General features: G+C 40.5%; 1 protein-coding gene across 1 annotated transcript; it reads right to left on the bottom strand.

Moving 5' to 3' along the window:
* Nucleotides 1-32,064: 32,064 nt before the first annotated feature.
* Nucleotides 32,065-56,453, bottom strand: LOC144366461 (dual specificity mitogen-activated protein kinase kinase 6-like). The gene is made up of 10 exons (XM_078020739.1): nucleotides 56,340-56,453; nucleotides 54,400-54,519; nucleotides 54,047-54,163; nucleotides 53,332-53,383; nucleotides 50,935-51,038; nucleotides 49,656-49,733; nucleotides 48,029-48,168; nucleotides 40,501-40,546; nucleotides 34,647-34,750; nucleotides 32,065-32,254 (listed from the first exon to the last, which is right to left on the bottom strand). The coding sequence occupies exons 1-10, from the start codon at nucleotides 56,376-56,378 to the stop codon at nucleotides 32,065-32,067; spliced, it is 990 nt and encodes a 329-aa protein (XP_077876865.1). The 5' UTR covers nucleotides 56,379-56,453.
* Nucleotides 56,454-72,089: the final 15,636 nt, after the last annotated feature.

Here is a 72,089-nt window from a genome sequence, read left to right as displayed (position 1 = left end):
TATTTATTTATTTTTTAATATTTATTTTTTAGTTGTAGTTGGACACAATACATTTATTTTACTTTATGTGGTGCCAAGGCTGGAACCCAGGGCCCTGCATGTGCTAGGCGAGTGCTCTACTACCAAGCCACAACCCTAGTCCCAAGGACTGCTGCTTTTAGAACCATGGAATCCCCTTCATAAACTTGAGATCATACAGCATGTTTATTAGCATAAATGGACCCTTTTAATGGATCGTTTATAGTAATCTGAAGTTTCTATTTTGTTTCTGGTACCATCTATTCTGCACTGAGTTGGCAATGTAAGAGTAGAGGATTAAGTGGGCCTAAAGCTCTAAGGTTCCACCAATGATATAAAGTATTTGTAAAATTCTTTTTCTCTTTTGATTGAATAGGTAGTAGGGAAATATCAATATTCTTCAGTAATAAGAATATGACAATAAATTAAAAAGAATGCAAAAAAGAAATCACTGTTCCAAGAACTTTAGTTTTGCATCATCATTACATTATTTTACATTTAAAACTGAAACTCTGAAAATTTCTACTTTCAAGATGATGGTGTGAAGACCTCTGTGCTTCTTCAAAGTTGGCAAAAACTCTTAAAAGCAAAACAAAACAACCAACAAATTAAAGTCTCTGAAAAGATACCTAGGGGCATCTAGTAAAGAAAGAAGCATTTATTCAATCATGTACTCAAATTCAGAAAGGTAAGAATCAGTGGCAGGTGAGCCCTCACCCTCTGCCTTTCTCTCACCCGCTGCAGCTCAGGTTCATAGACTCTTCACGCAGCATGAATGGCCAAGTAGACGTGGCTGCTCCTTCCCTCTACTCTAGTCAGAGTTGATCTTCTGCACAGTGGCTGAGGCCACCAGCATTTCTCATTTTCTCCAACTGTAATTTGCATAAACTAGATGACTGGTGACTATGACTGAGGGGTCCAGGGCTACTGCCCTGAATCATGGCCCTATCCGTGGGATGGTGACTCTGCCCAGTGCAGCCCAAGCTGAGAATGCTTGGGCTGAGATTGCCCTAATTCTGGGAGAACAAACTGAGAGAGGCAGGGATTACTGCAATAACCTAAATAGTGGCTCAGAGGGTTTGTCCAGGAGGAGAGGCAGGAAAAAAAACTCTGAAGGTCTCCTCAAAGGAACAATTTTATTTTAAACCAAGCGGGGAGGTTCAAGTTTAAAGGAGAAACAAAAATAATAGCTTCTCTTAACTAAGTGTAACACTCTAAATCATAGACTAGCTAGTTCAACAGAGAACCAGAAAAGAGATGCCCAAGAAGAGCTCTGCCAGGGTGGGAAAGTCCTCGAAGATTTGCCTCAAAAAATAATTTCTGCAAAGGAGCCCAAATTTAATCAGGTCAGACTGCTAAGCAATTTGTATCCCAGGGCATTATAAAAAAACAGAGAGCTGGTAATTCAGGAAGCTTTATGGGTGGGTCCTAACAACAATTGAAAGAGCTTCCCAGAAAGACCCTTAATAGAGTTCATGTCCTGCTAAATTTATAGTTTTCCTGGGATGATACAGGAAGAAAGTAGACATCTGTAGGGCAAGAAGTTCTCAGCATAAACCAAACCTGCTAACACGTTGGTCTTGGATTCCAAAACTCCAGAATTATAAGAAAATGAATTCCAGTTGTTTTAAGTTATATAGTTGGTGGTAATTTATTATAGGAGTCCTTGAAAACCAATATAAATAGTCTCAAAATAACTTTTATATAAGATGTTTTATTTTCATGAGGAGTCAAAGAAATCAATAAGACAAAAAAATAAATATAAATTGTATAACAGATAAAAGACACAAAGAGTTAGAATTACTGGAGATAAAGAAGTAGTTATTGAAATTTGAAAAGATGTACTTGATGAAATTTCTAGACCCCGGACAGTCACAGAATTAGTAAACCAAATGCTATATTTTTTCAAATAGCAGAGAAAAACACCCACATCTATACAGTTATCACTGAGGTTAAATTGAAAGACATCATTGTCTAAGTCAGAGGCCAGAAATCTATAGCTCACAGGTGAAATCAAGCCTTCAGCTGGGATTAAAAATAGTTTTTAAAATATTAAATTTTGATGAAACATAGCCATGTCTATTCATTTACACATCATCTATTGGTGCTTTTTCCTGAAATGATAGAATTGCCTGCAATACCTATAATCTACTATTTAGCCCTTTATGGAAAAAATTTGGTAAGAAGATCAGGAAGCTATTATGTAATGGGCATAAAAATTTCTGCCTGAAGTGATAAAAAAGTTTTGGCAACTGATGGTAGTGATGATTATAAAACATTGTGAAAGTAATTAATGCCACTTAATTGTTCATCAAAATGATTAAAATGGGCTGGGCAAAGCAGAGGCTCAGGAGGCTGAGGCAGGAGGTTCTTGAATTCAAAGCCAGCCTCAGCAACAGTGAGGTGCCAAGCAAATCAATAAGATCCTGTCTCTAAATAAAATACAAAAAGGGATATGGCTGAGTGGTTGAGTGCCCCTGAGTTCAGTCCCTGGTACCAAAAAAAAAAAAGGGTAAATTTTAGTTTTGTACATTTTATCTCAAAAACAATGACAACAACAACAATAACAACAACAACAACAACCCAGGGTTTAACACATGCTCCTTCATGGAAGATAGAGATGATAACAAATTTTGGCATTATTTAAAAAAAATTATGTAAGAATATCTATTATATTTTACAGATAAGCTAGGCACAGAGGAGCATGTCTATAATTCCAGCAACTAGGGAGGCCAAGGCAGGAGGATGACAAGATCAAGGTCAGCCTCAGCAATATAGTTGTTTTAAGTTGTTCCATAATAAAAAATAAAAAGGGCTGGGGATGTGGCTTAGGATAGGGCACTCCTTGGTTGAATCCCCAGGCCTGGGGTTGAGACAAGGAGCAATATGTAGACATCAAGACCACGCTAGGGGCTTGGCATCAGCAGGAATGCGGTCACTGTGCAAAGTGGTGCTACTTGGTCAGAGGTGGGTATCAGGAACCAAGGTGGCCATAAAAGCCTTATGGAAGAGGGGAGAGTCCATGGGAACCCTAGGAGAGTTAAAATATACTCCCCCGCCCTGGCACCTCTGTTGGGATGCTCTGCTAGCAAATTCTTTCTCTCCAAAGCTTTCCCAGGGAGGAGCAGGGCAACTTGAAAGCACACAAAAAGAGTTTATATGTTTCAATGTCAGAGAGTTGGCAAAAAGAGTTACTTGAATTTTATATCTCTATTAGATAAATACGTATTCCCGAAAAGATGTTTTCAAGCATGTGTGCCTGAGTTACCTGGAGAAATCTGGATTGCATTTTAAAAGGCAGCTCAGATGGGGCTTGGGGGCATCATGCAGCGATAGAGCTTGTGCTTAGCGTGAAGGAGGCCTGGGGTTCAATCCCTAGCTCCAAAACCAAACCAAACAAAAAATCCAAAAGGAGTCTTAGAGAACAAGTTGAATGCACGGAGGAGGCATTCAGAAAGTTATGTTTCTCTATGTCTAAATCTTAATGGATAACTTCAAATCTGCTGAGAAAAAGGAACTGCTAGCACCATCCAACACACACGTCTCAGATATCCATCCTAAATCATGAATATGGGATAGGATGGGATGGGAAGGGATTAAGTTTCCCCATTGAAATATTGACTAGTAGTTAATGAAATGGAAGTGAAGGAAAGGGGAGGGAAGAGGGGAGGGGAGGGGGTAGAAGGGTCCTCTCCCAGGACACTACTCTTTCATCTGCATTGTCTCTGCCCTTCAGTTTGTCTCCTTATTCTTGTTGTATTGTGGCCCTGGCAGTGTAAGACTGAGCAATTACTTTCCATTCAAAAAAAAATGGACTTTCTCAATTTCTAGTCCCACTTTTGCAAATACTTGATGTTTCCTGGCTGCATGCTGTTTGTATTTGCAATTGTATTCTCCCTCCTTCTTCTTTGGCTATGGGGATGATTTATGTGGCTTTTCTAGCTTCTGTGGCTCTCTTTTTTAATGTGGGCACCCCTAGTCCTACACCTCCAGTTGCACAATCAGCATTTGAGATGATGATCAGGAAGGTCATAGGATGAGACACTTGGTGCTTGGAAGTGAGCTGAAAGTGATTCCTCATTGCAGAGCAAGATAGCATTTTCTTTTTTTTTTCCATTTAATGTTCCCTTGACAACAGTGGCTAGAAGATATCCTCTAAGCATTTTCCATTCCATATCATGTGGGCAGCAAGAGTTCTGTGTGCCTCCAACTAAAGATCTAATATGGAAACAATGGTACTTCTCAATAATGATACTTTTATGAAGATTGAGAAAGCTGTTTTTGTGTTATTTCTCCTTTAAGTCAAATTAAATATTATTATACAGCCAAAAAATCTATTACTTGGTACTGTGTTCCATTTTCAATTAGTTTTGAGTGGATTGGGAAGGTATGGGCTATAAGTCACCGAAGAAGTTAATTTTCCTTGTTGAGGAAAGATAATCACCAAAGAACCAAGCTTAAGCTTCACACACCAATTTTGATCACCTTTCTACAAGCAGTTAGGATGTTATTTTCTGAGCTGCAGAGCAATTAATGACTAGAACTGCAGGAAGTATTTAATTGAGTATTGATTTAAGGCCAAGCTGTTGTTTGGTTGAAGCATTGCATTATAATTAATGGACCTAAACTGGACTTTAATTTTTCTATACTCTGCCTGATTCTCATGTATTATAACAGAAACCCTCAAACAATTCATAGAGGGAGCCTTTGGCTTTTCCAATTTACTTTTTAAGGTTTTGAGTGAATTCTTACCATAACCAGTGAAGTTCTGGTTTTTGATGGTCACTTCAAAGTCTGCTGCATTGTGAATACAATTAAGATTAAGTTTCCCCATTGACATATTGACTAGTAGTTAATAAATTCATTCACAAAAACTGAGTACAGGGTAATATTAGTGGAATGATTTACTGAGGAGGACCGTGTCTTACACCTCCCTGGAGTTCAGTAGGGGAAAAGAAAAAAAGATTCTCATTTGTTTGGGATGGTATAGCTGAATATTTACTTGAATGGCAGAGATTGGGGAAAACTTCCTTTCAAAGACCCATCCATAATAACATCCAGTGACTGATTAGTCTCCACAGAATGACAGAGATATATGAGTTTGTAATTCTTAAAATAGCCATCTGGCCACTGTCTGATTTGCTAGACTACCTAAACTCCAGCCTTGCTGTGTTTAAGATGACTGAAATTTTTATCAGCTTGGAGGATTCAATTAAATATGTCTCCAAAGCATAGCACCATTGAGGTCTGCAGGGATTCAAAGATGAACAAAACATAGTTGTAAGAAACCTCCTCCATGCATGCTTCAGCCTATTTTAAACAAAACAATTGCTGAAATGACTAAGCCACAAGGCAATATGTAATAATGCTATGATAAATAATGACTTGCTAATAAAATTTGTTTACAAAAGTTGCTAAAATTATCAACCATCTCAGTTTTATCATCCTACTTACAAGTCTTTACCTTTTCCCCAGCTGCTATTGTAGCTAAATCCCCTTAATTTCGAGTCTTATCAATGCTGTCCAACAGTTGCTCCAAAAGATTCCATGGAGTAAAAGTTTCAGGCTCTTCAATCTCATCTTGCTATTTTAACATAGGAGACTAGCTGTTTGTTTCTGCTGTGGTGTGGTTTGGGAATTTCTTGTAATCTCAGCAGCAATTTCAAGTCTGGCAACTGGTACACCCTTTCTGAGATGCAGAATAGTCTTTGTGTCAGCTCCCAGGAGAGCTAGCATGTTGGGGAAAAAGCAACAGAGCCTTGCAGGAAGGCTTATACTAGCTGAATTTAAAACACTTCAATGGATTCAAGACTCCAGTACATTTTAATGATTGTGGAGCCCGCAGCATAATTGGTTGAATCTCTTAGGAAGTAGATGTTCAGGATTAACCATGCAGTGTTTAGATATGAGTCACTGGGTGACCATTAATTTACTCTGCTTCTCCAAAAGCAGGTGGTAGAAAGAAAAATGAGGAGGTAGATTGCAGATTTATTTCCATTTCAGGTGAACCAAGTCGCCTGCTGGTAAAACAGTGTAGCATGCTTCTAACTGTATTCATTTCGATCACTGATCAGTAAATTTTTGGAAGTAGAACTGGGTGAAAATACATATGTAACCATAAAAGAAGAATATTCCTTACCTCTTTATGAATGTATTGCATATATTTTATATTAAGCAAGTCTACATGGTATTTAACAGTCACGGAATTGTCAGTTTGCTTAGAGAATTGCACTTTTCCTTCTTTACATGTCACAAGAATTTTCTTGGACTTTATTGGAAACATGAGAACCCAAGCCCATTTTGGGGTATGTGTATTTGTTTGTGTGACCCAGTTTGGTTCTCTGCTAATGTTACAAAAAATAATTTTGTCAGATATTAATTATCAACACCTCAGTTGCCATAGAGCTGTGCCTTTTTTTTTTCGTGTCAAAATCTTTTCACTATAAACACAAAGAACTACTGAAAATTTATCTGTATTAGAGTTTCTGAGAATTTAAACTCTGAACTTCTTCCACTCTTACTGAGTGAGGGATTAAGAGGCAAGTTCTGGGCTGATGAGACCTGGCTTCCTGGGAAACCGATGTTCTTTCGAGGGTGGGCACCAGAGCCTGAAAGTGTTTGTGGATTAAATCGCTGCCACTCAGGATACAACCAGGACAAATTGAGTAAAAGGCAGGAGTGGGTTCCATCAATGAATAAATGAATGGGTCAATGAATGACAAAATGAAAAATAGCTAGTGCTATTACTGACCACCCATAATTGAAGTTACATTTTCTGTTACCACTGGTAGCATTTCAGTTTTCAAAGCAGATTGGGTAAATGTGATCAAGGAGATACATGTACATAAGAAAAATAGTGGACATCCTGGATGCAGACACCAAACTTCCCTCTTAACCTGACTGGGATTCTGTAGTGATTGAAGCATCGGAAGACTTTCTCTTTCTTTCTCTCTCTCTTTCTTTCTTTCCTTTATTTCTATCTTTTCTTCTTTTCTTTTTGCCAAGTAACTGCAGAAAAGCAGCTTAAGCCCACTCTATTTATAATACATGCAAAAATATATCAGGAAGTTTTTTGACAAATTTGAAGAATTCTCTAAGTATCAATAATAATTATTATCATTATTGTTATTGTTTATTCCTCCTGTGCAATCTTGGATGTTTTGTCTATTTTCTTTTGTAGGCCTCAGAGTTTACCTCTCTACCCCCGTGATGATCCCTGGCATTTCCATGTACTCTTTGTGTTACTCTGATAGCCACACTGATCTCATCCATGTTTGGCTCTCTGGTGTCCTGACCCTGAGGTCACTCTCTCTTTCTTTTTGTGGTCCTTGTCATTCCTTCTCTCTGAAATTTCCAGCTGAGGTAAAGAAAGTTGTTATCTCCACTAGACTCTGGACTTTCTCAGTTTCTGAGAACAATAATTTATTAGAATTTTCCTTTTTATTATAGATGTCCTTGCAAGATACCCTAAGGAATTATCTGGAAAAACCTTAGAAGATTGCACTCACAAATGCCCTCATTCCCCTGGCAATTGCACAGTGCTGCAGACATGAACCACTATCTTCTACTTCAGATAGGTTTGCTGAGTACCCAACCCTACCTTAAGATGTCACGAGTATCTTCAATCTCTTACTAGAAATTAATAAGTTTGATGCTATAAACACAAACTATGCTTCAAAAGATCTCTTTACAATTTCTCTAATATTGCTATTTTCTTCTAAGAAGAGATACAGGCAGGCTAAATTCAAGGACAGATTATTAGTTATAACAGAGCTATGCAAATGAAGAAGTCTCAGAGCCTGGAAGTTTGAAATCTAAACTGACCAGTGCCACTCTACTATGCCACAAACAGGTATAGTAATGGAAATGGAATCAACTTCAATACATAAGGACACGTTTTATATGAGTTTGCTCCTTTGAACCCTTTCTCCCTCGCCCTTGACATTAGAAATGGTTTAGGAGAACATTACATTATAAAGAAATTATTCTGAATTTCCTTTAAACATGTACTTAGTTTTTCTATGGAAGACTTGTCCTTTTCACTATTTGTGAGTTGTGAGTCATTTTAAGAGGCTGAATATAAGTCTAGTTACTGACCAAAGGGGAAATATTGCTTATTTTTTTTAAAGAATAAAAATTCAGTGGAGTGCATTAAGAGCACAATTCATTATTGTTATGAGAGATTTTAGGAAAAAATTGCCACCATTCAGCAGAATTGATTTGAGCATCATTATGGGGAACACACTATATAAGAGTCTGAAATTCATAGAGAGGCAGAAATGATAAAAAATAAAAAAGTAAAGGCATGCATGCTCTAAAAATCCAATATTTCTTGTTCTTAAAAAGGATATGAGAATATGAAATAAAGTGATGACTTTGAAAGCAGATGTACAATACTGTGTGTGCCATTCCATTGGTATAAATCACAAAAATGCTCCACAATGTAAATGTTTAGGATACTTTTATTGAATTACTGCAAGAATAATAACATGAGATGAAAGAAATGCATCCATATATATGCTAATTAAAACCCAGCAACACACTGTAACTATTGCACAAACCAAAAATATTCACTTGGTGTTTGTTGATAATCCAGAGAGGTTCTGCAGTAGCTTTATAGGTGTAATTTGGCTGGAAAAGTGCTATGTGTGAAGCATATTGTTAAAAGCTCCTTTACTGTTACTCACTGTTTAACACAAGGTGCTCCAGTGTGATGAAAGGGAAGGACAACTAGGACTTAAAATGCTCTTTTAAATCATTTTTATGAGTCTAAAGAAGGATATTGACCCCCCTCTCCAAAACAGCATCTTTGCTTTGCAAATCACTTTGATGAGTATTGACATTGATCAAAGAGATGTAGCTAAATAGTTGGAATGGTTGGCTATAAGTCTGGTAGTCCCCAACTTTTTTTTAATCTGCACATTAAACTGAGAATATAAGACTATCAAGGGACCCATATCTCACTTCTGAAGTGGCCCCCAGAGTGCCCTGCCACGTTGTCATTTTTCCTTGTACATCTATGCATGGTGCTGTGTAACTGAACCTGACTGAGAATTGTCATGTCTGTTATCAAATGCTAGGGTTAATTGAAAGGATCAAATCAAATGACAAAACATACTGTGTATTTCCTCACTCATTTACTCTCCCCTTAGAATGTCAAATTTGTTTTATTTCTCCTTTAGGATGTCAATATTTGTATACTTTCAGTCAGAGTCCTGTTGCATAATAGATCCATGGACTTTAGAGTTTCCAAGTGGCATGTCTAAATTACTTTGTTCCTGTAACGTTGTAAATAATAAATAAATGAATAAATAAATAAATAAATAAAAATAGCTTCTTAATGTCTTCAGTTTCCAGACTAATCACACAGCCTCTCTTACTCCCAATTTGGTGAGGAGATGTGGAAATGGGTCAAAGCACCATGTTCACAAACGATATTTCATCTCTGTACCGACTGGCAATTTTCTTACATTCCTGTAGAGATCAAGACAGTCTTAGTTTAGTGCTAAGGACCCTATGGGCCAAGTATTTCAACTCAATTTCCTCACTACTGCAAAATCCTAACCCTAGTGAGATTACTAGCATGGACATAAGACTGCCCGGATATTGTCAAAGCCCTTGCTTAACAAGCTAACACTCTGGCTAACAGTAATTCTGAGGGAGTATTCATACATAGGTACTTTATGTTAAAGAATAGAGCACCTTGTGCCCTGTAAATTTGCTATTAGGTCCATACAATTTAGCTCTTTTTTCTGAAAGAACCCAGGTTTGAAAGAACTCAAGCTGGTAAGGAATATATTTGGAGTCCACATGTGAGCATTCTTGACTCTTCCCTTCAGATTGTATGTAGTGGCATAGAGAGTATTTGAGGTGGTGCTCTAAGCCTCTCCTTGGACTCCTTCCTGGTTCCCTTGTAATCTCTCCCTCCTGAGGTGCCCATATTATCCTGCCCTTTCCCTTTATAATTAGACCCCCCTGCTCACTGGTTGTTGTCTTCTCTGAAATAGGCATCAGCAAGCCCACTTTGTTCTGAATGTTCCTTCCATCAGAGTGGAATTTAATGTTAACTGTGGTGGTTTTGCAGTGTGTTAATTTGCTGAGGGTAAACTAAATTCCTAAGCTGTTCTTTCTGGTGAGCTCCAGAGAGATTTTTGAGGGGGTTTGGAGGCTAGAAGCAAAGCAGCAGCCTTTTTGTGGCTCACACAGGGTCCTGGCTGCTGTGTCATCTTGTCCTGGAGCAGTTGGTGGGGCCAGCTCCTTCTTCAGCTTCCCTGACTCCTGGGCCAAATGCAAAAGCTTAGCTCTGTAAGGAAGGGCCCTGGCAGGACAACCTTCTTACCAAGGCTCCACGGGCGGAAAGAACTGACAAGACTTCCAATTTGTTCTTGTGGGATTCAGCTTTTGCTTATGAGATCCAACTTATTCTTTCTCTCTACCACCTTATGTCCATATTTTCTTCCCAACTGCCTGCATTGTAGACTTGAAGTTCCAGAATCAAATGCAAAGTCCAATAGCTTAATCTCCCCAAATTTCATAAGTTCAAATCTCTGCAGTAAATTGCTCAGTGCTTCTCCATAGCTATACGCCTGGTGGTCCTGCCTCTCTAATAAAACACTGATACAAATTTGGTACCAGAAATGGTTATAGAAGAACAGAATTTGAAGGATGTCTAATCTGAATTGGTTCTGAGTAATGCCAGTATTAAAAATCAGGATCAGATCCTTGTTCCTCTTGTTGAAGATTAAACACCCAAGAAACTCCAGGACCAGCACATAGAAAGCAAGAGAGAGATAAAGATAGACTTGTTGAGAAAAAAGGGGACCCAAAGCTAGATACCCATGGGAGCCATTGTGTCTTGTCCCTTTATAGATCTCAGCTTTCCTTTCCTCCCCGCACCTGCACCTCCTCTTTCTAGTCTGCCCCAAAGGCAGGAAAAGAGCAGCCCAGGGGGTACTCATTAGCAACCACTTGTGTTGGGAGGAGAGATTCCCTGGAGGTGTTAGCATCCCATTTCCTTTTCTTTGATAATTAGCCTCCATCTTTCTGACCCTGTCACTCACTCTTACCTTGACTACCTATCCTTTGCCCCTGGTTTCATGAGTTTTTCTGGAATTATTATTATTATTATTTTTATCTGATTAGATGTGTCATTAATGATCCTGTTTCCAGTGGTTAATAGGAATAGGTTATGTCGTGCAATGGGGAAAGGATCACATAAATTATCATCTTTAGATACCTGTAATCATGTACCTATGGAAGGTAAGATTCTAGGTAACCAAGTGTTTGCCATTATAAAAACTCATGCTGAAAATATAACAGCAGCATTCATTGGTTGCTTAAAACTGCGCTGGGGAATTTGGAGAATATAAGAGTACATCTTTAGATACCCACCTCAAGTAAACACAAGGGATGTGAAAGCCTATATGGTTTCACTTGTACTGTAGTTACAGAGATGAGATTTCTTAAAATGCAAACCCCAGTTGAGGGCAGCTGAATTATAGTATGGATGATTTCCTAACCTCAAGGGGTTCTTTTGTTAAAGTTAAGACATTGAATGAGAGGGAATGGGATTGTAAAGATTGGGGTGGGGCATATGAACAGATTTTGATGATTCTGGGAACCTTGCGCCCCTAACTACACCAGGTATCATTGTCCCTTGATTATTTTCTTTCTCTGAAGAAACTGTAGAGGCCTCCTCTGGGTTGATTGACTAGCCAGACACTGCTGTCCCTTCTCACAAGGTACCTCCACAAACTTTCCTTGCTTGTAGACCTATAATCAAACTCAACCCCAGCAAACCCCAGAGGGCATGGTAAGTGTGACTTGTGAGGAGGTATAATAGAGACCAAAGGAATTACATGATCTCTCCAATTCATAGTGACAGAGCAAACACATAATTCTAGAGAAATTTGGAACCAATTCAAAGGAATTTTAGGGTGTGGAATCAAGGTGGAATGAATATAAAATCGGATTAGGATGAGTTTACTGAAGTGATCATAGCAAGCAGAAGTTCCATATTCAGTGTCTTAACTTGAAAGACTAGGCATTTCTCTGACTCTTGCTTTGCTGCAACGTGGACTCAAAGGCAGCCTATATCAAGCAACCCAGAAATGCCAGAACTTCCACTGCAGATTGAAGAGAAAGGAATCCAAAAGCTTATGAAGAATGGAGTGCTAGAATGGATTTATCACATCAGTTCTGTTTACCAGGAGACACTGTTTTCACGTGGCTCTGATCAATACACTCCTGAAAAGTTCTGTGATGGCTCTTCTCTGCAGGTCAGAAATTGCTGTCATCAAATCGAGATCCCTAACAGTAATGAGGATGATGAGATCCCATGGGGGCAAGGGACAATAGGAGGCACTTAATGGACAAAGACAACGTGGACATACTTATCAAGAGAGCAGAGCAACACTCCTCCACTATGCTTTCCCACTTGTCCGTTCCGTATCTTCCCCTGGACATCTCCTTGGTACTAGACACCTTTCCTATGTGCACAAAATGAGATGGCTCAGCTTTCTTTATCCTCCTCCTTCCTTTCCTCTCTATGGTAATGGTATCCCATTTCCCCAGGATCCCTGGTTCAGATGACATCCAGCTCCTCTACCCACTTTTCTACGTTCAGTCAACCCAATTGCTACAACCACCTAAGTGATTCTCATATTTGTCTTTCATAGTCTAATACTGTTTTTCCTTTCATCTTGACAAATAGTTTCTTCCCTCTGCTCACCACCTCCAGGTCTATGCCAGCTCCAAATGATCTCATGCACCATTTCAGCCACTCTTCCCTGAACTGTAACCTAATTATAACCTTAACCTGCACAATAGCTTTTGCTTGCCATACAATAAAATCTAAACTCACTGGAAATGACATGTGAGACCACCCATGGTCTCCAGATGTGTACACACAAAGACCCCAAAATTAATACTGAAAGATGATTTTCCCATGAAATGTCATTATACCTCCATATTTGTCTGCACAGATTCCTACATCTCCTTTCCTTGTCTACAGAAACATTCAAAGACCAGTTCAGATGTCCTTTACTTGATGAAAGGACCCCAATTCTTTGGGCCATTAGCCATCTCATTTTCCCCTACTTCCGCACCATGTACACACACTGGTCTTGGCACCCCCTGAGTCATTCTTGATATTTGGCCATTTATTAACATTGTTTTGTGTGTTTTCCTAACAGATTTCAAGCTCCTTCAGAGGAATCATATCCTGTTCAACTTCATATCCTGAAGACTACCTAACACAATCCTATTCTAAGAGAAGATGCCTAATAAATATCTGTTGTAATCAATTAAAAGGATTAACTGAAGCTTGTAGCGTAACTCCCAAGTTGTTACATCATGCAATGATAATCCCTGGACACAATAATAAGGGTGAAAACAATTGCTATCATTTACTAAGAATCTATTATATGCCAAGGATATTGCATACATTTTCCAGTTTGCAACAATCCTATGGGATTTATTTGCCGCATTCACATTTTACATTTGAGAAAACTGATGCTTAATAACTTTCAAAGCTGCAGAGATGGGAAACAAAAGAGACAGAATCGGGACTTTCTTGTTCCAGAATATGATTCTAACTACCAGGCATTAACCATGATGGACAACACAGATATGTTTTCATGGTGTTAGTCAGCTTCCCATTACTGTAACAAATACCTGAGATTGTCAATTTATAAAGAGAAAATGTTCCCCTGGGTTCATGGTTTCAGAACTTTCAGTCTCTGATCAGGCAGGCCCATTTCTTTAGGTCTTTCATGGGGGTGTTGGTTGGTAGTGATGGGGAGCGTGTGGCAGAGTACAACTTCTTATCTCCTGTTAGGAAGAAAATAGAGTGAGGGGGAGATCAGGGTCCTGCTATCACTTCAAGGGCACCCCCAATAACCTCCAGATGTCCCAACGGGTCCCAGCTCTTAAAGGTTCGAACACTACGCCATAGGTCTTAATGCATGGGATTTGGGGAGATGTTCAAGATCCAAACTATAACACAGAGTTACTCTGAATAATGCCTCCAGTTTTCCTGAAGAGATCATTATTTTTAACCAAGGTGTGTACATCTTCTTGCACAACCTCCCCCTTGAGAACATCAGAGCAGGTGGTATAAACCATAGCTCGGCACCAGGCTGTGAACTGAAAGGAGGACAGAATCTCAAACACAGAATGAGAATCAGGATCACCAAAGACAGGAGCAGATCCAGGGGACAGGACTCGAATCCAGTGGACAAGGGGAGCTGGGAACTGTCCTTGGAACAGACAGGAGAATATGGAGGGACAGGCCAGACATCCACTTAGGAAGAAAACAAAAAAAACAGTTGACTTGCAAGGGATCTAGGACACATGAAGAGGATTGGGCAAGAAGTCAAGTTCAAGCCACTGCAAGGCCAGAGCTCCAGATATGCTGGGATTTCTGGGAAGGCAGGACACAGTCATGAATATTATCTGACTTGGGACTTTTAGGTAGAAATAAATGGAAAGTCTGACTGAGAGAGGAGGATGGGAGGATGGGGTCCTTCAGAAACTTCTGATAATGTGTTTTTATATCCCCCAGAAGGACATAGCACCAAGTGCACAGTAAAGTGTCCATAAGCTGGTTGGTTACCTGACAGGTGGAGGTTGGTTTATCTTCCTCTTGTGAACAAAAAGTAAGTCATATCAAGTCACAGGGCCCATACTCAAGCTAGCTCAGCAAATCAAAAGGCTCCTTCAAAGGACAATTTCTTCTCATGGTGCAGAGTTGAGCCCCCACAGGAGTGAGTAACTGGAAATGCCATACCTCTCCATTAGGGAATAATCCAAGAGTCCCTGCCCATCTCAGAGCCCCATGAGTATTCCCGAAGATGTGATCACTTCAAGCAGCATTCGGGAAGCTAGCAGAAAAACGGTCCAAACTAGACCCTTCCAGAAAGACTCCCTCCATCATACTTCCAAAACATAGCTTTCCCAGAAAAAAAAATGCACCACACATCATCATGAAATTTCCCACAAAAGTCCAAGTTATCTCTCTTAAGAGTGTCAAAATTCAGAGCCAATCGCTCACTCTATCAGGACCCTTTCAGACATCTGAAATTCCCAAATAAATTACACCAGGCAAACCAGATAAACTCTGCCCTCAGAGACTGCCGGACAGAGGCCTTTATCTTCACAGTTTTCCCCATGCTCTTTGTTCTCAGATACCCCCAACTGAATCTGTGTCTTCTATTTCACATGAAATCAGTGACCAGTTGTGAGAGCAAAGCCAATTTTTCATTGTTTGTGAAACACCTGATATTTACTTTATGATATAGAAGACCTGAAACCTGACATGACCCCCTGCACAAGTCACTCTGTAACAATGCCATCATTAGAACTTTCCATTGGTCTTAGGTAGATTTTCCTTTTCTGCTAAAAAGAAATAAAAAGCAGAAACACAGAAACAAAATACATACATACATATATATATATATATATATATATATATATATATATATATATATATATATATATTTTACCTTGGATCATCGCATTCCTCTGCTTGTCATGGACAATTTGATCAAATCACTATATCCCTTAATAGGAATTGCACTTTACGGAAACTTGGGTTATATGCACATAAAATAGCACTAGCATCCAAGTCTCAGTCACAGAAGAAGGTCACACCGTCACTAAAAGTAGAATTCAGTACCAACCCTGAGGCTACAAAGAATGTGTTATAAGCTTTGCCATCAACTAAAGTCACAATGCTCGCTTTGCACACTAGTTTCTATGAATCTACTGAATGCTGAGAAGTATTAAAAGTACATGTATAAGGGAAGAATCTCACTAAAGTCTAAAACATATGTGAAAATTTATTTTCCCCTCATCCTCACAGAATGGAAAGGAAAAACAGAAGTGTTAATATAACCTAAGTGTCCTGTGGAATGAATACAAGTGTCCCCTGGTTGGCTACAAACATCCTTTAATATGAAGGAGCCGTTTGCCTCTCAGGCTGTATGAGGAACAACATGAGTCTCTTGCATTTACTTATGCAAATGGAGGTCTCAAAAAATACGTGTTTGGTGGTCCTAACTCTTAGAATATCATTTCTCCTTGTTCTGCTTCAGCAAAAAATAGTTGACAACCTCTGAAACATGGAACATTTTTTTCTTAGAGGGAGCATCAGAAACAAACACAAATATCCATTGATAGGAAAATGAACATGTATGTAGAATAGATCCACAGTATGGAATAGAATGCACCAGTTTAAAATAGAAGATGGTTCTATATATGCTGACATAGAAAGAGCCTCAAGAGGTACTTGTCATACTATAGACAAGTTGTAGTTCATGTGGTCAATGTGGTACATTTTATAGAAAGTCCAAATCCTAGAACACCAACCACTTAGAATGAGAAACTGTTCAGTGAGTTCCGGGACCGTGTGTAGCCATCAGTGAGGGCTGTGAAATTATTTGTGAGGTTTTATGATGGTACATACTGATGTATTTCTTGTACAAAAGCCCTCCGCTCCTCTCAGCTCTCTACCTTCCCTCAGACAAAAGTCTCTGGGGAATCACAGTCACTGTGTTTGGTCACAGGTGGTCACAGCTAGGCAGCCTCTCAAGATGGACAGCCCATCAGGCACTGTCAATGGGCCATGTGGCTGGTATGGAACATATGATATGTGTCTGTCTTGGGAGATTTCTCCTAGCAGATAGCTCTGGCTTTTAAAATGCTACTCTTAAGCTCAGAACCAAATGGCTCTTGATGATCTCTTTTTAACCCATTGCCCCCCGACTTTGACAGAATCAGTCCAGAGAGACTGTAACACATTCTACTATGGCAGTGCTCCCAGATATTCTGGACCCTTCTTCTCCCTAAAGTTGTCTCTGTTGATCCTCGGCCCTGGCATATCTTTCAGGGAATTAAATATTTCGGTAGATTTCCAAAGCACTTAAGAAAACACCGCAGCTTACAAAGTAGAATTAAAAACAAATGCAACAGCAAATACCAACCTCTTTCAAGTCCCTCTAGTTTACTAGGCTTCTCCACAATTATTGGTATTGACAATACCAATAATTCATAACAATTCCCCCAGTAAACTAATCATGCCAATCACACCCATAAAATGTCATGAGTCTAGAACTGCGCTAACAATACCGTGGTGGCAAAATTAGTGATCTCCTGCAAATTCATCCAAAAACACCCCACAGTGCTTTGTGGCATTTAGATACCAAGAAGCTTTTGCCCTCTGCCCGAGCAATTTACTGGCTGCTCCCAGAAAGCCTAACTGGCTGGGATAGGAAGTGTGTGCTTGAAACTGGAAAATTACAAATATGTGAACCAGCTCTTCAAATTCCCCTTTGCACTGGATTGCAGCCAGTATCCATGTCTTACACTTCCAGCCATGCATGAAAGATGTTTGGGGATTTTTCTCATCCGAGACCCAAAGGACCTTTTCATGTTGACTTGCAGGGGACAGGCACAGAGAGAAAGCGTATCTTGTCACACATCGGACGTTTATGTCTTTTAGATCTATTAAAATGTGTCATAGGAGCTAAGCACATTTTTTATTTTATTGCATCCCATTAAGCAATAGGATAAAAAATTTGAGCCCCTCTTTAAAAAAAATTAAGGATTTAAATTGTAAAACTAAAACAGAAGGAGTCTTCCGAAAGCCTAAAATAGATCAGTATTCAAACACAGGTAAATGCACGAAGTACCACTCAATATGATCACCCACCACGCATGATCTTATCAATATAAAAATCCTTTGTCAACTCTAAGGAGCTCTGAGGATGTAAGATATTATTTGCAAGGTTCTTATGACAGGTCTAACAAGGACTTTGACCTAAGCACATTCTATAGCGCTCAGTGCAGTGTTGGCTGGCCCTCATGATTTTTTTTAATTATTACTCATTTCTATTACTATGAATAATTAGTGTAACAGCTGCTCATGAGCCAATGCTGATCTTTGATATGGTTTACCAGGAAGAACTTCCAAGTGCTCAGCCTCTTTCCTCTTCCCTCCCTTGAACACTGGAGCAACATGGATGACTAACGCAGACTGTGTGTGTGGTGTGCTATGTGTGTGCTAACCAGCATGTGCACACATTAAGGAACTCACATCTCAACAATGGTAAGAAGCAGCAAAACTGAGTGTCGGCATGAACTTCCAATCAGGATATCCCACCTGGAAGCAAGCCAGCTTCTGCCCCTTTGAATAAAGCAAGAAAGACGTGACCTTTCTTGTAAGTGAATGAACAATGCTACTGGCAGGGCCACTGTGCAGGCCTCTGCCTTGAATGTGACTCGAAGTCATTTGGTAACAAGTGAATTCCTGAAAAAGAGCTTGGTTCAGCGATAAATCCTGGATATTCAGAACAGCAGAATCAACTGCCCAGTCTTTCTTCTCTAGAAAACCCATCTTTTGATATTTTCTTTAGCCTCAATGATTATACTCAAGAATAGTGAGGAGCTGGGCAGTCTCACACACTGCTAATGAGGGAAACAGGTGGGTGAGACCTTTTGGTATCTTGGTGTTATTTAATAACAGATGTTTCCAAAATGTTCTTAACCTGTAACATACAAATCCTACTTCTAGGAATTTTATCCTAAGTAAGCATTTGAAATGTCCCCCCAAAATTAATTACCAGAACAATTTTTATAAAACAATTCATAGAAATAAAAAAGTATTGTGAGACACCTTGCACACCCGATGGTGATAGCTGGTGCACGCCTACAGTCATAGTTATTATAACAAGAATTTTTTGGTCAGCTTTGTGTCACTGTGACAAGAACAACTTAGAAGGAGGACGGGTTTTATTTGGGGCTCCAAGGTTCAGAGATCTCAGTTCACAGATGGCTGACTGCATTGCTCTGGGCCTGAGGTCAAGCAGCACCTCATGGGGGAAGGGCCCAGCAGAGGAAAGCTGCTCAGTTCATGGCAAGATTGAAAAGCACAGAGGGGTCAGGGGAGGGGCCCCAGAGAAGATGCACCCTTCCAGGGCATGCCCTCAGTGACCCCCTCCTCCAGCTTCACCATTTTTGCCTACAGTTTCCACCCAGTCATAACTAGGATGACCAATTAGATTACACCTTTCACAATCCAATCACTCTACCGCCAAATACCCCTGCATTAGCCAAGGGCTTGGGGGGACATCTTATATCCACACCATAACAATGAGTGTCCCTATTAAGAGGAACAAAAGACAAAGTGTTTGCATCTTTGCAAATTTTTATTTGTGTGCATCGGACTTGTGTAGGAGAGAAGACAGACACAGACACACACACATTGAAAGCCTTTACCCAAAAGCTTCAGTAGCAGTTTCTGAATGGTAGGACTGTAGGTGAGTTTCATTTCTTCCACTTACTTATCTGCATTTACTACATGAAAGTCTTCTATTTTAAATATTTTTAAAAATTACATTAAAAGTCTGCAACGCAGAGAGAGGGAGAGGCTGCTTGTTGATTTCATCTGATTGGGTTCTTGTCACTGGGGGCGATTTTTCTTTGTTTCTTGCTATTTTTTGTTTGTTTGTTTGTTTGTTGTTTTCTAGGTCAGACTAACATGTTTGTATGAGTAGGCCAAAGGACTTTCTCCCAAGTAGATTTCCAGATTGTCCTGTTTTGCATTTCTTTCCCTGATGACCCGATTTAGTAGTACTCCCCTGCACCAGGAGAGGAAAACAACCTGAGGATGGAGAGTCAAAATAGCACAGATGCTGACTCAGCCTGAAGGACTGAGGCTGACCAACGGACATCTGTGAGTGTAACTGAGGGTCCAGAATGACTGGCAGCTACCACACGTCCCTCAGTTTCCACCACGGTGCTTCATCGTGCCATTCCTTAGGTACGTCCTTACTTAGCCACTCTCTTGAGGGCATGGGGTGGTTCAGAAACACACACACATACACACACACACACACACACACACACACACACACACACACTTCAGTCAGCTCATCGCTTTCCAAACAAGCACAGCACAGCAGCTGACAATGAGCAGACATCTCCAGTCACCCTCACTCCATGCTACTGCTGAGGAAGACGGGTTGTTCGTAGAACATCGGTGCTCACCCAAATGGAGCTATTCCAACCTGCCTATTCCTTTTGCATCATTTTTTCCCTTTTAGGTCATTTCCAAAAAAGGAAGATTAAAATATATGTTTTAAATCACCTGTGGCAGTGTCTTAAGTTATGTCATTTCTTAAAGAAGAAGGAGGAGGAGGAGGAGGAAGAGAGGGTAGAAGAAGAAAGATAGGAAAAGGGGAAAATAAGAAAATGGAGAGAAGAGAAAAAGAAGAAAGGGGAGGGGGAAAAGAACATCAGTAATTCTCTTGCTTGTTTGGGGTTGTTGTTGTTGTTGTTGTTTTGGTTTGTTGTGTTTGTCTATCAATTTTTCCTACTGAAGATCCCCTGTGGAGACCACTTGGTACAAGGCATGCTACCATGCAATTCTGCAGCTTTGGGGGAAAGCTGTATAGACACTGATTAAGTAAATAAATGTTGCCTTTCTGGGTTATTCTTTTATCAGAAACATGTTCCCAGGTTGAAGCCCGACCTAAGAATCTCCTCTATAAAAATTTAGCAAGCCTATCCTTGTATTTTTAAAACTAAGTGCACAGTAAGACAAGAGAAGCTATTCTATAATTGATCAAGAGTGAAGAGAGAAACCTCTAGATGAAGTATAATTCTTGCATTTTCCCATATCAGATTTTCCTGTCTGCTCAGATAACCACATGTCATGAGAATCAACCAACCATGTAACAATCACAGGTTGATGATACCCTAAGCAACACCAGAGAGCATTCTCTGGAGAACATAGACAGTACTCTTCGGAGTATATACTTGGTTCTGGAAGAAGCAAAAGAATGGAGGGAAAACCTGAGGCAAACTTGAGACTCTCAACAAGAGCCCCCTTACCCCTTGTTCTGACAGGGCTGCTAGACCCCAGTGGAGAGACTAGGTGCTGGAAGACCACCCTCACTAAAACAAATACAGTCCCCTCAGAATTCTCCCCAAACCACAGCAATTCAATGTCAAATGAAAAGCAAGTTAATTTCCGTTCAGGAGATAAATGAACACCACTTTCAAATAGGAGTCACCAGATAATTAAGATATATTAAGGACATTCACCGTTTAGCTCTAACCTTTTAAAATTAATGTCATGGTGGCCAAGTGCCATCTGGCCACTTTCAGCAACAGAATACTGACCAGGAAGGATCTTGATCAGACCCTGGTTTGCCTTTGGGATGCTCACAATATCCCATGAATTCGTGAGGATCAGAGGACAGCTATTTTTTTCCCCTATTGGGGAGCATGCCAGAGTTTCTGTCAAATAATTCATAAAAATAAATAGGAGCTAAAGAAAAAGGCGTGTGTAGTTTCCCTAACATTAATCTAGAGGAATAAGAGTGTATCTAGGTTAGTGGCCTTTTTCTTTGAAGTTTTGAGCTTCTTTCCTAGGTGAGAAACTGCTGGTCTAAAATGACTCAGAATTGGGGATCATCAGTCTGCTTTCACTAAAGAGGTACGGGTTGGGTTGGGTTTGCTGGTTGGCATGTTTGTATTTTTAGTTTAATTTAGTAAGTAGACTCAGTGTGCTTCTTCAGTGCACCTGGTGAGAAGCCAGCTTCCATCTGTCTGTAAATAAAAATGGAAAAAGGGGGTCTACATGATATTGAGGGAGACCAGGTGGAGCAAACTCTGCATTTCCTGAATATTTCTTTAAAAGACGGACAGATCTCAGGAACATTGTGTTCCAGGTGACATATATCTCTTCCCTGTAAATGAGCCAACTGGTCTCAACAGCCTCTTGCTCTTGTAGACCAGGGTGGCAATAGGTGACAAGGACATGCATGAACAGAGGTCATCGTGAGTTTAAAGTATGCTGCCCTGGACTGATGGCCCAGTCACGGCTAGTCTGGGTTTGAGACCTTTGGGTAACAGCTGCTCTCTCCAGGACTGCAAGAAGCTGCTCCCACCCACCCCCACAGGCTGCATTGGTCTGATTGGTGCACGTTTTCTTCACTGTAAGAACGCTTTAGCCTATTGTCATTTGCCCCTGGAATTGCCTTCTGCCCTGTGTTGACCTTGTCAAATCACTAAGCCATTTTAAAGATCTGTCAGGCTTCAGGTGGCTCGGGTGACTTTAGGAGTTACCAAAAGCTGGGTGGGAGGGAGATGATGGTATTCTACTTACCTAAGGGTGATTGGAAGCACATGGGCTTGCAGGCAGAAAGTCATGGGTTCAAATCCCAGCTCTTTCCTTCAATTTGTATTAGTCAGATGATCAGCCTTTCAGAATTTCAACTTTCTAATTTATAAAAGTGGAGGGGAAAAAAACTCTCTCACATACTAGATGTGAGAATTAAACAAAATAGCATATGATCATTTGCTTACCAAGAAATAATTACTCAACACCACCACATGCCACTCATCTTTTGTAATAATTTTATAACTGCTTAGTTAACTGGATTCTTTCCATATGGCAGGCACCAAGATAAATGTTATTTAACTTAATATTTAACACAACCTACTCCATTATCCCCATCTTACAACTGAAGAAACTAAGACACTCAGAGGTTAAGAAATCTGCTCACGGTTGAATAAGAAAGTCTCAACAATAAAACCCAGGTTTGACCAGTCACCTGGACTCTTACATTTTTATAAGGCTTCCTGGTGAAAAGAGCCTGGTAACTATGATTCATAAGTAAATCGTGTTTCTTCTGCAAGAGGGTCTGTTTCCTACTTTAAAATGTTAAAGCTCATGGACATTTACTCTATTGTTATTTGCCCCTGCAATATAGGAAAATCTTAATAGTAAAAGGAGAAAGAAGAATTTACAATTTGCTCCACTGGAAAGTATAATGAGCAACTGTGAGGTTTCAGCTCTCCCCGGGTGTCAAATACCAGTTGCCCTTCCATCATCATCATCATCATTATTATTGTTGTTGTTGTTATTTTGAACCCAGGGGCACTTAACCACTGAGCCACATCCCAGCCCTCTTTTCATTTTGAGACAGGTTCTTGCTACATTCCTTAGAGCCTCGCTAAGATGCTGAGGCTAACTTTGAACTTGAGATCCTCCTGCCTCAGCCCCCAGAGTCACTGGGGTTACAGGTGAGCACCACCAGTTACCCTTCTTAAAAAGGACTTAGAAAGCTGCCGTCTCATATATTTAGTTATCCCAGGAAGCGGAGTTTCCCCCACCCCCAGTCTCACCCAGACCCGCTATATCTGTGCTAGAGATGCCAGCCTTTGAGGATGGCTCATATCCCTGCCTCCTTCACAGAGTGGGAAGCCAGACTGCAGAACACTCTCCCTTGAAGGATCAAGGGAATCCGGTGTGTTCTGCTGCCCTCTTGTGGTCACTTTAAATTCTTTTCCTAAAAGTGAAGCATGAAATTTTGATGTAGTCCTCAACTCAGGAGGCTAAGTTTACATTCTCTGTACTATTTACATCAAGGCAAAACATGAACAAACACTAGCACACTAACTTTTAATTGATCTCTGAGTGATTTGATGTTGTGTGAATTCTCAGGTGCATTAGAAAATGTCTTTTGATGGAAACTTGGATGACCCAAAGACAATTCTTTTCTCCAAAGCTTAGTGTGGAGCTTGATCATGCATCAACACAAAGGGAAGCTTATATGGAAAGGGGTGGGAGAGAATTGCAAGTTTTCTATTGTTATCTACTTTTTATGAAGATGATAAAATAAGTTAATATTTTAAATTGAAAGAAAAGAGAGAGGAAGCATATGGGAGAAGTCAGGAATCATACTGAAAGATTTATTCCTCAGAGCTGGAGAAATACTCAAGATGTAGACCACAGCTGAGACTGAAGGAGAAAGGAAGAATGGAATAAAATAGTCATAAAACCATACTACATAGTGAGCTGATCAAAATATGTCTAGAAATTTTAAGCAAGTTAGTCACTGGGTAGCTTTAAAAAAAGTTAGTTAAACTTTACCAACCTCCTCTTTCCAACTTATGTACTTATTCATATCCACATCATCCTCAAGTTGTACTCTTGACATTAATACGAATTGTTTTCTAGAAATACAAAACACAATAAAAACAAATATTTTATGGACAGTTGTGTACTATGAAATAGTAAAAAAATATTTGAAAATTATCTTTTACTCTTTGGTTGGTCTCTCTGTTGTCAAAACTTACTCTTCTCTACCAGCACTTAGTTTGTAAACTCTTTTAGTTAGGGAATAAATTGCCTTTGGTATAGCAAAACTATAAGCAATATTTATTAAGGTATAGTATGTCTATATATTAATATTTAAATTATATAATTCTTATAGACTAAAGTCTATATTAATTATGTTAATATATTTCATTATAATGTATAGTATAATACCATACCAATTATTTATACAATGTATAAAGTAGGTATGAAGCATGCATACTCATATGTATACATATAGTGTATACTATATGATGTTTGTGTACTATATATTAAGGTATAATATAAAATTTTATTGGGTACATTTAGCATATAAAGAGTGCATAAGGAGACCTTGTTTCACTTTGTGGAAAAGTTAGCATGAATGTTTGGTGTCGATGAGTTTATTTAGTCATCTGGTTATTTACTTACCTGAATAGCAGACAGAGCATGTCACTAAAATTTATAATACTAATAAAAATAGTGTTTCTTTTGATAAGAGAAGTCGATTTTGGACTTTTTATATTGGTTTCAAGTTTTCACTGCTCTGAGTCCTCTCGGGGGAAATGCACATACATTCATACCACACCAATTGCATTTCACTTTACAAGGCCAGAGCCTCTTTGAAGCCATCCATGTGTCCCAAGACAGCCACAGTCACCCTGTTCTGAATGCTTTCCACTGCTATCCACTCAGCAGGCACCAGGTCCCTGGCACTGCTGCAAGGGGCTCACACAGGTCCACCCGGGCCAAGGACAAGAGTGGATCTCAATGACTGTCACACCATGGGGCAGTGTATCAAGCTAAGTACCTGCAGTGTGGTTCTTTGGACTGTGTGTTTGAACTTGGCTCAGCACTGTTTGGTGTGCACAGTCTTACGTCCTGATCTGTGTGCCCAGGAAATGACTGCATGCAGCTGCTACGATGGAGATCTTGTTGCAGACAATTCTGCTCCGGCAAGGAGGCCAGTTCATTGTTTAAGAAGAATGCCCCACACTCAGTAAATAGTTGAAGTCAGGATATCTTCCCAAAGATAACTTTACAATTTAAAATAGATGCAGCTCTTTCATTAAAAAAATGTATTTAAACAGTTATTCCATCTCCTATGGGTTTGGTCATTTCTTCCCTCAAAAGACATAAGTATTTGGGGAAAAAAGAAAAAGAAGGCTGCTGAATTGACCAAATGGTTGGTCAATTTTTCTTGTTTTCCCCAAATAATTATCTTATGGAGTAACTGCCTAAACCGCCCAGACATCACAGCATAAAATATCATTTCCCCTTTGAGTCTTTGCAAACATCCAAAGGGTAATGCAGAGATCCACTGTGTTTTCTCCTGCAAGGAAAATGTAAATTCATGTTATGGGCCCATGTGTATCCTACATCTTAAAATATTTCCATCTGCCTCCAAAGTTTCCATAAGCGAATGCCCCAGTCTTTTCTGGATTAATAAGAGGATAAATGGAGAGTTTCAATGGAGCTGTTCCCAACCACATCTTCTCACCTCCCCCTGCCTGCCACCCCACACATACCTGGTAAATGTTAGGTATCACTTGGCTCTGAATGAGCTTTCTCTACACATGTGAAAGACATTAAGATTACATTTTCCATAACTTACTCTGACCACAAGAGACATTTGTTAACTAAGTGCCAGACTATTTCAGACACAGAAGCTGTTCTCCGGGGTTCACCAGGGCAGGGTTGTGTACTTGGAAGTCTGAGCCCCACCTCCAGCCCCCAAATCTTCTCATCTAATTCTAAAAACTGCTGCCATTTTATAAAAATCCCTGTAATAGTTTAAAGGTGTGAAAAGGATACAGTGGTCTCAAATTATCTGCAGGGAAACCCCATTGGATGTCTGAAATCACAGATACTAACATACCCTATAACATACTTTTTTTCCTGTGCATACATACCTCTGATAAAGTTTAATTTATAAATTAGGTATTGTAAGAGATTAACAATTAATAGTTATCATTTATTCATAATAAAATAGAACAATTTAATAATAAATGAAATAAAATTATGTAAATGAAATCTCTCTTGCTCTGTAAAGAGGGACTGTACTCACTCTGTTTCTTGAGATACAATACCTCTTACAATGAGATGAAGTGAAGTGAATGATGGAATCATTCATTGCGATAGCTATACTTCAGGCCACTACATAAAAGTTAATTCAACACCAGTCCTGAGATCCCCTACAGTGGATCTGATAATCCAGATAGCTATCAAATGACCAAGGGAGGGTAGTACATACAACAAGGGTACACTGGACAAAGGTAGGATTCGTGTCTCCAGTGAGACAGAGCAAGATGGCATGAGATTTTACCACACCAGGGAGAACAGTATACTATTTAGAACTTATGCAGTGTTTATTTCTAGAACTTTTGACTTCATATTTTCAGATTACAGTTGACCATGGATATCTGACTGGACCCATGGAAACTGAAGACACAGATTAAGGGGGACAATGTGTTTTCTCAGTCATGAGGCATGACTGCGTTTCTGAATGACAGTGGGTTTGTCTCTGACATGGTTCTTAAAGAATGAGTTCTCTTCCTTTTCTCTGTTAAATTTGAGGGCAAAAGCAGCTCACAGGCTCTGTCTCCACTGGTATCAACAGCTGGGCCTGTTTTTCACACTCACTCTATTGGCAGGAACAGAACTGCCTCCTATAACCCCAAGCTCCCAAGGATAAAGCCACCTTCAAGGCGGTGGCCCTATCTCAGACACCTCTTTAGAAGTTCCTGAAAGTGTCAAACACACCAAGTGAGACTCCTTTTTGTTTGTTTGTTGTTTTTAGAAATCCATGATAGTAGAGTGTATTTGGACACACATCAAACATACATGGAGCACAACCCATCCCAATTAGGAACCCATTCCAATTAGGATTCCATTCTGTGGTGGAACCTAATGTGGAGTACATGTGGTCAGGTATTCAAATACGAACATAGGAAAGTAATGTCCAATTCATTCTACTGTCTTTCCTATTCCAATCCCCCTCCCTTCCCTTCATTACCCTTTGACTAATCCAATGAACTTCTGTTCTTCCCCTCCCTCCCCTCCCTTGTTGTGGATGAGCATGTACATATCAGAGAGAACATTCAGCCTTTGGTTTTGGGGGGGACTGGCTTATATTATTTAGCATGATAGTCTCCAGTTCCATCCATTTACTGGCAAATGCCATGATTTCATTCTTCTTTTTGTCTGATATAATATTCCATTGTGCATATGTACCACATTTTCTTTGTCTGTTCATCTGTTGAAGGGCATCTAGGCTGTTGCATAGCTTGGCTATGGTGAACTGAATTGCTATAAACATGAACGTGGCTGCGTGAGACTCCTTCCTGAGCTTCTTGGCGCACACCTTGCCTGTCGTCAGAATGGGATCTCATTGCCTTCAGCTAGGAAACACAGATGTTTGCCATGGCCTCAAGACCAAGGTCATGGGCCCTGGCTCCTAGGCCCCGAATCTCTAATCTTTTCTCAGTTGGATCCATCAGACCCCATCACCTTCAGGCTTAGTCCCAGCCTGCCCATCCTGAGAGCAGAAGGACAGCTTTGGCTGTTGCTGTCGCTCTGACCAGCTCCTCTCCCCATGTGCTGTCCCAATCCTGCTCCCCAGACCTAGTGGTCTTGTCGTTTTGTCTGTAGAGTTGCGGGTTGCCTGTCTCTGGCACTGGACCCCCCAGACTCCTTCACTGGGGTCTTTGCAAGGGGTCCAGCCAACAGGAATACTTGCAGTTTACTCCGCTGCTGACTCTGCTCCTCCATCTGTCTCGGGTTGGCACACCCGTGGAAGTTTCTGTGTACACTCCGTTTCTTAGCTCGGATCAGCACCCAAGTCTCTATTCTGTCTTACCCCAGTCTAACACAACAGCACCCCAAAGCCACCCATTGCTGAAGCCCTGGTCACCTGCCCCTCCATGCCTGTCTGCCTACTCACTTGACCCTCCAAGTCCCGCCGCCCGCTCCACATGGCCTCTCGAGTTTGCTGGCGAGGCTGATCCAGAACCCTCTAGCGCTTGGTCCCAATGACTTGCTCTTCTCTGGATCACCCAGGAGGAGGGCCCAGTGTAGGAGGGCCCAGCTCCCCAGATGGGTCCATGTAAAACACTGCTCTCCCTGGAGAAACTGAAAGACTAAACAATTATTCTCAGGGTCAAGAAAATTATAGTATACTTTGTTGTTATTTTAATGCAAATCTAAACAGTACAAGATAGAGGCCAGACACCCCCCCCAGGAATCTCTGGGTTTTCCTTTCCTCCACTCTAGAAAGGGTGGCACCAACAGTGTGTGCCTTATCAACATTTTGTGAGGATTAAGTGAAAGGAAGCTGACATTATTAACATGATTGTCACTTAGGGCATCTCCTTATGAGGTTGAAATGGTGCTTTCTTATTGACATTTTTAATTTATCAAAATCACATAGAACTGCCACTTGTTGAGAGCTTACCAAGGACAGTCGTTGCTCTGTGTGGCACCACATGGACTGAAATGCACACGTGGGAACTGCATCACCCATTTCCAATAACTAAGGTCACCACCCAAGTGAGGCACCAGGCACAGTGCTAGCTTCTCTGTGTCATATCTTCGTAATTCATGCTTCCCTCCCCCCCCTACAGTTCTGTGTTCTCCTTTTTGAATGAGAAAACTGAAACTTAGAATGTTTAAGAAATGGATCCTGACCCCAAAAAGCAAATAGAACAGAGATTCAAACCCAGGACTGGATGACATCACATCAACAGCTCCACTCTCCACTGACAAATGGGTGGAATGTCCTCTAAGAACAGAGTACAAAAATAAAGTACAAACGATTTCCAAAGTCTTAAATCCACATGGAATAATCTCTGAAGTATTTGATAAATTGCAAAAAAAAAAAAAAAATTTGCTTAAATTCTTTTTTTTTTTTTTTTTGCAATGGGGTCTCATAGACCACCCAGGTTGACTCCTGACTGGGCTCAAGTGATCCCCTTACCCCAGCCTCCCAAGTAGCTGGAACTAAAAGGACACACCATCACACCCACCTGGCTTTTGTTGGTTGAACATGAAAGAGTAGACATTTGACATTTATTTTTGTCTTTGTTATTTAAAGCATATTTTGACAGTCTATAATATTTTTGTACCTGTGACCTGATCTCTGTAAAAAAAAAAATGTATGAAGCCTGCACTTTTCTTCTGATGTAACATATTTCAATCTTAGTGAATACCCTGAAAATATGTTCAATGTACATGTCGAATTTGATGTTTCAAAACACCCCATCACCATCCTCATCTCATAAAACAGGGTTTGCAGAAGTAACAACATTGGCTTTGCCACTTATGTGAGGAGGTGAACAAAGTTGCTAATCTACATACACCCTGAAAAAATGTGAGCGGTTGTTCCTGACACTGAGATCTGGCTCAAATGTCTACTCTTCCATGTTCAACCAACAACAGCCAGGAATGATTGTGATACCAATCTGTAGCTAGGTTCCACAGTGCCTCTGACCATAAATGGCTTGGTTATCTTTTTATCTACGCTTTTGCTGAGTTATATTTTCTGAAGAGCCGTTTAAACCATCCAAAGACAATATTGATAATATTAATTTGAATATTATGCATGTAATGACTATATAATTACTAATTAATAATAAGAAGAACTTACTTATGGAGGGATAATGTTGTGGCAGACACTAAACCGCTTAGGTTTATGGGCAGTATTTTATTTAATTCACAAAGGCATTCAGGTAGGTCTTATCATCTCCATTTTAAGGAAGAGCAAATCGAGGCATGTGTGCACAGGGAATCAAGGCATGTGTCCAAGATCACCCAGCTAGCAGGTGGTGGGACTGGCATTTGACAAGACCTGTGTGACCCTACACGAATACCCCCTTCCTTGTTTCAGAACAAACACAAGCTCCATCCCTTGCTCAGCCACTTTCCTTCTTTCAAAACAATTCTCTGCCCACTCCATTAGCACTACCAAGTCATATTTCAGCTCACATTATCCTGCTAAGGTATGTCATGCAGCCTGGATATTTTTGCACACAATTGTCAAAGACGCTAAAATAAAACACGCTGGCTCCTTTATTCTTGGAAAAGTACTTCCGTAAATGGAGAGAATTCATGTTCTTTGTTATGATTGATTAACAGGCATTGCTAGCCCCCCGTGTGTTGGTGCACGCCTGTCATCCCAGCGACCAGGGAGGCTGAGGCAGGAGGATCGCACATTCAAGGTCAGTCTCAGAAATTTAGCAAGATCCTAAGCAACTTAGTGAGGCTCTGTCTCAAAATAAAAATTAAAAATGGCTGGGGATGTGGATATGTAGTTAAGCACCTCTGAATTCAATCCAAAATAAAAGCAGACGTTGCCACTTGCTCCAGGCTTGTGGCTGGAAACAGAGCTCATCATTTTTTTCATGAGCTGAAGCTTTTAGGGAAGCAGAGACCAGAGGTTTTGGCAAATTGGGATGTACATTTATCTCCCACAGTGACTCACTGGATTCCGGTGAGTGAGCCCCCAAAAGCCAATTAGCTCAAGGAGACGATGACCCACCCGGAGATGACTATCTGACTAGTGGGTTTAATTTAGCCAGTTTATGGTGGAAGTTGTGAATTATTCAGAAGTTTTTTTAAAGCACACAATGTCACTGGCTTGACTATCCTAGATGCCAAATTGGAGGAGCCAAAAGAGATGGTATGCTCCCGATAAACAGTTCTGCGGCTGTTGAAAAGGTCAAGTGGTTTAGCAAGTCCTTGTTTAAGAGCAGAGCTTGGCCCAGTCTTCAGGGTCACTGGCTCTTAGGAAAACCAACTGCTTAAGCTAAACTGACTACTCTTAGGCAATTAGCATTAGGTTCTGAGTCAGTCTTGTCCTCCCTTAGAGGACGGAGAGATGCCACTTGCCAAGGAATTTTCTGATGGTCAATGCAAGGAAACCCAGGGACAAAATATTTGGACCATGTTGACAATACCAGCAAGTCAGTGAATATGGAAGAATGGAAGTACATTCTTGTAGGTCTTCATCTCCTATGAAACCTGCACCATCGCTTTGGGAATCTATAAAAATAATTTTATCTACAACTGGTACAAATGTGTTCAACAATACTGGTCATTTTCTTTTTCTTCCCCAAACTTCTCTTCAATAATTCTGCAATGAAATGGAGAGAGAGAGAGAGACAGACAAGACAAAGATAGAAAGCAAGCAAACCAGGTTAAATTTAACCAGAGTGCTGGTACATTTAAACAAACTTTAACACACATAGCTTTCTGTCTGGTATAGATACTGTACTTTATACATTTTATGATCACTTCCAGAATTCTGTAACATAAGGGTAAATAGCAGGAGTATTACAGCATTTAAGCTCTCATAACTGAACCCTCACAACTGGATGAGACAGAGACCAGTGTTTCTTACACTAATGAGAATATGAATCACTGCGGAAAGCATTGAACTTCAGGTTCTTCTCTGCTTTGCTGATGAGCTCCTGGTGATGGGAATAGGTGGCATTGATGAGCAAAGGCATAGAAGGCCAACTCCAGGATAGTGCAGAGTTCCCAGAGCTAGAAAAGCTGCACCCATCTGAAAAGGGCTTCCAAGGCTGATCTTATGAGGTCAATGACGATCAGCTTCGTTCATCTGGTTTTGTTGTGTTCTGCCTATAGCTCCACTGAGATACATGGTCTTACATGCACTTCAGACCAAGTGGAAAGTCCTGCCCACAATGGGTATCACATAATCACTGGCACCTATCTTTTTAATTGGAAAATTGTGATGGATGCCTATTCCATGAATCTAATATCATTAAACAAGGGACGTTAACTTTTTTTTTTAAAGCTAACTTTTGCTTTTTAGAAGCAGATTCCATTTCTCTGTTCCTTGGCTCTATAATTTTTCTTAATAGCTTCTTCCTAATTATATCTTACTCTGTGGATGTTCCTGAGAGACATTCCTTAAGCTCCATTTTACTCAGAGAATATTCTTCTAGGCCTACCACAAAGTGCGGGTAGACTCCTGTGCTGCCAATCCCTGCTTTGGGTTTCTTGCCAGACCAGCCATAGTTTAAGCTGGACTTGAGGGGCATGGGCACCTGCAGGGTGGGAGAGGAGAGCCTATGGAACAAGGAAGTAAAACCAGTGTTCATGTTCAGCAGGAGGTGTGTTCCTTCAGCTGTTCAAAACTCCTCTTAAACAGTCAGTGTAGTGCATAAAGATGTGAGCATATGTATCAAAACAAATGAAAGGAAGTGACCGAAATTTCCAACAAGAAAACAGTGATAGATGATAGACAGATAATCGATCTATATTTAGATATAGGTATATACACCTATATCTGTCCATATCTATATATGTCAGAATCATATAGCCATTGACAACACTATCCACATCTATTGACTTGATAAAAGCCCTTGATATAACTTGGAATGCGTGCAGGTAGTAATAGTATAATTCCATTAAGCTTTTGTAAGTGTGTGTATGTATGTGTGTGTTTTCTAAGGGGAAAAACGTATGGAACAATGTATTCTTTAAATGCAGGGACAATTAACTCAGAATTACGAATGATGTTTATTTTTCTGCATGTATCCTCTGAGTTTTCTGAAAATATATTATTTTAAAATGACAAAACAATACTATTTCCATTTAAGGGAAAAACACCTACTCAGTAAGTATTTATGAACCATGACCATCTGGGGTGGTGGAAAGTACAGACAGGAGTTTAGTGAATCACTTGTGTCAATGTTTAATTCTCTCCTGTGTCATTTTAATGCCAACTACTGTCTCTCCTGTGTCATTTTAATGCCAACTACTTTCAGGCAGAGATGGCTAACTTACCTCCAACAGGTTCACATTATCTTGATCAAATTAACTTCCTTGAAGTCGTGGATAATTACTCCATGGGAACTAATTTCATCATTAATTTTAGCACAATTCCCACAACCTTTTAATTACCAGTTTAGAAAAGAGGGGAATAGATCAATTTTTAAAGTTTTCCAGTACATTCCAACTGTACTGAACTAAAAAAACATGGCAGCTAGTTTTCAAAGACGCCCCGCCCCCACTGTGAAGCACATGTTTCAGTACCAACTGTGGAAATTATGCTCCACAATTTACTCAAAGCTTCTGCCTGGGCTTCCTCAATGAAGAGACATGTGAATGAAGAAGTCCTCCATGACTTACCCAAGCCACTATCTGCCAGCAGCTACATGAGAGATGCCCCCCACGACTTCCCAGCTATTCCCAGTGGACCCACAGAATTGTGAGAAATCATAACTATTGTGGGGTTTGCTGTTTCAATGGATAAATCCCCAAATGCTTTTGTTATTCAATCCAATGGCCTTTCTGCAATTTTCCACTTAATCCATTTTCCCTCAAAATCTTGAATGAGGACAGTTACCTTGGTGGGGCAAATTAGTTTCAGTCAACATGGCATCCAGCCTCTTTTCAATGTACCTATGTCATTCATTGAAACAGTCACATCATTGAAAACTTGGGACTCAATGGGTTAAGGCAGATACACATGGAATGGGTCTCAGCTTATGGAACAAATCAGAGAGCTCTGCAAACCCAAATACATTTACTTAAACTAACATTTTCTTTACATCACTGAACATCTGGTTCAAGGCACTGCCTAATCCTATAAAGCAAACTTCCCTAACATTATACCTACAGATCCAGGAAGGACTTGAATGAGTAGCTGGCCTCACGGTTCCGTGTCAGGCACACACGCAAGCCACAAGAGAGCTGCCTTAATCTTTTCATTTAAGACATCTGGGCTCATCCTTGCCATGGGCTGTTTGATTTTAATAATAATAAGTTAGCTCCCTCCTAACCTGGACTGTCTGTCTGTAAGCATGGAGAATCTGAAGCACGCCCCAAATGCGTCTTCATTGGACTCATCTAACCGTGTGGCTGTGTTTTGTTCTGCTCTCCATTGGAAATGGAATGGTAGAGACAGGAGAAGAGCAGAGGAAGAATGAAGGAATAACCAGTCAGGCGCTTTCCCCCCCCCCCATGGCCTGATACACAGAAGCATGGCATTCCCAGAAACCCAGGATTTCCACACACAATTCAAGGAACAGGTAGACTCGCTTTTCCAAATGTCTTTTATTCGTTGTACATTTTCTTATGAGATCAACACACCATTTCTTTCAAGGACACCTTGCTCCTGAAGGCTGATGGATGTTATCTGTCCCAGCTATGAAAGTTCACAGCCAACGATTTGACAGAGAGAGTTGGTTGGGTGATTTTTTTTTTTTTTTTGTCATTATCACGGTCATTGCTATCTTTAAATGGTTGCTTGAGTCAGTTCATAGATTGACACGACATTGAACACAACACACACAGTGTGAAGTTTTACATACACATGCACAAACATCTGGAGACCAGTTACAAGGTCGGCAGCTGGTCCTTCCTCCCCAGCAGCAGTTTGAAACTGAAGAATGTCCTGAGATAGGAAATCAAAGTGAAGGCTCCTCATCAACAGAGGAGTTCAAGTTTGACTTACTCTCCCAATTTCATTTTCCTTTTTGGGGTGGTGAGAGGAAAGATGCAGGGGGAGCCCTTAGGAACCACGTGACAAACCACTTGGTTTGGCATCTCGGTCATTTCCTTGGTCAAAAACACAGGTTCAAAGAAACATTTCAAAGTTCATCAGAAGCTTACTCTTCCTTTAATGGGTTCTTAGATGGAAAAGGAGACGGAAAAGATAAAATTATGCTTTTTTTTACAATACCATGATAGGAAATTTCATCACAGAATGGCCTGTATACTTGTAAGGCAAAAATTATAATTCCTCGCTTATTGACTGTTAGATGTCAATCCAGGCTGTTATGGATCCCCTCAGTACCATCTGCATGAAAAGACAATTTTTTTTTTCTAAAGAATAGCAACCCAGGAAAGCAGCTGTTCCAAATGTTATAAACTAACAAGATTTCTTTAAAACCACATTTTCCTACAATCCCGTCTGTTTCTGGGAACTCTTATTAATACATAAGCTACATCAACACCAATGTTGTGTCTACTCCAAGCCCTGTGCATGGGCTATCACCTCAGTTTCAGGATTTTGAGACAGCATTCCCATCATGATAAGCCATAGTTCTAAAGTGAGGAAAATGCTCACAACCTAGATAACAGGAAAGTCAGGCTAACATGAGAATATCTGGGGCCCCCACAGTCAACAGGAAAAGCTCAAAAAGCTCTACCTTCCTGTAAAACAGGTATGTTTTCAGTACAAAGCTGGGGCATACGGAAGTTACCATCTGACATTCATCACTTCCCTTCCCCCACATGATGATGGGCGAGGTTCTCACCTGAGGAAGTCTGCCCCACCGGTTTCCATATAGGAAAACACGAAGTCAACACCCCCCAACCCCAGTTTCTTTTTCACTTCTATAGCTCATATAAGCAAAAAATGTTCCCAGAGCCAGAATTTAAATTTTAACATTCACCTTAGAGGCATGGAAACATTCCACCCACATGCTTCTGAGGTCCTCCCTGTAGAGAAGCTTCTAATGAATTCCATACTCTACAGCTCAGCCCACCTCATTCATAAAGAAAAGACACCTCGACCCACAGAGAAGAGATGATTCCAACCAGAGGGAAGCTCAGCAGCACGCTGCACAGGGCAGCAAAGATGGAGAGAGTCCAGGGACATCACTGTTCATTCTTCAACTTCAAACGCTCCAGAGACACTAAGATGAAGTGCTAAAGGTGTGAGTTACAAAGGACAGGTGTGCACAACTTCTCTGATCTGCTTTCAAAATCATTCAGGTAGCAAGAAGAGGTAGGGGGCTCTTAACTAGCAGGTGGAATTACTTCCTTCTAGCATCAGACATGCTTGCACTGGCCCAACCAGCTTTCTTTACAATAAACATGGCTTAAAAACAAAATTCAGGTGCAACATAGGAGAACGATTGATCATACATACAAATACAATTGTCTATGATAAAACCCACAGACTGTAAGAAAAGGTGTTGATTTTTCTTTTCTCGCAGAGACTAGATCAATAAACAGAAGCAGCATTTTCATCTAGAAAATGGAAGCACAGAGGAAGCTGGGAAGTCCACCTATTTTATTAAAATTCTTGTAAAGTTCAAATCCATAGAGAAGCTCTGTCTACCATCTATTTTCACAAAATATATATATATATAAAACTTTTCCTGTATTTAAATAAAGAATTCAAAACTACATCTCTAACATACCTCTGGTCAGCTTTAAAATGACCCAATTTGATGATTCTGTAGAGTAGGAAACACGTTCTTACTGTGTAAGTTCGTTACGCAAAAAAGATATTTTTCCTCTAAAAATAATCTATTAAAATGACATTTCAATTCATATAGAAAAAGCACTCCATTCAGAAAATAAATTTGAGACAAAGAAATAAATCAGAAACAAGAGATAAATTGTCCAAATTTTCTCAATCAATCCTTCTCACATAGGTTGTACACAGAAAATTGCCCAGAATGCTTCAGATTGTTGCTCAAATACAACTTTATGATGTATCTATTGTTACAAAAACAGCTCTGTGAAACCCAAGCTGTGAAATTTCCTTTAGTGGCAAACATATTAGGGCCAGAATTTACCACCAACCTTTATGTGTATGTAGAAGGCACCTAAAGATGCAGTCGGTGTCTAAACATTCCCTTGTGCTCCCTTCCTGACACATACACGGCTGAAGTTTCCCAGCTCTATTGGCCAAAGAGTTTCTGCAACCTTAACCACACACAGCACCTCTGTCATAGCAAGCAAGAGGTGCTCTGTTAGCTCCCATCTCAGGAGCCCAGGCTGTATCACAATTGACCCAAGCACTTGAGTTTTCCTATACGCCAATGCACACAAATTTTAACCCCTGACTCTGCAAACCTGGAAATTTAAAAATTATACTGTCCATTAAGAGTCCAGTCACACCACTCCCCCTCAGTGGGAGAGAGGATCAGGGTGTTCTCAACTACTTTAGGAAAATAACCTATTTCAGGATCCCTATTTCTTGGCATTGATTTTGTGCATTTACTCTGAAATAATTTCTGTTTAAAAATTAAAATGAATGGTCCTATCTTCTTGCTGCCATACCTTCCTAGCCCTGTCAGCATACTCAATAGAGAAAGAAAAAAAAGGGGGGGCGTTGGAGGGAGGGGGTCTTGCAGACATGGTCAACTATAAGATTTTACAGGCTTGGGGATGTGCAGGGTCCTCAAGTGGTCATTTCCTTCCCAAGGCTTTAGTAATCATGGAGGCTTCTAGTTAAAGGGACCAATACTGGTGGCCAAAAGCTCCAATTGGAGGTTGATGGACACTCAGATGGGCCCAGTTGAACTTTACCACCATCTCTCTCCTAAAGGTTCCTCCAAGGACACCACTGAACAAGCATCAGTACCACTTTCCATTCCTAACCCACTTAGCACGGCACACTTACCAAGTGTCTTCACATCATGCTTTTTAGCTTTCCCACATTCTCTTAACATTTGGAGAGGTTTAATGTACTTAAAAGCCTTTTTACTATCAAAACAGGACACACCAAACCTCAGATTGTCTTGGTGATCACTTCTAATGCCAGCCAGCACCCCCACACACACCTCTGTCCTGCTGCTATTAGCTCAGTGGCTGTAGCCTGAATGTGTGAATGAATTAAACAAGCCAGCCTACAGTCTTAAAAACAAATGTTCAGGCATGTTTCAGTTTATTCTCAGGCTTGAAAATGGGTGTGAGAGCCAGAGGTCAGCAAGGTCGTCCATGGACACACAATCGGGAGCAAAGGGGCAAGCTATATCTCCAATAGGTCTCCAGAGCCTATGCACATCTCAGCTGTCGAGATGATGGTTTCTGAGACTGGGGTTGTGGCTCAGCTGTAGAGCTCATGCCTAGTACGTATGAGGCACTGGGTTCAATCCTTAGCATCACATATAAATAAATAAAAATAAAAGTATTGTGTCCACCTACAACTAAAAAAAATTTTTTTTAAAGTTACTATTTAAAAAAAAAGATGATGTTTTCTGTGGTCCAGGCATCCTTGTTTACTACTCTAGTACTTTTAAGATATTTGGAGAACATAATGACCCCACAGGACAATCACTTGAATGATCTGATTACCATTTATGGTGGTTATCATCTAGGAGAGGGTTAGGAAAGGACAGCTCATGACCACCTCTAGCCCACTTCCTGTTTTTTAAATAAAGTTTTATTGGAGCACAACCACACACCCCTTCCCCCCACCCCATATATTGAATACAGCAGATTTCCAGAGTCATAATAGCAGCTGTAGCTCCCCCAGAGTCTAAAATACTATCCAGTTGGCTAATGCTGACACTTGAAGAACAATTCCTGTAGAGTCATGACCCCCAGCTGAAGTTTGGGAGAACAAGCAGAGAAGATGATTTTAAAACACAGATAGCCCTCAATCTGAGTTAGGGAGAAAGCCATTTGGGATTTCCATAAGTGGTCCATGTCTGGGTTAGGCCTTAATTACACTGTCCTTCATCTGGAAAAATAATTTCTTTCTCTCCCACCTCTTCACAAACTCCTAAAAATCTTAAACAATAGCCTTCCAGCACGTGTTTCCCAATACTGAAGTCAGGGAGTCTGGACTCAGATTTTCCATTTAAAAACCTCAATTCCACAGGAAAGCAGGCAATAGTTATGGGTCTTAAGAGGCAAGTTCATTTCCAGGACCACAAAGACTAATGCCATAAGGAGAAAGGGGTGGGGGGAGCCCACATGATCTTTCAACATTGATATGTATGCCAAAACATACCAAATGGTTAGAATATACTGGAAAGGTAGAAGTCAACATTCCCTGCCAATGTACACTAAGCCTGAATTTTTTCTAATATGTTCTAATGAACTTTCTTATAATACGTTCTCTAGAAGAAAAAAAAATGTCCTACATTTTAAAGAGAATTATATTGAAAGTTCTTCTTTTATCCAAAATTAGTTATAAAACAAAGAGGTTTTAAAATAGGATTACAGATTCCATAAGATCCTACAGGAATCGTTCTACATTTATTGAACTTTGTGTGAAATTAATTTTAAAAGGGATTAGGTGTCACACTACCACAAAAGAGTAGCCAGGACTGAAAAGGCCTCTGGCTGTTAGAAACATAGTCAAGGAGAAAATATTTAACCCAAGCATATAGAATGCTGTCATCTCATCTTCTCTTCTTCCTCAATAGCGGGTCTCAGTTAAGACAGCCATAGAGTGTCAAGCACAGGGCACTGCCCTTTAAAGGGGACATGGAGGCCCAAGTTCATCCATTAGGAAAATGGTCCAGACTTAAACCAAAGCCTATCCACAAGAATTAAAAATCCACATGGATGGCCCTGTTGAGCACACACCCTCTCAACCAGAGTCCCGCAGCACCTTCTGACTTGACATTTCCAAGTCAGGAAATATCTCAGCCCCCTAACCACACCACTTGGTAAGAGATGCCAGGAATGTACACATTTTGTGATGTCCCTGGGCTGGCTTTGACAGGTGCGGGTGGGACAGGATGGGAGGAAGCATCCCATGCCTGCCACATCACCGTGCTCCAGTAAAAAGGGAAGTCAGTGTGTGCTCTTCTCTTTATTGAAATTGCATGTGAACCTAACTCTTCCTTCCCCTGCTTAAGGTAAAGTCTAGGGAGGAGTTAACACCAATTCATACATAGTCTGAATTGTATGATACTCCCTTCACCTAATGTGTTCCTCCCACATTCAAAAGACACTTAGAGCATTGCCAAGTTTAGGTCCTTGCCATCTGTACCAAAGACCCTCTGGTAATACCTAGAGTGGCAGCTACCACCAGGGAAGAGAAACAATTCTAAACCAGGCTGAGCTTTGAATTTCATCCCTCTTTTCACTGTAGAGCAAATGACAAATTGTGAATGCCAGATCGTAGAATCCAATTCATAGTACTGTCTCCTACTTCTTTTCATCAAAATGAAAAACAGGAGGAGGAGAAAAAAACAGTGATTCTTTCCTCCCTAGCCACCCAGCCAAAAGAACTTCATCTAATTCATCCTGGATATATTATCAAAATTTGAGTAGGCACATAGCACCTCTTCCTCTCATTATTGAAATCTCTGAAGGGCATGCTTTCCTTCATATTATATAGTACTTTGTGACCATGGGTAGGTTTTAAATTTGAAAATATAAATTTCACAGACACCCTTTGTCTATATCATTACAGGTTAATCAACTAGGGGAAAGGCTTTTATTATGTTTATAAAGGACATATGATGAATGAAAGGTTCTTCACTCTTTTTCTTGAGTCCAATTCCTGTCATGAGTGTCCCCATGAATCAATCATATCTCTTCCAATGTGGTTATCTGACCATAATTTAGGTTGCTATAACTTTGGGCATATTCACAGGGCTGACACTCACCATAAGCTCTGGGTACGTAGGCCGCTCTTTGGAATTCTTCTTCAAGCTTAAAGGGAAAAAAGAAATTAATTACATTAAAATATAGAAACTATCACTACACTAGGACTCTAGAACCAAACCAGCTTAAAAAATGTATTGAAAATATGAACCTCCTATGTTGATGGTTCTGTTACAAAGATAAATTGTACTTTTAAATCACCCTTAATAAGACAAGTATGTGTGTGTGTGTGTGTGTGTGTGTGTGTGTGTGTGTGTTTGTGTGTGTTATTTTTTGACACTTTACCAGTGACAATGAGACTAACCCTTCTGAGCTGCAGTCATTCTATTTCAAAATGAATAGCTATTTTCCTTCAAGGAAGCTTTTAATCCCACCTCCCCTGGCAAAGAAATCGGCAAGTGTTTCCTATGATGCATCTGTTATCCCCTCACAGTCTTCAATGAAACTTGGTTCTTGCAGCTTCCAGTTCCCTTGAGTTTATAATTTGCTTCAATATATTCCTAGCCAAACCTGCCTCAGAGAGAAGAAATAAACCCATAAAGTCTCTAGGCTAAAACTACTTGCTTATGCATCTTAGCTGATAAAAAGGAAAACATACTCTGTGACTTAGCAATTCTTTTCAGAAATACTTCGTGGCCGTGCACTACTGTGAACACTGTGAAGTGCATTTTGATCTGTTGAGCTTTCAGAGACATCGAATAACCCTGGATACCAGAGGCCACAGTGATAAAATCACAGGATAAAGAGAATAACCCATCTCTCCTATCTTCAACCCATTCCATCCTCTACCAACCCCTATCCTTAAAATGGAAAGAAAAGAAAAAGGAAGAAGAGAAATGGTGTATTTGGAGCTGGAATTGCAGGTTACAGAATGGAGAGAATCATGATTTTGAAAACAATGTTTTGCAAGGCCACCTACACCCTCCTTCACCCACTGGGCCATACAATCATACATGAATGGAAAGGAATTATGCCTGGGGTGAGTGGAACAGAAATGTGACTGATCATAAGGAGCCAATGAGACCTGGTGTGTGTGACATGAGCTCTGCTCTGATCCAGCCACACTAACTCATCCTAATGAGGGAGCCAGGTACAGAACCACAGAGGATGAAGTCATTGAGATGCTCTGAGAAACTGTGGGGTTCAAAAAAAATGAAATGAAAAAAGATAGAGAGGGGGTGGGGTAGGGAAGCTTTTGAACCAAAGCAACTGAAAAGAAGCCTACCAGTTTATTCCAGGCAGTGCTGTTGGTAGAAGCCAGGGGACCTGAGACAGGGTACAGGTAGATGTGAGGAGAGAAGTTTCAATCTGGAACTGAGGGCAGACCTAGGACCTAGTGACCTCAGTGACCAGACAACCTATGAGAGAAAGTTTCATCTCAACTGAGGATAAAAACAAGAGTGCATTAGATAGAATTATCAATTGTCACAGTCGGACTGATAATGGGAATGTGTACCTGAGTGAAATGAATGAGCCTTGGAACTCCCATTGATGGCTTTGCCTGCCTCTGCATCCTGAGAGTCAGTACTAATGGTTCCCAAAGGAAGGTGATTTTGCCCTCCAAAGGACATTTGGCAACATCTGGAGGCATTTTGGGTTGCACAGCTAGGTGCAGAGGGTCACTGGCATCTACTAGGTAAAGGCCAAGGATGTTGTTAAGCATGATATAATGCCCAGAGCAGTCCCCCACTACTAAATGTCTAAAATGTCATAGTATAGGTGAAACTGGACTTTAGTTCCTAGGGTATCTCCCTGGCTGCTACTGCTCATCTCCTCTTAGATGAATTTACCTGGAATTACTCCATCTGATTCATTTGTCACTCACCGCCACCTCCTGCCTTCTACCCTTCTCTACCCACTACTCTCAGAAGCAAAAGTTTTCCTAAGTTCAAGAGCTAGTTTACCCAGAAAGAAACCCAGCAGAAGCAATGTGGTCCCAGGGTATTACTCACTTGCATATAGACCCCAGTTAAAAAATAAAAAGTCTAATGTGTACAAGTCCTAAATTTCTAGCTGTTCATCAAAGCAAATAAAAACCCAGAAATTCTTCTCTATAGGCTGAACAATTTAACTTGCTAAATCAATAACAAGAAGCACACACAATATCAAACCCACATCCAGTACTCAAGGGGTTGATTCTGAAATCTCGCTGGAGACCCTAACTCTGCACTGAATCTGAAACACTGACAGAGCACCTCTGTCCACCTTTCCATGAGTGGTTTTCATGGTCAGGAATAGAACCAAGGGAATGACCAGCAAAGAGAAAGAGCCTGTGTCTCAAATGTCAAAACAAGGGCTTCTTTTACAACTACAGATCTTCATGGGTCTGCTGATTTTTGACCTCATATTTGGTAGATTATGAAATGACCCTTTTCTTCCTTATCTTCACTTTCAGAGCAGGTGAGGAAAATGTCCCCAGAAAAATTTCTTCTTTGAAAGTCTTCATTATTAAAAAAAAAAAAGTATCAAAAGCCCCTAAGTTGGTCCATCATAAAGTGTTTAAGATTTCTGAAACCTCTGAGCCTGCTGGCCAATAGGTGACATTTGGGATTATGGCTCTTGATTGCGAAGGTCAAAGTTCACCCCAAGCTCCACAACAGAATACTCAAGGAAAACACTTACACAGCAGAGCAGCGCTGTTTATTGAATTCCTGTATCTGGTGCAACCCATTCTGAGTTTCTCCCCATCTTTTAAATCGAGAACACTTCAAAACATGCCCTAAGAATAGCCAAATACCCAGGATAAGGTTAGGTAGGAAAAAAAGCAAATTTTCCATGTTTAATAGGAAGTGCTTGAAATTCAGTATAAAATAACAACTGCAGAGTTCAAAGCTACACCAATGTATTCTTGGATGAAAGTCAGACTTTTGAATTTTCAAGTGGCTTGTCATTTTCAAGCATACAATTAGCTAACTGCCCTAATTCCTCTTCCAAATGCCACAACACACGCTTCTGACCGTAGCTGACACTAAAAACCAGCTTCGTGCTGTCTTGAGAATTGCTAGCTTGAAGATTGTGCTGACCAGAGGATTTCTGCCTATTTGAATTCCCACCGATTGTTTCCAAGAAGGGCTATTTGGCGCATCCACAGAATAAAAACACACTGTGCCTCTCAAGCCATCCATTTGTCAAAAGCTAAATAAATATCCTCTGCCTCTTTCTGCTGTCCTTTCTGAACAAGTTGGAGACTATATTTGATTGTCTCTGTTTCATACTAGTTACTCTGAGTTGATTTTCAGAGACTTCCTTCTATGAACCTGTAGGAAGAGCTTGTGGTGGAAAGTAAAAACCTGCTGAGATGCCTTTTTTTTTAATATATAAACTCATTTGTGAACTTTTTTGTGGATTGGACTGTAAGGCTTTTCTATTAGACTTTATTATGAATCCCCCAAACAAGGCCTATCTGGTCAGCACTGTCTACCTTAGAAACTTTTTAAATACTCTACGGTAAAACCATGTGTGAGAAAAAGGATGGAAAGTCTCATTCACTAGTCCAATTTCCAAATAAGTACAAAAAGGAAGGGTCTATAAGGAATCGTTGCTTCTCTTTAAGTTCATAAGCAACGATGCCTTCCCTTTCCTTTCGTTCTTCAAGATGTTTCTCTGAAGTTATTGCAGTAGCATTATAGCACCTGGATCTCTGGGCTCCAGAGCCACCTGTGGATGCCACTTCACCCCATGCACCGTGATTAGCTGTTTGTTATCTGACAAGCATCACTCGGTACTGATGGGTGGAGGTCACAGGTTGAGGTCCCGGTCCAAGTTGAGTCCCTGGATGCCACACTGGGATGCCTTCAAATGCTGGGGTGAAATGCAAGCCACCAAAGGTCATCAATGCTCCGACAGATCCCTTAGGCTCTGAGTAACATGCCCTTTTTGTACGCTTATCCCAAATAAGGATGAAGAAATAAATACAGAGATATATTTATCTTGAAATTTGAGATTCAAAAATGTTACTTCCCAAATCTGGAGTTCCCTTATCACTCACAGGACCAAAGCCTGATTATGTTGTAAAAGTATAATATGGCAGTCACTCAGAAAAAGGGTAATTAATAAAGATTACAGCTTTATAAAGAGGAAAGTGGAAGATGAGGCAATAAAGGAAAAGGTTCTCGGAGGCTGTGTCCTGCTCTTCATCAAGGAAGGGGGTATTCTTCCAGAACGCCTGTAAAATATTCCTTTGTTTGCTATTTAATTGCAAGTGACCCAATCTACGATTTCTAAAAATGTCAGTTATAAATTCAAAGGGAAACAAAAAGCAATAGGTGTTCTTCAGAAACCTCTTTGTTCTTTCCAATCTGCTCCAGACCAACTTTAAAACTGTCAATAGCAAAACAGGTGCAATAGCGAGGCTGTTACTGAATGAGGCATGGACTCAGATGTTACTATACATAAAAAATAAAATTGCTTCCATAAATACCCAAGCCAGTGCTAAGATCTAGGGGGCGGGGAAATCCCTGCAATTTTCAACTCAGAGGCCTTAAAAAGTTTGATGTACATCCTGAGGAGGTATCAAAGAAAATATCTTAATGCTTGAGGGCAGGCAAAAAGAAAAATAATTATTGACAAATAGGAGAAGGTACACTCTCCTAAAGTCCAAGTGAGGATAAGTAAGCATGCTCCTAAAATTCATAATTAAGGCTCCTCTGCTATTTTGAAATTCCCCACATCAACAAATATGACCTATTATTTTACAAAATTAATATTCCAAAGTATCAGCTTTTCCCAGAGATATAGTACTGATGCTTTGAAAAATTAAAAAAAAAATCTGTACTTTGATGACTGTAAGCTGAAATGATTTAGATTTTGTTTCTATTATTATTACTACTTTAATAAGCCCCATAAGCAAGACAAGCTGACTTCCTGAATGTAAATGAAGTGACACAGCATTAACCAAAGTAAAATTTCCAGGTAAGTAGGAACTTGTCTACCACTTGAAACATCTGAATGAATAAACTATGGTAACTGAAACTAAAATTGAGAGAAAAAAGAGAAAGATAGAAAATAAAAATGACTGGATTAACAAGACATATATATATAAAAAAAGAGAAAGATAGGGAGATCTCAGATGGACAACATACGGGCATCGTAGCAGGAGCATAGACACAGTGCAGTCACTATAGAAAGAGCAACAGGACAGCCTCAGGAGTTTCTGCATGTGTGTGCACACACTGACATTAGAAAACAGGCCTCTCTCAATGTATTCATTTTTAAATACTGTAAGAAGCTTTAATGATCTCATTCTTATTTCTTTTGGAGGAGGTTTTAAGTTCGAGAAGAAAAGTATTTTGATACAGAAAAATCAATTGATTGAATGATTTTTTAATAAACTACAGGCCATCGTGGTGGGGTGCAGTTCTAATTCAAGCAACTCAGGAAGCTAAGGCAGGAGGATCGCAAGTGCCAAGCCAGCCTCAGCAAAAATAAAAAATTAATTAAAAGGGTTGGATTTGTAGTTCAGTGGTAGAGCACCCCTGGGTTCAATCCCCATCCCTGGGGGAAAAAAAATTACAGAGAGGTGTAATTCTAAACGAGAAGCAATTGATAGCACGTCCATAAATCTTTCATATAAACCCAGGATTCTCAGCAGGTATATTTGAAGTCCATTAGGATGACTTACGAACATTGAAAAGTACTGAAATCGGTCCTTCCCCAGACCAATTAAATTGGAATCTGTGATGGTGAGGCTTTGGGGACAGTGCTTTGAATGTTTGCTAGAGATGTATAAATGAGAAGCCAGAGTTGAGAACCACTGGACTGAATGGGTGATTCACAGTGGAAAACTCTCTTTCCCAAACTTTTCACACCAGCCTCATCCTTCTTACCAAAGTTTCCCAAAGTATCCAGAATCCTGGGCCAAGGGGGATGGGTGGGAGAAGAGGAACAGGAAGATAAGCTTGAAGAAATTTCCCTGGATGAGAACTTTCCCCATCACCACTCCTCCTAGGAACTACTGGGCTCAATATCGAAGATGACTCACCCTTTTCCTATGTGACATTTAAATATTTGAGGATAAGGCAAAAGAAAACAACAACAAAAAAATCAAGTTCTTTGAATCCAGAAGGTGAAATCATGACCGCCATTTCAACTGGCAGATATATCCAGCCTGTTCACATAAGGAAGGCAGACAGGGGACAGACCTCAAGAGCCCAGAGAATGTTTATTTTAGAGACACCCAACGTGTCTTATCCAAGAGTTCCAGCCCCTCTCTGGCCATTCAGCACAAATCAAAACCAAACCAAACCACCGTGGGCCAGCCTCATAAATCATTAGGGAAAACACCCAGGGTGAGAGTGGCCTGGGACCAGAAAAAGTCCAACAGGCCTTAGTTTCACAAGCTACAAGAGCCTTTCTCGTGTCATCATGTTTCCCAATAAAAGCTGTATTCACAACGCTCCTTCCAAAGAGCAAGAAGGCCGAGGAATAATGCTGTGAGGAAGAGGTCACTTCGACTTCCCTGTGCCCTTCAGAGTCTACAGAGCTCCAGGCCCCTCCATGGCAGGGAGTGGTCAGAACTGCTCCTCAGCAGGAGGCATGGCTGCGACTGCCACCAGCTCTGACTCTCTCCTTCTCCCAGTTCTCATCCGCTTTCTCAGGATGCCTAGATAAACTAACTTGGTTCTGTTATGTGCTTGAACTTGGATGTCCTCTACACAGGGGTCATTATCACGTGACCTTGGGCATTCTGGCCAGACCGCAGATAGGAATCACTGGATTGTCTGGAGAATACCATCCCCCTTCTTACTTTCCTTGATGGCACCAGCAATTTCCATGGAAAACAAAACTTGACCACCTTAATGTGGTTCTTTCCCTCTTTCTAAGACAACTTTCTTTGAATCCAGCTTTCTTTGGGTTCTATTCCCAGATCCCCAACATCGTCTGCTGCGCCCTCCTGGGTGAGCACTTCTGCAGTGAGCAAGCATTCTGTAGAAGCCAAGATTCTGCACACTTCTAGGTAGCTCAGCAACACCCTTGAACCACCACTATCTCTTCCAAGGAGATCTCTGCCTCTGTTCCCCATCCCTGGGCTTCCAGGAATTCTCACCACGTTTCTCTTTATGCTCTAAACAACATCAAATTGCTCACAGCTTCCATAAGGGAGTTTCTTGCTTGTGGACATCGTGTGTGATATTCCTTCTCTTTAGAATCCCTTCCCTCCCCTACTCTCCCTTCTACTTGGAGAATACCTCCCAGGGGCTCAGTTCAGGATTCATCTCCTCCAGAAAACTCTGTCCTGATGCCTTCCCTCTGACTTCTCCGAATACCCTAAGCATCTCTCCACCCCTGGACCTGCCATACTGTGATACTGCACTACAACAGTTGACTCATGAGACTCCCCTACTTGACTTGGTGGAGCTTTAGGGAGGGCCAGGATTGTGATGTCGGCATCTTGTTCTCAAGCATGGAGGGCAGACTCCGTAGATGCTTCCAGAATGAATGTATGCAGAATGGACCAATCCCAGTGGAGGGAAGTCATGAGAACGCTCCACCTTCCCCAGCCCTGGCAACGGGGAGTCGGGGCTGTCTTACCACTGTGAGGTAAAGTCGACAAACTGTGAGGATAACTTGTCTGCGGGCAGCTGTGGCGACGGCTCCTCTACCACCTGTTTGAGCTGCTGAAATGGGGTCCCCCAGGAATCGTAGGGAAACCAGAGGATGGCCAGATCAATCTGCAAGGGAGAGGAAGCCGTGTAAATAGAGATGCCTCCGGGAATCAGCCGTGTTTCTCTCCAGGAGAGTGAGAGGGAAATACAAAGGTGAAGTTCATGTATAATTTGGGGATAAAAACAAATTAGTAAGCTGTTTTCTGACAATTCCCACCACCACCACCATATTCCTAGAGCTAGAGGTTTTTCAATATTACCTTATTAGAGACAGTCACTGAAACCTACCTAAAACCGGTCCTTCAGCAAAACACACTGGGCTACTTTATAACAATTATAAGCCACAATATTAAACTTTAGGACTGTTGTGGTTTAGATATGAGCTATCCCCCTCAAAGGTCATGTGTTAGACAAGGCAAGAGCATTCAGAGGTGACAGGGTTAGATTATGAAAGTTGTGACCTAAGCAATGAATTCTTCCACTGACATGGATTCACTGGGTGGTAACTGTGGGCAGGTGCAGTGTAGCTGTAGGAGGTGGGTCACTGGGTTTATTCTTTGTCCCTGGTGAGCAGAGCTTTCTCTCTGCTTCCTGATTGCCATGTCCCAAGCTACCTTCCTCCTCCATACCCTGTCTCCATGATGTTCTGCCTCATATTTGGGCTCACAGGGCCTGTGGACTGAGACCTCTGCAACTGTGAGCCACAAAAAAATCTTTTCCTCCTGTAGGTTGTTGTTCTTGTCAGGTCTTTGGTCACAGCAACCCAAAAGCTGATGAAAACAAGGATTTTCTAGAGCAGAACTGTAACTCTGCTGCCACCTGCAGGTCCCTTGGCAAAATGAGAGGGAAAAAAAAGTAACCCAGGACCCAGTAAGTGATCTTTTTTGGACTTGGGTAAAAGCCACTTTGCTGTTACAGGATCACATGGTTTCTGGGCAGGGACGTAAAATAACTTACAGGATTTAATCAGCTGCTGTGCCTGGAAAGGAGCCAGGACCACAGTGGATAACTCCAGGCCTCGGTAATAACACTGAAAATTTATGATCACCAGTTACTAATGTGACACTGATCACGTAACTGCAGGGCTGTGCCTGAGCACATTTTACTGTTTGTTAACATGTCTTTAGGACACACCTGACCTCAGCAGCCAAGACTCCTGTAGCCCGTGACCTCCTACAGCAGGGCCCACACACATCAGCACTCTGTGTAGCATAAGCATCTTGCTTTGACTAGAATCATTTGACTGAAGGTACCAGGACTCTGGTCAGACCCTCTTGCTTTACAGATGAGGACAGAAAGACAGTTCATGGGACTATCAGTTACTCAAGGGCATACAACTAGGAAGAGGCAGAACAAAGAGAAAAATCATTTTGCCCAAACCCAGTTAAGTATTCCCAGTACACCAAACTGCAAATAATTGTCACTCAAAAACCACCTGCCACATCAGTCAAAAAAAGGATGCTCAAGATCATCATGCAGGGCTTTTGCTTCTCAGTCCCAAAGCAGTGGCAGGTTCAGAACCTCCACAGGCCAGGACAATTGTCATACGCTACCATGGTGATGCCCAGACTCCAAATGTCAAACTTCACGCTGTATCCCTTCTGGTTGAGCTCTGGGTTTATTCTTTCAGGCTGCAAAGAAGACAGACAACTGATAAACTGGAAAGACTTTGGAAACAACATTCACAGCTCAACTAAGACTCAGAGTAGGGATGGTCAAAGCTGCCAAGTGAGTTGCTTTAAGCTTTAACATGACTCCCAGGCCCAAAAGACTCGGTCACCCACAGCGAATAGCAATGTCTCTGTGGAGTTTCCCTTCTTCTGCTAGTCCTTTCTTTGAGACAGTCCTGGATCAAAGTACCTTCAGAACAAATTTTAATTTTGCCTTAAGAAACGGGGCATGCATTATCAAGCTACTCTGCCCATCTAAAATTATCCTTGTTAAAAATGCCAACCGTCTAGAACCGATTAAAAAGAATCCACAAGAGTCACTAGGCTGCGACTGTCCAGTGCTAGTAAACCCTGGCAACCTTTAGCTGAACACAGACAGGGAGCTTTTCAATTTCAAACACAATATCATAAATGGAGCCCCAATGTCTCTGCTAATGGTGATGAATCTTCAGTGCTGTGAGGTTCTCTCATGACTAACCCAGCTGTGTGGGTATCACTTAAGTTCTACTTACTAATCTGTCCTCAGCCAACAAGGAGACACTCACCTGCAACTCAGGGTAGGAAACCGTGCAGGCTGTGTGTATTCCTTACATGTGTTTTCAAATAATATATCCCTTTTACCTGATTTTTAAAAGGAATATATATGCTACATTCTGAATGTTTCTGTACCTGCCCCTGCAAAATCCACACATTGAAACCTAATCACCTGTGAGACACAAATAATTGGTGATGAGGTCCTCAGGGTGCAAGCTCCATGAAAGGAGTTAGTACTCTTATTCAAGAAGCTCAGGAGAGATCCCTCACCCCTTCCACCAGGTGAGGACTCAGCCAGAAAGTGCCATTTTTGAATCAGAGAAGCAAGCCCTCACCAGAGACCGAATCTGCCAGCACACTGATTTTGGACTTAGTGCCCTAAACTCTGAGAACTTATCTCTGATTTTATCAATATTATCTAGTTTGTGGCATTTTGTTATTGGAGCGCAAAAGAACAAAGACATTATATGAAGCAAGTGACTAAGGAGTTCAGAGAGGAAATATTTAAGAAAACAAAACAATGCAGAATACTTCTCGAGTCTCAGGCACATTTCAACCTACCCCTGCAGCCATCCATTTCCCACTCCCCCAGCCTGATTTTTCAGGCTGTTCAGTTCTCAGATGCCACCCCTGCCGCTGCCAGACTTAAGGCTATGTATGGCTTGCAACCGGCGTCAATTGTTTTAGCAACTTGGCCTAGGGCATTAATCAGCACTTTAGAGGGCTTGATGTCTGAAAGCAAGAGTAACCGGCACACCATCATCCCAGCCTGCTCGGAAGATCTGCGTCTCTGCCACCAGAGGGCCTGAGATCCCCGTTAGTCCTTCACCTTCCGTTGTTCCCTGAGTTGCCCAACTCAAAAACAAATGTCACCCCTGACTCACGGCTACCTGCTGCTTGTGGCTTTCAAGGTGATTCTTATTCTGCATGTTTTGTCTGTCCTGTAGGTTTGTAAAACCCCAGGTGGAGAGAACTGTTTTCCTCTATTTATTTATCATCTTCATTTCCAGTAACATGGCAAACACTTTAAAAATTATTACTGAGCCAGGCGCCGTGGCACACACCTCTCATCCCAGCAGCTCAGCAGCCTGGGGCTGGAGGATCACAAGTTCAAAGCCAGTCTCAGCAACAGGGAGGCACTAAGCAACTCAGTGAGACCCTGTCTCTGAATAAAACACAAAAAAAGGGCTGGGGATGGGGCTCAGTGGTTAAACACCCCTGGGTTCAATTTCCCAGGACAAAGAAAAGTAAAAATAAAAAAAATAAACCCAGGCACATAAGAGCGCAGGGCAGGTCACAGAAGGGGCATTCCTAAACAGATTTAAATGGAACCCACCCACTCACATACCCCAGCAGATGAGCACTGCTGTCTCTGGGTAATGAAATTAGCAATTAGCTCCTTTTTCCCTTTGTGACATTGTTCACAGAGAACATAGAATAAGAAGGAAAAAAAAGTCATTCTAAAAGCTCTAAAAATTATCCTATATCATTTTTTCTCTTAAACTGGCTGACAATACAAATTTCATTTTGTTATTTTTTAAACCTTTCTATCCTCGAATAAGAATTAAATATCTCATAATTTGGAAGTAAGCTGTTAAAAATCAATTTCACATTCCTGAGAAATCCACATTGTTTTTCCTATCTATACTCTATCCCAATTTCTTCTTCTGGTCTTCCAACCTCCCATTTTTTTTTCAATTTTTAATACTAGCAATTTAGTAATAATAATAGGCACATTGTCCTTTCCAGGCACATGGCTTAAGAATAATCCAAACCACAAAGCTCTATTAGCTATCAATACTTTCCATTAACTTTCTCAAAGACGTGACTTAGCGGACCTCTTCCAAGAAGTTTTTCCTCACCATGGACTCCCAGGAATAATCAATGACTCATTTTACACTCTACAGATCTACTTCCATATTTGGCATTTTTCTAAGACAATTTTCTTTTTCAAAACTCTTTTATTTGTGTATATATATTCTAATTTCCTATTGATAATTTTGTGACAAAAATATATTTTCATAGGTACGTTTCAGGGCATCTATTCTAGTGTTGTATTTAAATAATGCTTTAAATATGATTATAAGAGCTAAATGGATAGATGAATGGATGGATAAAGGTAAATGAGTGGATATATTGTGGGTGCATGAATGAATGAAGAGATAATAAGCCAAGAAAAAGGAAGAGAAGAATGGAGAAAAGAAAAACCAAATCATTTTCTCCTGCCTCCTGCAGATGGAAAGGGCTCAGATTTATTCCAGAGGTTTCCTCACTTCGATTGCTCAAGAATCCCCTAGGAATCTTATTGAAATGTAGAATGTCATACATTTGTCCATTATGCTTTGGGAACAAGCTTCTGCATGATGGTGAGTACAAGATGAATCTTTATCATCTCTGAAATTCTCCATGATCCCTTAGCTTGGTAACAGGTATTTTATATTCAATTTAGTTGTAATATAAAGCCCAGGTCTTCTTATCCCCTCAACCAAGATTAAAAATACATACATATATATATATATATACTGTTGTAGTTTGGACCTGAAGCATCTCCCAAGTGATGAAGGCTATGTTCAGCTTGGCACTACTGTGAAGTGGTAGAAACTTTAAGAAATGGGACCTCATGGGAAGTTTTAGGTCTTTGGGAGTGTGCTCTCAAAGGGGACATGAGACCTCGGTCTCTTCCTCCCTTTCATTCCCAGACACAGTGTGAATGGGCTTCCTCTGCCACACATTCTCACCATGATATGTGGCTGCACTATTAGCCAAAAAGTAATAGGGCCAATTGACCATGGACTAAACCCTCCAAAACTGTGCACTAAAATAAACCTTTCCTGTCTATAAGTTGATTATGATCAGGTGTCTTGTTACAGTCACAAAAAGCTAACTGTTATGCAATTCCCAAACAATTACCTGGCTCAGTTCCACTGCCATCTTTACAGGGGAGGGGAAAGTGAGGAGGAAGACTGCAAGCCAAAGAAATGAACTTATTAAAAGGAATAGCCAGGGAAGCTGTGTGGATGCTTACCTCGATGAATGACAGAGAGTTTACTGTGTAAATGTTCTAAAGCTTTTACAATCTGTAAGAGAAACACAAAGTAGAACTATTGACCCCATCACTGGAAAGAAACTGAATTCAGGTTTATTATCCCTGCCTAAAGGTCACAGGGTAAGGTATCTTCCCAAATAGTGGTGGTTCTACCCAAGATGTGTAGGTACAGCAAGTTACACAAACTGGGCTCCACTCACCAGAGAGGGCTAACATCAGAGATGTCTCACTCATCTCTTTTTTTTGGTTTGGCCTCAAGCATTTTCTTTTTTCTTTACCCTCATGAATCTCAGTAGCCATTAAGGTAACAAACAGTCTCTTCTATCTTTTTCTGCTGCTTCTTTCTATGAATAGTAGTTTTAAGAAGACATTTAAAAATCTACAAATTAAAACTGAAATAAAAAATAGGTATCAGAATATAGAGCTGGGTGGAATGCACTCATAACAGATGGCTGCCCTGATCAGAGTATTGAGTGTAGAGTTTGCTAAATTAAATCAGTGGTAACGTCTTCGACACAGGGCTCAGGATGGAAAGCACTTATTTACCCACCCACCCATGGAGGCACGCATCCAGCAGACACTTGTGGGATGGTCATGATGGTAAAGGTTAGGGTTCCTCATATTGGGGACCCAAAGACCCTTGAAGCCTAGACTTTTTATGTTCTCCTTGCAATAAGGTTCAGGATGTACTCACAGAAACTGCTATCTTGCCTAAGATGTCCTCTGGAATTGTTTGGCCTTTATCAATCACTTGTTTGTAGAACTTATCTAGCCACGTGTCCATGAGCTCCATGCAGATCCACACATCACCCTGGAGATCAGTCCATTTAGGGAAGGTCAAGGAGGGTGGAAAAGGGGGAGAGAAGAAATGGTCAACACCTTGTCCTGAGGAGGAAAAGGTACAGTTCCCCTTCAAGATCTCAAAGGGATTTGTAAATGAGCAAGATCAGCTCCAAAAGGCAACACAGGCAGCCTGGGCCTGTGAGCGAGGGGAGAAAAACTGTAAGTCATTATTCTTCTCGGACTTTGAATCAAAGGATCACCTACCTCCCGGAAGAGGGCTCCATAAAAGGTGATGATGAATGGGCAGTCCACCGTCCTCATGGAAATGTCCAGGTCCATCAGTAGCCTTTTCTGCTCCTGGCTGTTTACAGTGGCCCGGATCCGCTAGATGGGAAGGCATGAAAAACTTAGGGTGACTTCTCTGAGCTGAGTCAGTCAGTCAGGCAGGGAGATAAGGAGCCCATCCCTGAAACCAGCTGAAATCACTGCTAGCACATATCCACCCTGAGTGACAGGCCATTTATAATCCATTAGAAGTAAGGAAGAGGGCTGGGGATGTGGCTCAAGTGGTAGCGCGCTCGCCTGGCATGTGTGCGGCCCGGGTTCCATCCTCAGCACCACATACAAACAAAGACGTTGTGTCTGCCGAAAACTAAAAAATAAATATTAAAATATTCTCTCTCTCTCTCTCTCTCTCTCTCTCTCTCTCTCTCTCTCTCTCTCACTCTCTCTTTAAAAAAAAAGAAGTAAGGAAGATTGTTCGTCATTTGATTTCTTAAACAAAAAAAGCAAACTAACTGAATATTTCAGAGAATAGGAAGATGTTTAAAACTGTATTTCTAAGGTATAAAAGTAATCTGGTTTACAGGACTATATCAGGTTAGTGTGAAGGTACTTTACTGCTTATGTGTGATCCTCAGGGGTAAAAAGCCAAAAGCCCCTCTTTGGAAACATGAAGGAGTACAGTAGCTATAGTTAGCCCTCCATATCCCCAGGGGATCAGTTCCAGGACCAGCTGCCCTTGTATTACCAAGCCCAAGGAGGCCCAAGTCTCTAACATAAAACAATGTGGCATTTGTTTATGATCTCTACATATCATCTCATATACCTTAAATCATTCCTAGATTGCCTTTAACATTTCATACAAAATAAATGTATGTAAACAATTGTTACATTGTATTGTTTAAGGAATAAGGATGGGGGGAAAGCCTGTACATCTTCAGTGCAATTTTTTTCAAATGTTTTTGATCCATAATTAATTGAATCCAGAGGTGTGGTACCCACACACAGGGAGAACCAACTGTATTTGGAATCAAGTGCAACTGTCAGAGAACTGGTACAACTACAGGAAGAGGAGGAACCAAACAGAAACAGAGAAACCACTTAACCCAACCCGGTGCTTCTGAAAGAAGACAAACCTGTCACACCTGCAAATATTGCCTTCCAGAAATGTGACTGTGTCTTTAACTGACAGCAGAGTTACCGTAATACTAGGTCTTCATGAGGTGGCCTTCATTCTCTAACAGGAAAGGGCTCTATGTCTCTTGCCATTCCCAATAAGGGCCCAGTGACTAACTATGCAGAAAAGGCAATTCCTTAAGAAGGCCTGAATCTTTCCAGAAACATCAACTGATCTAGATTGCAGTCCATAGCTCAACAGTGAGGCAAATTTACTCTAGATGTATTTACCTTCCTTTATTCAACAAACAGATGTTTTCTCTCTCAAATACAGTTTCTTGATTTTCAGGGACAATTCTTTAACCCAAAACAGTATAAAACAGATTCATGCATCATAGCAACCAAGCGCATTGTGTAACTTGCTTTGGATGCTGACGGGAAAAACCAACAGAACAACAACAGCACTTCGAGATAATCAAAGAAATGTTAGTTCAGATCCAGTATCAGAAGAGGCTAAGAAAGCATTTGCTAATTCCTTTAAGTATGACAGTAATCTCATCATTGTGTAAAAAAAAAAAATTAAAAATGGTGGTGGAGGGGCTTAGTTAAAAAATAAATGTCTGTGCAACACATACCAAAGAAGCATTTTACACACATTTGGAGAAAAATACTATTTCCTGCAAAGGATCTTTTTTTTTTCACCCTATTGAAGACCATTTTGTTTCTGTGAAAAGGGCTGGTTTACAGTGGAGATGAACAAACATACACACTGCAGACACTAAACATTCGGGGAACATCAACTCTACCTTCACCGCCATGATCTGCTCACTGGGCAAGTGCCGCATCTTCTCCACCACCCCGTACGCACCTCGCCCTAGTTCCACTATAGACTCCAGGTCATCAGCCTTCACCTCAAAGTTCTGCGAGAGAGAAAAATAGGAAGGTGACAAAGGAACTAGACACTGACCACGCTGTCCTTACTCATCTGGTTTTTCTCAATGTTCAAGGGGTCATTGCCTGGCCATGTTTTTCTAGCAAGCCACAGAAAGCAAGAAGCCACCAAGAGCAACAGGAAAAGCTCAGGTCTCTACAGGAAGCCAAAGCAACCTGTTCATTACAGGCAACACAGAGACCCAACTCCACCCAACTCAGTTTTCCAGTGGCTCTAAGGAAACTGTCTACACTGCAGCTCTTAAGCCACACCCCCTTAATTATCTTTATAACCTACTACTGGCTGATGGCAACCAGATCTATGCCATTTTGAGACTGACCCTTCCAAGAAAAACATCCAGTCTCTTCAAATACCCTCAACAAAAGTGAATGCTAATCCATAATGGGGGATGGGGCTTAGGATAAGTGGATTAACTCTGGATGGCCCAAAGGGGAGGAGGCATGGGGATAGAAAAGATGGTGGAATGAGACAGACATCATTACCCTAGGTACATGTATGATTGCATGAATGGTGTGACCCTACTTTGCATACAACCAGAGAAGTGAAAATTTATGCTCAATTTGTGTTCAATGAACCAAAGAGCATTCTGCTGTCACGTACAACTGATTAGAACAAATAAATAATTTTTTTAAAATACCCTCATCAATACCACAATAGCCTGACTGCAATTCACAATTCAAAATAGCAAAAGCAAAACAAGCCATTTCTCTTTGATGTCCAACTTTTTTGATGCATCCATGACAGTATTCTATAAACAATAAATTTTTCATTGGTCATCCAGAAAGTATATACTTAAAATGATCAGTGTGTTAGCTGGCAGGCATGACTTTTCTCACCTGATTTCCAATAGAAATGCAAGCCTTAGAGTCTAAATCTCAAGGTGGCCTGAGAGAGATAAAGGGGAAAAGAAGATACATGAGATATTTAGTCAAAGACATTCTTTCCAAATTATATGCAACTGGAGAGTTTTTCCCTTTGGGAAGAAGGTAGAAGTTCATGAGTCAGGAAAAATAGCATGGGAGTGTGAATGTATGGTATTTAAAATAAAATACATTAGGGTTTAAATTACTTCATCTCTTTGAGCCTCTGTGTCTCCTTTCACATGGAGATATTACTGTGCCTACCTTGTGGAGTAGGACTGGGTATTACAGGGAATGTTCCAAGTCAAATGCTTAGCAGAATGCTTGGTGTACAGTAAATAGCCAATAAACAGAAGCCATATGTGTGCAGTTACACAGCTAGAGTAGCTTCAAACCTTTTATTTCATTCAAGGGCACCAACGTATCCAACATTTCACCATTTTTTTTTCCCACAATGGTTGTACAAGAAGAAAGAACGTTTATTTCCGTCTGATTGAATCAAGGAACCTGTTCCCAATACCCAGGCCTCTTCTAATGAAAATGATTAATCCACCCAAGCCTTAGGCCTTAGGGTTCATCAAGTCTGCCAAAAGCATCAGGCTATGGGGCCAAGACTGACAGCTCAGATTGGATTAGTTGACACTGTGTTCTTTCTGTCCAGGGCTGGTATATTAGTTTGCCTGGGGCATTAAGATTTTGTAGGCGTAAACTGTGGATGGATGTTCTCTGTCAATTATTCCATATTTTAATTGTCTGGGTAAAGAATCAAGCTTATTACAAAATTCTTTTCCTAGAAGACCAAAGGTATTCCAAAGGTCACCCAGTATTAGTGTTTTATATGAAAAACCAACTTTGGTTTATTATAATATTTATTTGTAATTCTATAGGTATAATCAGTTCACTGATTACTATTACAATCATTATTTATTTATGTAACTTGTTAAGTACTGACTTGACCCAGACACTGTGCTAAACCATTTGCATAAAATAGTTTCTCTTTTACAACTCTGACATTTTTATCTCTATTTCAATGCACAAAAAAAATGACATTGATAGTGTGTGCATGCACAGATCTGTAAAAACAAATCCCACCATTATGTACGAGTATAATGCACAACTTAAAAAAAAAGACAAAGAAAAGAACTGGCATTAAAAGAGATTAATTTAAGGTCTTTCAAAGAGATAATGACATTAGAATTCAGAGCTGTTCTGTGACTCCTCAACTACAGAAGTAAAGGATCCTCACTCACTAGCCGCAAATTATTTGCCTTAGTTTTACCCAGTCTAACGCACACATGATTGAGTATCCGAGATCCCTGAGTGATTCCACTTAGAAGTTGTACCATAACAATGAACAGCTTGGAGCTACCTTCCACTGAGCAACTACAATGCAGCAGGCAATTGGCAAGACATTTAATATGGAGTATGACATCTGATCCTCATGACAACCACACCATTGTTTATTCTTATTTTTAAGAAAGGGAAATTAAAATTCAGTGCAGTTAGGTACCTTGCATAAGGTACTAACTAGTCAAGTTAGATCTCAAATATAAACATAAGCATTCTGGCTGCAGAGCCTGAATACTTACCCAATGAAGCTAGCTGAACAATTCCAAACAAACACCTGACCCTTACACAGTTCTGTTGTTTTGCTTGTCAAATGAGGGTTTTTTTTTAATCCTGATCTTTTTGTGAGTGTTTAATAAAATAATACTGACTAGCATAGAATTGACTTAGGATTAGTTACTATCAACCAAGTGAGCAAAGAGCTCAGAAACCTAAGTCAAAGACACATTGGCATTGGCAACTCAAAGAAAGAGCTCAAGCAGACAGACTATACACACTGGACTATAGAGAGTGGAGCTCTGTCTTAGGACAGGGAGACGGGGTATGAATGGTAAGAATCGCCAGGCCAACCTCAAGAAATTGCCAAGGAAAGTAACAAAATGCGGAAGCTACTTCTTTAGAAGCACAAATCTTAAACTCAGTCCTAAATAAGAAGACTATAATTTAAATGGTGTAGTCCACAATACTATAGTGATGCACTGACCTCCACACAGTGAAGCAGAAAAGGGTATTCAAAATACATTCTACCAATTAAAAAAAAATAGAGGCTACATTTACTCTTGTTTAGTTTCCTGTTCATTTGCTTATGTCAAGGGAGGATTTTGTGGGTGAAGCTGGAGTTATGGCTCAGAGGTAGAGCGCTCACCTCACAAGTGGGAGGCCCTGGGTTTGATCCTCAGCACCCCATAAAAATAAATAAATAAAATAAAGATATTGTGTCCATCTGCAACTAAAAAAAATAAACATTGAAAAAGAAAGGCTTTCAAAAATTCATAAAACATACAAAATTAATATGCATTAGGAAAGGGCAAAGAATAAAAACTCAAAAGAAAGCTGGACAATTGATGTAAGAAAATATGTTTTATATATATACATAGTGCTTTCTATATATTTTTCTATATATAGTTTTATACACACACAACACACACATATATATTATTTTGTTTTGTTTTGCTGTGTTGGGGATTGAACCCAGCGTTCTCACATGCTAGGCAAGTTCTCTACTATGGAGCTGCATCCACAGCCTAATAAAAGAATATATATTAAAGAAAATATGGGAAATAAGAACAGGAAGTAATAAAATTGAAAACAGAAAAACAATAAAACAAAGCCAATTCTTCAAAAAAATCAACAAAATTGATAAACCTCAATCAAAATTGACAAAGACAAAAAAAGACATAAATTACCAATATCAGGGAAAAAAATGGGATATCACATCAGATCTTGCTACCATTGACAGGACAATCAGAAAATACTACGACTTACTCTCACAGATTTGACTGCTTAGAAGTAGACCAACTTCTCAAAAAACACATTCTACCAAAAGTCAGCCCTGATGAAACAGATAATCTGAATAGCCCTGTATCTATTAAAGAAATTGAGAAATTTAAAAGTTCCAGGAAAATATACAGGCAATCTGATTTCACTGGAGAATTTTAGCATTCAAAGATTTAACACCAGTTTTACCCAAGGACCACTGAAAAATACAAGAGGGTATACTTTTCACCAATTCCACTTTATGAGGACCTTACTATCTTATCAGAAAACAAGGCACAAAAGAAATAATAAATAAATCACCAGAGACCAACATGTCTCAAAATGCTGATTTTAAAATCCTCAATAAAATTTTAGCAAATCAAACCTAACAATATATAAAAATATAGTATACGTGCCACCAATTAATCAATATAATCCCCATATCAATACAACAAAAAGGAAAAACCTTTCGATCATATCAACTGATAGAGGGAAAGTAGCCAACAAAATTCAACATCCATTTATAATAAAAATCCTCAGAATATTATGACTAGAAATGACTTTTTCTACCTCATAAACAGCATGAAGAAGAACTATACAGTTAACACTGGACTTAAGCAGAAAAGACTAAATGTTTTTCCACAAGATGGGCAACAAAGGTTATTTGTAGAGTCTTACCGATTGTACTTGACAGTACTAGACATCCTTGCCCCTTTGATAAGGCAAGAAAATAAAAGTTTTAAAAATAGAGACTAGGAAGGGGGACATAAAACTCTGTTCACAGATGCCATGATTATCTACATAAAAAATCCTAGGGACAGGGCTGGGGTTGTGGCTCAGTGGTAGAGCACTTGCCTAGCGTGTGTGAGGCACTGGGTTTGATCCCCGGTACCACATAAAAATCAACAAATAAAGGTATTGTGTCCATCTACAACTAAAAACAAATTAAAAAAAAAAGAAATTCTTAGGGACCCCAGAACTAATACCTGAGTTCAGTAAAGTCATAGGAAATAAGATCAACACAGAAGGATAGAAACCAAAATTTAAAAACTAAATGCCACTTACACTTGCTCCACGAAAATCTACTTCGATAGAAATCTGAACAAGTCATAATGAAGAGGATCATCACAAAAATTCTGATGAAAGAAACTGTTAAAAAACTAAATATTGAGAAAAATTAACCACGTTCATGGATTGGAAGGGTCAATGTAATAAGAGTGTCATTTATCCCTAACTTGATCTCTAGGTTAAACTCAGTTCCTAATAAAATGTCAGCAAGTTCTTTTGTGGACAAAGACAAGTTTATTCTAAAAGTTATATGAAAAGAGAAAAGGCCTTTGAAGAGCCAACATAACTTTGAAAATCAGAACAAAGTGGCAAGCATCGCTTTTCCGAATATTAGGACTTAGTATATAGCTGCAATAATCAAGACAGTGTGACGCTGGCAGAAGAACAGACACATAAATCAATGGAACAGAACAGAGATCCAGAAATAGATCAAAGCAGGCATGCCTAATTGATATTAGACAAAGGAACAAACGCAACTCAACAGAGGAGGGATTTCCACTGAAACGAGTGGAAATCCATTGGCAAAAATATAAAGCTTAACCTAACCCTCGTAACTTTTACAAAAATGAACTGCAAATGGATCAGGGGCTTGAATGTAAAACTATACAGTTTCTACACAAGAACAGAGAAAAATCTTCAGGACCTGGGACAAGGTAAAGGTTCTTAGGCTTGTTACCAAAAGCATGATTGGTAAAGAGGAAAAACGTATAAATTGGATTTCATCGAAATTAAAACCTTTTTTGTATGACTGCACATATGGGGTGACGCGACATCGGGTACAACCAGAGAAACGAAAAGTTGTGCTCCATTTGTGTGCAATGAATCAAAATGCATTCTGCTGTCCTACATACCTAATTAGAATAAATAAATAAATAATTTTGTTCTTTGATACTGCTAAAAGGATAAAAAGACAAATTACAAACGGGGAGAAAATATTTTCATATCACATACTTTAAAAAGTTCTCATGTCTAGAATATATAAGTAATTGCCAATAGTCAACAATAAAAAGCAATCTCATTAGTTAGTAGGCAAAAGATAGATGCCAGACATTTCACCAAAAAAAGTATGTGGATGGAAAATAAACACCTAAAGACATATTCTATATAACTAGCTACTAGAGAAATTCAAATTAAAACTACAATGTGGAGCTGGGGTTGTGACTCAGTGGTAGAGCACTTGCCTAGCACATGTGAGGCACTGGGTTCGATCCTCAGCACAACATAAAAATAAATAAAGTTAAAAACAAACTACAGTGACACATCACTACCCATCAGAAAAGCTGATATGAAAAACGGTGCTATTATCAAATTCTGCAGAGCAAGTGTATAATTCATACATTATCGTTGAAAACATAATATGTTACAATCACTCTGGAAAATAGTTGGGCAAGTCTTTCAAAATGGAAAACGTCCTTACCATATAAACCAAAAGAGAAATGAAGACTTATTCTCATGTAAGGAGTTACACAGGAATGTCATGACTTTGTTCATAATAGTCAAAAACTGGAAGCCATCCATATTTTCTTCAAAGGCTGAAGGGTTAAATAAGCAGTGCTATAACTATGCCGTGGAACAGTTATTGATACACTACATGCAGCAACTTGAATCAATCTCAGGGAAATTAAGTTGAATGAAATAAAGTCTCGAGCCAGGTGCAATGAGCCACACCTGTAATCTCTGTGACTTGAGAGGCTGAGGCAGGAGGGTCACTAGTTGGGGGTCCACCTCAGCAACTTAGTGAGACCCTGTCCAAAATAAAATTAGAAGACTGAGAATGTACTTCAGTGGTAAAGTGCCCTGGGGAGGAGGTAAGCATGACTTTTAGTGGGTCACATGCAAGTCTTGTATTGTTCATACAGTTAAGCATCTTGATGTTGACAGTGGTTACCTCCAGCAAAACTGACAAAGACAACAAGATCACAAAGCTACGCAAGTCAACTACCTAGAACTACGCGTGTATACACACACACAAATAAGTGAGCACTTGTAAAGCCATTAGAACTGAATATATCTGTGGTTTGCACCAATATGGCTTCATCATACCGTAGTTGTGTAAAATGTTCACATGGGGGGATTTTGGTGCAGTCTAGGTCAAAGTTAAATGTGACTTCCGTATATATGCCTTTGCAACCTTCTGTGTATCTACATTTATTTTAAAATAAAGATTTTTAAAGTATTTCCCACCAAGTTCTTCCCACGGTGGCAAGATGGAACACATATTTGACTCCAAACTAGTCAGAGGGGAAAAAATAGTAATTACACAATTTACAAGTCCTCAGGGGAGAGCCCAACTGCTCAGAGGAACCCCATTCCAAAAAAAAAAAAAAATCTAGACATTGTTATGGGGAAAACTTCCTCCTACAGATCCTCACAAACCAACCTCCTCACTCGAGCTTAACCTCTCAGGCTACCATAAAGGGTCCTGAAGAATATAGCTCTTTATTTCACTCTGTCCATAGAGGTTCTTCAGTACATTTTTCTGCATGTGGCTGCCTGACCTTGGGCACCTGAGGGGACATGATCACATTTATGAGTGCATCCCAACACTAGGGGGCACACTTTCCAATAGGATGGATCACAGCGCAGGACAAACCATTCACAGAGGAGGCACTTTGAAGACCAGAGCAAAAGCTTTAAAACCTCAACATTCCTCCCGGATGCACTCTCTTTGTAGTTGCTCTGTCTCTCCAGTGGCCCTGGTATGATTTTTTGTTGTTGTTGTTGTTGTTTTGCCATGGAATTTCTATTCGTGACTTGCAGATGTCATGGAGGTGGTTGTACTTCCAGAGGAGACATACCCTTCCCACCCCACAGTTAAGCATCTTGATGATGCTTAACACAGAGAGACAAAGAAAGAAGGCTCACAGAGAGGGCATCCTGCTCCACCAGGACTTGAGCTCACCTAGGGATTTGGGCCAAAGGCTTAGCTAATAAAGAAGTGTTCCTTTACCTCATTTTGCCTGCTGTTTATAAGGGACAGGATCTAGGTCTCAAGGATGTGGGTCCCCATCAAATACCACCTTTCCGCCTCAACCCGTGTTTTACATCAGTGACTCTCACAGGGATGTGTCTCTTCTTTCAGATCTACAGGGGGGAAGCAGGACAGTCCACATCCGGGGGACCTCTCTGGGCTTTTGTAGGACCTCGGCTGACAAACACCTGTGCCACACAATTCTGACTCCACCAATAATCTGAGGCACTGACTTCAAAGCTAACCATTGATTGTAGATGGAATGTGATGATTTCATGTCTCAGAACAGCCAGAAAACGACTTCCCCCTGAATGGACTCCTCTTTCTAACACCTACATCCAAGGCCAAGGCCTGGCTCACGATCCCCAAAATGAACCCATTGGGAGGCTAAGTCCCCATGCTTGAGTTAAGACGATAATTGTGCCAACTTACGTGGAACTGGTCTGAGGTTGTTCAAATGCTTCTTTTGGAATTTTAAGGCCAGGGTTTCTCTTCTTGCTTATTGGGAAAGATGTAAGGACAAAGTTAAAAATCTACATCGTAGCAAGAGAGCAGCCACAGAAACACACTGTCACCTCCGGATTCTGAATATTGTTTCCTATCCAGGCAGTCTGTCACGCTCTCCAGCCACCGCAGCGTGTCCCAAATACAAACTGGCTTCAGGAATGACGTTTTCACCAACAAGGAGAACATGTCAAGGTAAGAATGACGACTCTGTGTTCCTAGGAAGATGTACCCTTTCTCCTTGCGGAGAATGGCATTCCAATCTTTTTTTTTTTTTCTTTTTTCACAGAATACTCATGATGACAGATGACGTTGGTTACCGGAGTATTTTGGGGGGGGGGATTGGGTATTTTTTTATTTTGTTTGTTGTGGTTTTTGCTTCTTTTTAATGTCAAACGTAGTTACTCTTATCTAAGTATCCTTCAGTTTTCTAAGTTGATCTGTGAACAATTGCTAGACTTAATGATGGGTGTAAAAGAAAAACTCTTTTTTCTCTTTTGCCCTGCCTCATTCCATGGCTACCTGCCACAAGTTGGAAAACCTAAGAGAAGGTTCTAAACCTTAAGCCTAGAATAATATTTATTTACATTTGCTTTGCTCCAAGAAGGATTAAGATAACAGATGGGTTCTTGCAAGGAGGATTTCATGTCTTTGGGGACCAGATAGGAATGGACTCTGATATTGTTCATCCCTGGGCTTTGAAACTGTAAAAGAGTTTGGCTCAAATACTTTTGTTCATGAGGTAAAAAGAACAAACTGAGAAGTGCTAGCCCAGGAAGCAGATCAAAGAGAACAGGCTTCTAAGAGCCTGGGATTTTCCTCAGCTATGGAGAGCCTGTGCCTCTTGGTGCTTGGCAGGGAGAACCCAAGCAGAGCTGAGTCTTCAGAGCTCTGCTTCCTCTCGCTCACCTCTTCTCTGCATTGTCACTGAGCACCACAGAGCTGGCACAAGCCACGGATAAAGTCCTGGGTAAATCTCGAAGTCGCAAAGAAACTTACGAAGTCAAATAAGGTAAACTCGTTGCAGGACAATGACATCAGAATACCTAAGTTGATTGACACTCCAATGGAGAGCGCTCTTCACTATCCACAGTGGCAGAAGCATAGAGACGGCCAGAGAGCAAGGGGTGTGGAGAACAAGGGCTTTCGAGTTTGAACATCCCCAGCTTACATCTGGTTCTTCCATTTTTTTTTTTAACCAAAACCCCTCCAGAATCATTTTCAACTGACTCTCAATTTCCTCAATTGTAAAATAGGGAAGTGACATCAACACCCACATCAGTGAACTGTGAGAATCGAATCAGACAAAGCAGATGAAAAAACACGGAGATCCCATAAGTACCTGTTGATTACAGTCAGAGAAACAGCCGCGTGGTCCCATTTTCTAAAAAGTCATTTAAGAAATTCATGGAAAAAAACTGGTCATATTATGAGAACCCAACATAATGCATAAATGAGGGTTTTTTTTTCTTTCTGTTCCTTCAAAATCCAATATCTAGATCAATTCTTCCATTTTATATAAAGCCAGGAAATCAGCACAGAGAAAAACCTTTTAGGAACACAATTAGTAAAATACTTTTTTCTCAGTTCTCAACTCATTTCTCTCTAAGCATTTGATAAGATTCATAACTCACCATTCCTTCTCCTGCTCTCAGACTTCAGAAGGCTATTAGCATGTTTGACTTAATTAGTTGACACATTGCAATGTCAAGTGACAACACACAGAGTTTTACTATGTATCTGTGCTAGATTTGATTGTGAGAACCCAAATAGCTACCTGGCCTAGTTCCAACAAGTGTCATCCCTGGGCTTCAGTCACACAGACAGGGAAAGCTATTAAATGAGATGGTCCAGTGAGGACTGAATGATAGATTCACACACACATTCCAATGCAGGTGAAACGTAATCCTGGTAATCCCAACAGATATAATCCTATAGTTCTCTCTTTCAAATATATATATAATATAATATATAATGTATATATATATAATATATATATAATGTATAATTTATATATATATATATACACACACACACACACACACACACATACACACACACACACACACACACACGTATTTGTCTGTGAAAAAGGTCTTCCATTGGTCATTTAAAGAAACCAAAAGCAGAAGTTACTGTGAAAGTCCTGGGTCCTCCTTGTCTTCATCTCAGTTCTTATAAAATTGATGTAGAGAGTCCCATTCATTAAGAAAAGCTCCTTTGAAAAGCCTTCCTAAGGAACCTAATTAATGGTTCATGTAGCCATTAATGAGGAGCAATTTCTAAAATTATTTTTAATTATCATATCATAACTCATAAATTATCAAGACATCTATTTAAGGAAATAGAGAAGGAGAGAAACCTCTGGTACTAAAGAAATAAACGACCTAAACCACAGTAAAGTCTTCCAACTGGGAAAGAAAAAAACACTTGGTTCCCTCCCTTCACTTTCACCCCAGAACCTCCCAGGGCCACATTCACACCACTTTTCCCCTGAATTGGCCCCCTGGTGGGTGAAATTACCAGCTTCTGGTCTCCTGACTCAAACCCTGACTACAGATACATCTTAGATATTTACACAGACCTCAAGGTTTTCCTTAAATACAAATACTTCAAGACAGAGCAACGCCCCGACAACAAGAAGTCAAAGACGTTCCAGGAGACACCAAACCTAGTTGAGTCACACCATTAGAAAATTCACTGCCTTCACTCTGTAGATGGCCTAAAATGAAAATCACAGATACACAGACACACACACACAGACACACACACACAGACACACACACACACACACACACACACACACACACACACCGACATTCTGGAATTCACTTACTTGCCCATCTCTGAAACTGTAAGCAGCCCTGAGGAGGTTTGCAAGGCTGCAAGGGAGGCCCGCAGAAGCAAACCCCACAGAATCTATGCTTCCTTTAGCTCCAAAGACCACACACTTCGGCCAGCCCCAGCCAGGAGGAACACAACCCAGCAGACTCCACCTCCTCCTTAAGTCTGGATCACAACAAACCTCCAAGAGCTCATTGTTCCCAGGAAACTGCAGCCTCTGGAAGGGAGAGAGGAAGTGGGTCCATTTGGACACCCAGGCGTAGCATTAATCATTAACCAGACCTGGGGACATAAATCTATAAAGTAATTACGGACAGTACAATGTTCTCTGGCCTTTCTATAAATGCCTCTTTCATTACTTAAAAGAAAGAAACACAATAAGTGGTCAGTTTCCAGCTGTGTTTATGCCAGAGCAATCTGTTCCTGCTAGGAAGGCTGCCAACCCCTGACGCTAACACTGAACACTGTTAAAAAATATATTAATGGGAGGGAGCCATCCGGATAATGGAGCTAAGTGACCAACTGTATTGGCCAGTTTTCTCCCGTGGGAGACCAAAACCAAAACAAAAAAAGAAGTCAGAAAATAGGCTTTATATGATGACAGAAGCTAGCAACCAGCCTTCTCAGAATGAGAGAGAGAGAGAGAGAGAGAGAGAGAGAGAGAGAGAGAGGATTCTGTATATTTCTGCCCTCTTCTTGGTACAATCTGCAAAGAGGAAGCCTTGCCAACCTGACTGGGCACATGCCACACTTCATTACATCAGCCCGTGTCACACCCATGCCTATTTTCCCCGAAAATAGTACAGTCCCGACACACACATATATTTGCAAAATTCATCTTAAACCAAAGCTGGGTCATGATAATCCTGGCTTGGAGCAAGATGGCACTTGGGGGAGGTGGTGAATCTTGCCAGTCATTAGAACATATTTATCACAACGCAGAAATGCTCACTAGCTTTGACCATATGGAAAATGATGGGGTACACAAGAGGTCTTGCCCAGCACCCACTCAGAGAGGGTGAGCACAAAGGGCCTCTCTGATGAGCCTCATTTCATAAAGCAGAAGATTGAGCTCCAGTGCCAACCCCAACAGCACGAGAAGCCCACACGGTCAGCAGAAGGTGGCATCCTGAGGATATGCTGATGCCCAAACATTTGTCAGCTTGACGGAAGGTTGGAGAGCATGATTCTGAGGCTTTATGATTATTGACACAGCTCCACAAAAGGATCGCAGCACTTCCAGTGCCAAATTTATTTTAAAAATCTGTTTCCCAATATGAATGGGATTTCTAGCCAAGTAACTGGCAACCTGGAGGCCTTGGCTGCCCTCTCCTTACCACTTGCATCTGGGCTTCAGTTCCAAGTGTAGTTGGCAATAAAATTGGCAGAGAAGTGTCATTAGATGTTATTCGGTTGCAGCGATCATATACAAAGTGCTAATGGAGCAGGGCAGAGGGACAGAAGTTCAGAAAGAAAACAAGCTCTACAGCAGCCATTTTTAAAGTGGACAGGGACTCTTCCAATCCCCCAAAACCACCAGATCCCATATACCCCTGGACTGAAGGAGTATCCCAAATGTCCTTGGAATTACTTAAAGTTTAGAGATGAAAAACTGAAAAGCTCATAGGAACACTTGATTTCAAGGAGGCAGAATGAACCTCTTGGGAGCTTACCTGACCCCCATACTGTTTCCCTGGAGGGCCCTGCCCTTCTTGTCCATGAGAACACAGCCAGCCAAACTCAGCTCACTCATCATGTGGCCCAAAAAACTTCCCAGACCTTCCCCACTCTCTTTAAATTAGATCTCTGTGGCCATCTTCCATTTATTTTTCTCTTATTCTTTCTCATAATCTATAGTAATTTTGTCTTTAATTATTTTTGCATTTATTTATTATCTGTATTCTTCACTAGAATATAAACTCTAGAATATAAGAATATAACAATGATATTGCCCTGTTCCAACAAATATCATAAATATCTGTTGACTGAATATTTGTTGCCCTTTTCCTGACTGTTTTGAACAACTGGATTAAGCCCATCAAAAATAAAAGAAAGAAAGAATAAGAAAAAAAACTAACTGAAGTGGAAATAACACAAATGTAACCACAAATAAGATGACCTTTCAAATCCCAGCTATACCATCTATTAACAATGTGACCTTAAGGAACATTCTTCATGGTGAAGAATGCACCTATGCACTATAGATGATGCTATAGATGATGTACAATATCACTAGGCTACTAAAAGACTCAGTTGGCACAAAGTAGGTGAAGAACTCTAGCAGTACCTAGCATATAAGTGCTTAATAAATACTTTTTTTCCCTTCCTTCCACATTTGTGTTTGTATGTTTAAAATATGAGCTCAGAAAAATGTTCCCTGTATGGGCCCCATCTTTCTTCAAATGCCCTATGTTGTTCTACTGTATTATTTATGCCAAATTTTTTAAAAATTTTTCAAACATGTCATCAATCTTGAATCATACATTTGTTGTTACCACTAAATAGGGGAACAATTCCAGCTCTACAGACTCAGAACTTCTGGGAATAAGTCTTAGGATCCATATTTTTTTTTTGAAAGCTCCACACATGACTAAGAGTCCAACTAGGGTCCAACCAGGGTCTAGAGCATGTCCTGGTAAAATTTTTACTTTCCCACCATTTCTCACTTTCCAATGATCAGATCACTTTCCCCCAGGCCCCTGATACTTCCTCTACAACCAATCAATTCCTTCTGGCTAATAAAAATTGAATTTCAAATTCAGTTGCACTTGAACTATTTCTATCTTTGAGTTGAAACTGTCAATAATTTACCACAGTAGACATTACTAGGGACAAAATTCATCAAGATGCAAATTCCACTTTCAAAGAGTCAAGCGTATTTGAAAATCTAATTTTTCTAATCACAGTGCATATATGTGGTGGGTGAGAGAAGCACTGTGTCCTAAAAGCAGATGAGAAGAAATCAGACAAGGAAAAAAAAAAAACAAAATGATCTCACAGTGGATGTGGTGTTTCAGGTGGTCCTTTGATAACTAATAGGATTTCAGGGTTCAAGAGAGCTCATTATACTGTATGTGTCTTCTTTGTGCAAATTTAAATGTTTCCAAAATCAAAAGCTCAAGAAATGGTTAGGATTTTGTCAATCAGGGCTCAGAAGGGCAACAGTGGAATTCCATGTAAAATGAAGATGCTCTACCGATACTGGTAAGGCACTGGGGTGTATTCAAAGAATTCTGAGCTCTCTACTTTGGACAAAGTAAATGGTGACAGAAGCCTGGACAAATAGGTTGAAGTCAGAGACTACAGCACTGTCACTAAGAAGTTTCTAATTTCAGACTGAAGAGGGAAAATGATCCATGTTTTTCAGAAGAATGGCATGCCACAATGATGGTTCAGAAAAAATATTTTTGCATGAAGATTAGTTCATCTAATATCTGCAGATGTTCTGAGACAGTGGTCCATACACACATAAACCCACATACACACACGCATTGCTGTTTTCCGCCTTCAAGTCTTTGTTTATATTATCCCTGGAATGTCCTTATTACCTGTCTACTCTGATCAACTTCAACCCAGCTCAACCACGTTCTCTCCAGGAAGCCTTCCATGAAAGCCCTAGTCTAATAAATGTCCCTCCTTGATGCAGCCGCAGTGCTCTGGATGTTCTCTTTAATGTCGCTCTTCCTGCACTGACTAATTGAACCCATTCATTCATCCATCTCTTCCACTCAAAATGCATGTTCTTCAAAGCCAGAAGCACTGTCTGCCCCATCTCACCCACATGCAGAGTAAGCACCCGCACCAAGAAATAAGAGCAGAGACCACAGTGATCTAGCTAAAAAATAAGCTGCTTAACCTCTGCACAGGCAACATCTACAAGCTCTGGTAACTTACTGACTAGGAGGGATGGAGGGACAGAAGTGAAACTGTCATATAAAGTAGTAATGAGGAAGAACTAGCAGAAGAAATCGCCATGATCCTCATCTGGTTTTTCCACACTGAGATGAAATTCACTGAAGGAGGAAAGTCAGACCAACGGAGGTGGGTGGTGGAGACAGGATAGGTAATGACTGTCAGTAGAGATGCATTAAGGAGAAGATCCTGGAGGCTCACATGGCAGATTCCAAGTAGCCAATGAAGCTTAAAAGCGAGATGAGGGGAAACATATAGATCTGGGAGTGAAAGAGAGAAGAGAGGTGAACTAGACAGGGAAGCGGAATGAAAGAAGAGAAGGCAGCCAGGGGAAGGACATTTGAAGAGCGGGGCATGAAGTGAAGGACACAAAGAATCGCTGGTCCTGTCAAAGGAGAATGAGCATGTGCACTCAGGGTTTTCCTGAAGCTTCCCAAGATTAAAGCTCTGTCTTCAGACCTGGTAGAGACGAAGTGTGTTTTGTGATGCTAGCAATTCTGTGCTGACTTTGGACTTTTGGAAGAACCTAAAAAAGAATCTCTGCCGATGCCTTCTAGTGGGATCTAGACCCACTGGGCAGTGGCGCACGGGGAAGCCCCAGTCTGTCTACCCTCCTTCCTTG

The sequence above is a fragment of the Ictidomys tridecemlineatus genome, chromosome 9 (assembly GCF_052094955.1).
Source record: "Ictidomys tridecemlineatus isolate mIctTri1 chromosome 9, mIctTri1.hap1, whole genome shotgun sequence".
NCBI classification, from domain to species: Eukaryota; Metazoa; Chordata; class Mammalia; order Rodentia; family Sciuridae; genus Ictidomys; species Ictidomys tridecemlineatus.
This window is presented reverse-complemented; position numbering and strand designations above follow the sequence as displayed.

Coding starts and splice junctions, on each gene's coding strand:
- LOC144366461 (XM_078020739.1), bottom strand. CDS start 56,378: ATGCGGCACTTGCCCAGTGAGCAGATCATGGCGGTGAAG. Junction 49,734..50,934: donor TAAGTCTGGCAGCGGCAGGG/GTGGCATCTGAG, acceptor TCTTCTTTGCAG/CCTGAAAGAATAAACCCAGA. Junction 40,547..48,028: donor GTCGACTTTACCTCACAGTG/GTAAGACAGCCC, acceptor TTTCCCTTTAAG/CTTGAAGAAGAATTCCAAAG.